The 72,089-nt window shown below is 36.3% G+C and overlaps 2 protein-coding genes and 1 pseudogene across 5 annotated transcripts; 2 read left to right on the forward strand and 1 right to left on the reverse strand.

Moving 5' to 3' along the window:
• Positions 1-17,337: 17,337 nt before the first annotated feature.
• Positions 17,338-23,283, forward strand: LOC113356595 (annotated as a pseudogene).
• A 14,267-nt stretch (positions 23,284-37,550) lies between these two features.
• Positions 37,551-40,330, reverse strand: LOC113361392. 3 transcript variants are annotated; one of them, XM_026604644.1, is made up of 6 exons: positions 40,173-40,330; positions 39,787-39,873; positions 39,007-39,183; positions 38,597-38,758; positions 38,239-38,292; positions 37,551-38,126 (listed from the first exon to the last, which is right to left on the reverse strand). In XM_026604644.1, exons 1-6 carry the CDS (start codon positions 40,227-40,229, stop codon positions 37,605-37,607), a joined length of 1,059 nt encoding a protein of 352 aa, XP_026460429.1. In that variant the 5' UTR covers positions 40,230-40,330; the 3' UTR covers positions 37,551-37,604. The 3 variants fall into 3 exon arrangements, with proteins under 3 accessions (XP_026460429.1, XP_026460431.1, XP_026460432.1); XM_026604646.1 differs by lacking the exon at positions 39,787-39,873; XM_026604647.1 differs by lacking the exon at positions 38,597-38,758.
• Positions 40,331-51,391: 11,061 nt separating this feature from the next.
• LOC113356596 (putative nuclease HARBI1) lies at positions 51,392-54,575 on the forward strand. Of its 2 annotated transcripts, none has more exons than XM_026599767.1 (4): positions 51,392-51,525; positions 52,548-53,041; positions 53,130-53,361; positions 53,798-54,575. In XM_026599767.1, the coding sequence occupies exons 2-4, from the start codon at positions 52,571-52,573 to the stop codon at positions 54,268-54,270; spliced, it is 1,176 nt and encodes a 391-aa protein (XP_026455552.1). In that variant the 5' UTR covers positions 51,392-51,525; positions 52,548-52,570; the 3' UTR covers positions 54,271-54,575. The 2 variants fall into 2 exon arrangements, with proteins under 2 accessions (XP_026455552.1, XP_026455553.1); XM_026599768.1 differs by having other exon boundaries at positions 51,399-51,525; positions 52,551-53,041.
• The last annotated feature ends 17,514 nt before the right edge of the window (positions 54,576-72,089 follow it).

A 72,089-nucleotide genomic window follows, 5' to 3' on the forward strand; every position in this document is an offset into this window, starting at 1 on the left:
CTGGTGTTCCTTTACTGTTTGGAATACAAACAAAAGGAATTGTTCCAAGTACGTGACTTATTTATAAGTTGGAGGCGTGGGAATACAGACGGAACTAGGTGAACTATAGGTTTAGTTTCTTGGTGTCAACTATATGAAGTTGGTGTAATTTTGTGTAGCGGCTTAATCCTGAGAGTATTCAATTCTGGACAAGGTCCCGGGGTTTTTCTACATTTGCGGTTTCCCCGTTAACAAAATCTTGTTGTGTCATTTACTTTATATTTCCGCATTATAATTGTTATATTATAATTAAAGTAAATTGCAGAAACGTTAATTCCTATTTAATTGATAAGCAATCCTATTGTGTTTGGTTAAGTCCGAACCTTTGTATCAAGTAAACATACTTCGTTGTTGTATTTTCTCAATCTCGTATCCATAGACGCTTAGTAGAGTTTTCGAACGAAGAAAAGGCCCTTGCAAAGCAGAATTCAGATGGTTTGAATGCTATTATTCATGTTGTAAGTCGTGATTTACAACATCATGTCTCAACATGTCAAACTTCGAAAGAAGCTTGGGATAATCTTCAAATCATATTCGAAGGAAATTCGTCAGAGAAAGAAACTAGACTTCAAACTCTCACCTCCGAGTAGGAAAACCTTCGAATGGATGACAACGACACTTTTGAAGAGTTTCACATTAAACTCTCTGAGATAATTAATGCTTCTTTCTCGTTAGGAAAGACTATTTCTGAAAAGATATAGTATGCAAGATTCTCAGATCGTTTCCATCTAGATACGATTCTAAGAAGCATGCAATCATAGAAGCAAACGATCTTTCAACTCTCTCACGAAGCACACTCGTTGGTAAGTTAAAGATCTTTGATCATGAATCACAGTCTATTCAAAGTAAAGGAATCTCTTTTAAAGCAAGAATTCTGAAAGCTCCAATGAAAAGGAATAGACAGTTGGATGATTCAGATGAACAGATTGCAGAAAATTATGACGATGAAATTGAACAATCATTGTCATTAATTACTAGACAGTTTCGAGATCTCTTGAAGAAAAGAAACAAGAGATTCGTTAAGGATACTTATCGATCTTCTCGACCACATGATCGAGTTCTTGTCAAAAAGGATCATGAAGAAGATGATGAATATCAACCGCAGTGCTTCAAGTGTAAAGGGTTTGGTCATATTGCTAAATACTGTCCCAATCTTAAGAAATACACTAGAAGCAAGGCATTGGTTGTGACTCTTGATGAGACCTCTGATTCATACGATTCTGAAGAAGAGGAAACAACTAACATTGCATTAGTTGTCAATCTTATTTCTTCCTCCTCCATTAGTGATTTACCTATTTTAAAAATGGACATGTCTTCCGATATTATTAAATCACCCAATGGTAAAGGGAAAAATAAGACAAGATGCAAAAACTGTCTCAAAAACAGAATTGCTAAAAGTTGCATATGCAATTCCAGTCAATCCCAAGATATTTTGTTAGTTCGAAATAACAAAAGGAGATCTTTTCATACTATACTATATCAAGAACACTCTGGTTGTTCAAAATCCCATAATGAGAGAAAACCTCATATTAATGCCACTTGATCGGTGTTAGATTTCTTTCCTCACCATGTGTGCCAATCTTTGAGTGAGGAAGAAGAAAAATCAAGGCACTTTTGTGTAGATTATGGAAATAATATCTAGTATTTGAAGATATTTGATATTTTCGTATTTTTAGGAATATTATATTTTCGGTAGTATGAAAAATATAAAAAGATTCTTCTCATATTTTGATCATTCCTTGTCCGAACTATGGGTCTGGATCAAATGGTTTCTCTGGAGAAGATGCAAGATCAGAAAGATCATCTTAAAACTAAGTCCGGATTATATCTTGATATTAAGGGTAAAATCAGAAAGGGAGATTGGCTTGGCAAGAAGGAAAGAGAGAATACTCTGAAGAAAGATCAGTGTATTGAGGCATTGACACACTTTTGTGTTCAATCAAAGACAGAATTACATGCTCTCGCAAAATCCTTCACGAAAATTTCTCATCTGCAAGAGGTTCTTGTCAAGCAACAAGGTTTTCTACTTGAAGAAATTCAAAAGATGAAGAGTAGTAATCCACCTTCATTCAACTCTGACATGAAGGACTAGGTTGCAAGAATAATAGACTTCAATTTTTGATTTCTTTCATTGAATGTATTGGTCTACTAATGAATAAAACTATTATGAATGAAATTATTTGATTGGTAATTTTTCTTGTGATAGTTTTCGGTTTACATAGCCTGTGCTTGAATGCTTTTATCTTATTGCTATGTATGTTTATGGGATGTTTGATTTCGGTTTTACTACCTTAATATTCGATCTCATATATATTGTGAACCCTTATGGTTTGGGTGACCTTTTGGTTTAGAAGGATTAAGTTCTAGCCCATGTTGGTAGGATTTATCAAAGAATCATGAGGGGTTCTAGTAGAAACAATATACGAAAAAAGTCAAAATATGTTGAAAAGGTTTTGGTTTAACATAAAAGAATATGTGTTTCGACGGTTTTCAACTCTTGCTTGCAATTGTTAAAACCGGTTTTCAACCTTTATCTGGCAAAGGTTGAGGGTTGTTGTTATTTTCTTGTTTATGCATAAGGATGACAACGTGATGATATTTCGATAACAATTCTCCCTGGACGAAGATGCAAACATATTGGAGAAGTGGATGCGAAATTTGAGGTAACAATCTTGTTAGTTAATTGTTTTCCTGTTTAAGAAAAGCCTGAGTTTATATTATATATATTTGTTGCTTTTTCTTAACAAAATTTCGGTACAATTGATGTTTATTCCATGATGTGTGGACGTGTGATTCAATTGGTTCCGGTTAAGAAAAACTATTATTATCTTGCTTTATTGTGTGGTATCAATTGTTTAAGCTTACAAAATTTCGGTACAATTGATGTGTGTGTGATTCAATTGGTTCCGGTTAAGAAAAACTATTGTTATCTTGCGTTTGTATGGTATCAATTGTTTAGGATTACAAACTTTCAGTGCAATTTTGGTGCTTTTAATGTCTATGTTGTTTCAATTGCTTCCGGTTGAGGTGAATAATTATGCAAGTTGATTTATTTTGGGTTGTGTGAATTATTTATGGCTTAACGAAATAAAAAGGTGTACGGGATGAGTTGTTTAGTCCAACTCGATTCCGGATAAGAGAAACTAAGTTAATTCTGATCTTAGTTAGACTTATCGAAGTGAGGTTTCGGTTATTCAAGTCTAATCGAATGCCTTAACGAGAAATGCTAGTTAATTAACCTAGTACTTGTCTTGTTTAAAATTGAAAGGTCTAAGTTTATGGATAATTAGAACCTGATGAGAAAAATAAAGTTTATCTTTATTTTGGTCTTATCGAATTAAGTGGTTGTTTTTGAACAATCGGTTTAGCAAAGGGACTAAAGTGCTTAGTTGATTTTTGGTTTGCTAAACTAAATTGGAAAAACTGTTTCAGACAATTGTTTCCTCGATAACATATCAAAATACAACTACTTGTAGTTTCAGTTTTGATATTGGTTATCAGAACATGATGTACGGAACCCTCGTGCCTAACTCTACAAGTTTGCAAGTCTATTTTGAGATTTGTAAGATTCTTTTCGTGTTGTCCTTTATTTTTTTCGTTTCTTTGTAATTTTTGTGACAAAAAGGGGGAGAAATATAAGGAGTAAACAGGTGATACAGGCATTGATTTTATATTGATTGGTATCGCTAAGGAAAAGAACAATGGTGCTTGAACGTTTATCTGACGAAAGAGTGAAAGTATAGACTAAGGGGGAGTAACATGTCATATGAATTGGTATAACAAAGAAGTGCGCATTGAATATCTACCTATCTTCCTTAGGGGAAGTAATAGCTTTGTTATTATAATGTCAACAACGACATTTTCAAGGATTGAATGTAAGTTGTTTTACTGTGTTGTTGGATCGGGAATCAAGCGGATGTGTAATGAATTCTTGTAATTTGTTTATCCATATGATGTAAGAGTTTTGTCACTAAAATCGACAAAGGGGGAGATTGTTAGAGCATGGCTCGGTTGAACCTACCAAGCGTTGGTATGTCAAGTTTGGTTGTCATATTTTAGTGAATCAAAACTCATGTTAAGAGTCGCTTGATTATGTACTAGAGTCAACTTCATATAGGTTAACTTGAAAGTATTAGGATATGAGACATTACAAGTATTGCGAAGTCTTGAAGATGTGAAGAAGCAAGGAGATACAACAACAACAATCATCCTTCCACTTGAGGTTAGTGATATTTGACTTGAACTGTTTCATTCCCTAACTTATCTTTCAAGTCGTGCATATTGAAAACATAACTTCGAAGCATATTTGAACTCTAGATAGACATAGTATTAAGGAATACAATATGAGGTTTATTGCTTAACCATTAAACTTTGTAGATAAGATATCGCCATAATCATTTGAATGCTATTGTGATTATGTATGGGTATGAGGTGAGGATTTCATCCTAAAGAACAATGTTTACATGTGTTCTAAGGAAGTAAGTTCATAAACTTGTTTGTGAACCGAAAAGGAAATTGCCAGGTGTTATTTGTTTTGTTATTCATTGCATATCTTATGATCAACCAATATGTGTGATTGAGTATAACCGCTCACAACTTGTTTGTGTTCTTGGTAAAACTATTCACAAAAGCCTGACTTATGTATTGGTATGACTTTTATTAGTGAAACCGATCTTAAGTAATCACCTGAGATGGTATGATCGGGTTTGTGTTTTGTCTGACCAAATATGGCAAAGGGGAACCGATCCTAGTAAGAGGTGCAGTACATCACAAAGGGGAACCGATCCTTGTATGGGGTGCAACAAGATTTATAACATAAAGGGGAACCGATCCTATGGACATGTGTTGCACATATAAGTTAGATACCATATATATGTGGGGAACCGATCCTAGTACCTAGTCAACCGAATTTTGGAAAGCTAGTGTGACTATGCACAATACTCACATGGAGGTAGAACCGAAATTTGTTTTGGTATAACCGTTAAACCCATGATTGTGATTGAATGTTGATTTGATCAATCACATAGTTCTTGAAAGTCAGATGAACCAATTCTAAACTTGTTTGGAAGTGTGGCAAATCGGTTTCAAGGTTGTAAGTGTGAAAGAGAACTTACAGTAAGGATGTCGACATACTTTGAACATGTGTTGTGAATGTTTATTTCTTTAATTGTTCAAAGATATCCCTTAACGGATAAAGGAAGAGAATCCCAGGATCGAAACATAAGTAAGTTAAAAATATTTTAATTAAGGTTATTAATTTCATTTTGTAGGGAAATTCCAGAATTAGTAATGTGCATTTACTAAATAGATTTTCTGAGAGATTTCGATCATTATTTTTGGACAGAGCATTTCCAGGAATTATGAAAATCGAATTTGTGCTTTAATGAATATCTTGAGAATATTTTCGGTTTTGAAATTCCTTGGTGTCCAAACTTCCTTGTTTATAAATACTTGAAGTTTTCCTTTCTAGCAAACCAATCCTTCGTAACAACAGACTTCCGCTTTTGTTGTTGTTCTTGGTGTTGCCGCCTATTCGGAGAGGAGAGTAACCTAATTAGGCAAAATCTCTTACGGCCGCTCAATTTAAAATCTTCTTTGGGATTGAGAAGATCTAGCGTGTACCGTTGGTGGGAAACTAGATAATTGCGGTTTATGTTTTGTTTTCGATTGATTGGATTGACTAACAGTGGTTGAAATCTGATTGCACCTAGTTTTTTTATTCTTGAGAATCTTCTCTTCTGATATAAGATTCATTCAAACTAGTTGATAGACACATTTTTGAATCTTCGACAGGGATTTTTAGACAGTTGTGAGTTCTAAAGACGATCTTGTGATAATTGATAGACACATTTTTGTGTCTAATTTGTCCTCAATGTCCGTATTGTTGGAACTCTATTTTTGTACTAATATTGTATTTTTATGTATTTTTAGGAAATAAACATTTTTGGAAAATTCGGCTCGAAAAGTTGATTTTGGCACCCGGAGGACAAGTGTTATTCGGACTCTCGCTTTTGGATAAGGGGTAACCTAATACTAAGGGGCACCCCCAGGTCATCCCCAAGGCAGCTGTTATTCGCACCCCTACTCTGGATAGGGGCTACCAGTTTCTTCCCCATTTGAACCGAGTTTTGGCGGGAAAAATAGTTCTTCACCTGCGTAATTGTTGAAGCAAATTTTGGACGTGATATAAGGATATTCAAGGGCTAGTTTTCATTGGGTTGGACCTGTTATAGCCTAACAGGGATGGTATGGGTGTTCGAATCGAGTTATTTGGGCTGGATAATCGTGGGATGCAAAACAGGGAAGATATTCTATTCTCGGAATTTTTGGATGGAAGATACGTGCATGGGTCGACTGTATTGGTTGGAAACAAATTCTACAGCTCAGAGAAGACGCGTGAAAGAGATAAACCAGGAAACTTCACTGCCGAATTATATTGAAGTTATTACAAAGATTTGGTCGACCTGTTGAGTATAAATAGGTTGCTGGGGTTGAGGAGAAGAGTATCAAGAGTTTGGGATCGATCCAGAGCTAGGAGGAGCGAGAAAATGGAATTAGCAGCAATGTTCACCTGCTGCTGCTGCTGCCATTAAAAAGCTTCAAGAACACGAAGAACAGACACTTAAAGACAGTCGTTCTTCAACAGTTCCAGCAGCGGAAAAGAAGTGTCGTTGTTTACAGCGCTCAGGTTCTATCGTTCTTTTACAACAGTTTAGTTCTATCGTTTCTTTCTGGACGCCTTCTGTGAGTCTTAGAATCATTGTTTTATAACTTTTGACTCTTTTAATCATATTTTGAGCATCAAATATATATTTTTAGAACATGATTATTATGAATAGCTAAACCCCATTACTGGGATGATGGAGGAAACCATTCTTTATGCATGAGTAATTCTACTTAATTCTTTTATGACTATTTGCACTATTATGAGTTGATTTATGATTTTTCTTGATTATTTGTGATTTTATCTGATGATGTATGCTTAGTCTAGGAACTCTTGATGCATCATGCTTATGATTTACATCTAATACTTTACAAAATCTATTTTTCGCAAAGAAAAGAGTCGATATTTGTTATCATTATAAGCTATAATTGTCTAGAATTAATAGTTGATTCGCATGAGTATAAGAATTGGTGGAATCCTGAGTCCTAGTATCTCTTGATCCTGTGACAAATTTTGTATATATTTTTGTTTTAAAAATCTTTTCAAGTCCGAGCAACGAATCCTTATTTACCGCAATCGAAATATTATAACAAAAATGGCGCCGCCGACGTGGACTTGTATATAGATTTTTATTTTTATTTTTTATTTTTAGGTTTTTTTTTATTTTTTTTATTTTTGTTCTTCTTTACGTTTTTGGGTTTTTGTCTTTTTCTTTCAGATTTTGGAAGTTGGAGCGAAAGAAAATTTTTCCAAAGTTTTTGGTGAATACTTAAAGACTGGAGTAAAAGGCAAAGCGAAAGAAGAAGATTTTTTTATTTTTTTATTTTGAGAAAAAAAAAAGAGAAAAAAAAAGAGAGAGATTTGTATTTTTTTTTAGACTTTATTTTTCTTTTGCACTTTTTTTTTATGGACTTTGGACTTTAAATTTTGGGACATTATTTTTTTTATACCCTACGGAAGGGTACCCTTAAATATAAACTGTGTGCAGGGAAGGACGACGATTACAATATCGTCTCGGCCCCTCGGGTTCGCACACTGACACCGGAGTCAGTGGCCCGAGTCGATTTGAACGGTTCATCCCCCGTCTGGTACGGGAGGTAAGCTTTCGAAACACTCGCGAATCCCCTGTCAGCGGGTTTACTGTATTCCTTAAGGTGATTCATTGATTGAGGACGAATTTGGACTGTTTTTAAATTCCTAGTAAAGGGCAAGGCCTGGCCATACAAGATAAGGGTTCGGATTTCATCATCGCTCCCTTCTTGCCCGCATTAGTAAAATGAAACCTAACGCGAACCCAAGCTTAAAACTTGACTAGAACGAGACCGATAGGGTATCGCACTTATCAGGAAAAATTTTCGAAGGATATTGGTTACTTTCTTAAGCACACCTCGAAGTTCATGATGGTTTCTATGAGTTGAATGCGTGACTGCGCCGCCTTGTGATAGCGGTGAGGCCTTGGGTATCAAAGATCCACTGAGCTTCCCTCGCCTCAATTCAACTTACTTTGACTCAGATTGATTCCAGAGGGGTTTTCTTATATTGTAACGAATTCCCTTTCGAAGGATTAGAAGCTGGTCTAGGAACAATCTAAGTGGAGCCATCATGCTTTTTGTTTGCTAGAAATCAGTAGGTTTGATTTGGTCGAGTCATCCTTGTTTGTGATTATATAGAATTCCCTTGTAATTAAGAATGTCGAACTGGTATGACAGAAGCCAATACAATGAGTATCGATCTGAATTTGAATATGGACATCATCATTTTTATGACCATGGTGGGAATAGAGGTTGGGAACGCCAACCTTTTTAAGGTTATGGTTCATACCATGGTGAGCCCAATTACTATCCACACGAGAATTGGTCTTACGAGCAAGAAAATCAGGAACACTGTAGTACTGGTTACTCGTTTTTGGAAACTAGTCCTGATTATGATATTTCTGAACTTGTTCCATCTCTAGAAGAGACCCAACAACGGATTGAAAGGACGTATAAACGTTTAGTTGCAATGAATAGTTCAAAAGAAGAGTGTACACGATATTCTGAGATGATAAACGAGAGTGGTAAACGTATAAGTGTTATGTTCAGTGAAATTCAGGCTCGTCTAGAGGCAGAAAATGAACAGTTGGCTAATGCTGCTCGAAATAATCTAAATTTCCAAAATAGGGTTTCTAATTCTACCCTTGATATCAATAGTGAATATTTGCCTAATTTAGAGGACGAGGCTAGAATAAAAGACACTACTTATTTAGATAAGGTTCAATCATCTTTGTACTATTATGATGATGAGGAAAGTAGTAATGAAGAATCTGAGATATGTAGGCATAGTGATCAGGAATCTATTAATCCAATTGAGATTTATAATGATTATATTATTTCTAGTTCAAATACAAATAATTTTTATGATTATTCACCTATTCAAAAGGACGAGGATTTGATTAGGGATACCACCGTTTTAGACGATGTAGTTTTTCCTTTTGATTACGAAGCCGATAGTGGTTTAGAGGAACGGGTTTATTCCGAAAATGTTGTTTTAGAGTCTAGCGACTTAGAAACAATAGTATTAGATGAAGACTATATACCCTTAGAGATGAGTAAAGATGCACTACCTGATAATAAATTAGAAGAATCAATTGACCATTTTCAAGAATCTAATGATCCAGAAATTAGGGAGATTGTAACTAGTCTATTTAGAGACACTGAAAACTCTAAGTTTGGGGGTGATTATCACCTTCCTAGTGCCTTACCTTTAACTCTCAGAAAGTCCCTTCACTTAGGACTTGATATCTCTGCCTCGACAATTTTACAAGATTACCTTCATACTCGTTTTCCCGAACCTAATGATGTCCAGGAAGAAGTTCAATCGTTAGAAACCCATCCTCTAGTTGATGTGGTTTTCCTAGGCTATGATACCCAGATTGACTTTGTTTTCCCACCAAATAGTTTTCTTCCAAATGTGAGAACGTTTATATTTCAAATGTGTCGAATATTAAGTTGTGAGATTAAACCTAAATGCTTTAGGAAATTAGAATCGACACATTTGCTTAAGAGTGACCACTACTCTCATTGTGGTAAATTTTGTAAGTCAAATCTTATTGACTTAGAGGATCCTCAGTTATTTAGGTTATTATTGTGCGCTTATAAGATCATATTTGAGTTTTTCCAGACTCTAGGACCTAATGATTCAGATCCCACCTATGAAGAAACACAACCAATGAAAATATTTTATTTAAACCCTTTATTAGAACCTGAACCTGAACCACAATTAGATATAAATATCTTAATCAGGAAACTAGATAAGGGCATGCTAGTCTTGTTCACTTTCTTGGTTCATTGCACTTTCCTTTGGCCAGCTCTATTTAGTTTTGAAGACCCACAGTTATTTCGACTGTTACTATATGATTCTACGTGGTGACTAATCCCTGCTTAGTCTGGCTGAAGACTTTAAACTTAGAACTTCTTGGGAGGTAACCCAATATTCATGCGACACGGTAATATCTTTCCTTATCTCTTTTGCTTCATTGGTAACAGTTTCTCCTTGTTCATGCTTTTAATTTCATCTTTAGAACATTGAGGACAATGTTAGATTTAAGTTTGGGGGTATGGGAGAAACTTTTTAGTTGCAATTATTAAACTCCAGAACCTAGAAATTTATGACTGTTAAGGTTTGCACGAACTAATTTAAGTGGATGGAAGCATCTTGGTTGTAAGAGTTGAGAAACCAATCTGATTAGATGGAAACATCTATAGAGTCTATTCATAAAAGCACAGAGCTCATGTGTTAGAAATAACATGATAGTTTCACCATATCTCGTTGAGTCCTTTTCACTTCTTTTTTTTGATGTTGTTTTCTTTTTAAATATGTTTCTAAGTGATTTGGTGGGGCTCACGATTCAAGTTGTTACCAATGCTAGGGTGAATTAGAGTGATAGAGATACCATGAAAAAAAAAAGTTAAAAAAAAAAGAAAAAAAAAAGAAATTGAGACCAGACCATTTGACCAAAAGGAATAAATTCAATAAAGTCGACCACTGGTACCCTTGTATATGCCAGTTGTGTTGACCTAGAGTTAGGTTATCGACCACTGGTACCCTTGTATATGCCAGTGTGTTGATATTAGTCAGACTAGTATCTCAATCCATTAGGATAGGTTCATTTTGGCGGAGGCCTTCAGACAGATATGGGAAACGCCGTTCACTTAGTAAACATCAAAACCATCTATGTTTTTCTATATCCATCTTTTTGATCTATCCATGTGATTAGTTTTGACTCCGGATATTGATGTCCATAGTGCGACTATCTGAGTAGAGCTCTGTCACTTATATATGAATTTTAGTATGCTTGAGTGCAAACTCGTGTACAACAATTGGAATTTCGCATCAGGGTACTTCCTCTTATAGTCAATAAGTATGCCAACCAAGGAGATTCTTTAGTGCCTTCCAAGGTTCTGCATAAATAAGCTAGGGTCTGGAGTAATGGTTTTGTGGGCACACCTCCGGTAAACCCTCCCGATATTAACTCGGTTTTATTTAGTTTTTATTAGTTTTGCTCGAGGGCTAGCAAATAATAAGTTTGGGGGTATTTGATAGACACATTTTTGTGTCTAATTTGTCCTCAATGTCCGTATTGTTGGAACTCTATTTTTGTACTAATATTGTGTTTTTATGTATTTTTAGGAAATAAACATTTTTGGAAAATTCGGCTCGAAAAGTTGATTTTGGCACCCGGAGGACAAGTGTTATTCGGACTCTCGCTTTTGGATAAGGGGTAACCTAATTACTAAGGGGCACCCCCAGGTCACCCCCAAGGCAGCTGCTATTCGCACCCCTACTCTGGATAGGGGGCTACCAGTTTCTTCCCCATTTGAACCGAGTTTTGGCGGGAAAAATAGTTCTTCACCTGCGTAATTGTTGAAGCAAATTTTGGACGTGATATAAGGAGATTCAAGGGCTAGTTTTCATTGGGTTGGACCTGTTATAGCCTAACAGGGATGGATGGTATGGGTGTTCGAATCAAATTATTTGGGCTGGATAATCGTGGGATGCAAAACAGGAAAGAAATTCTATTCTCGGAATTTTTGGATGGAAGATACTTGCATGGGTCGACTGTATTGGTTGGAAAAAAATTCTACAGCTCAGAGAAGACGCGTGAAAGAGATAAACCATGAAACAAATCCCGCAACAAGTCAGAAGAATAAAAAAAATATATCGGAAATATTCTCTTCACTGCCGGATTATATTGAAGTTATTACAAAGATTTGGTCGACCTGTTGAGTATAAATAGGTTGCTGGGGTTTAGGAGAAGGGTATCAAGAGTTTGGGGTCGATCCATAGCTAGGAGGAGCGAGAAAATGGAACCAGCAGCAATGTTCACCTGCTGCTGCCATTAAAAAGCTTCAAGAACACGAAGAACAGACACTTAAAGACAGTCGTTCTTCAACGGTTCCAGCAGCGGAAAGGAAGTGTCGTTGTTTACAACGCTCAGGTTCTATCATTCTTTTACAACAGTTTAGTTCTATCGTTTCTTTCTGGACGCCTTCTGTGAGTCTTAGAATCATTGTTTTATAACTTTTGACTCTTTTAATCATATTTTGAGCATCAAATATATATTTCTAGAACATGATTATTATGAATAGATAAACCCCATTACTGGAATGATGGAGGAAACCATTCTTTATGCATGAGTAATTCTATTTAATTCTTTTATGACTATTTGCACTATTATGAGTTGATTTATGATTTTTCTTGATTATTTGTGATTTTATCTGACGATGTATGCTTAGTCTAGGAACTCTTGATGCATCATGCTTATGATTTACATCTAATACTTTACAAAATCTATTTTTCGCAAAGAAAAGAGTCGATATTTGTTATCATTATAAGCTATAATTGTCTAGAATTAATAATTGATTCGCATGAGTATAAGAATTGGTGGAATCCTGAGTCCTAGTATCTCTTGATCCTGTGACAAATTTTGTATATATTTTTGTTTTAAAGTCCGAGCAACGAATCCTTATTTACCGCAATCGAAATACTATAACAATAATCCATTGTTAACAGACTCCGTTCTGTGCGTGATTGATCACAAGAGATTCAAGTGATTGTGTGCAGGTTTTTATTGAAGATTTAAGAAGATTTGAAGACAAAGAAGAGATTGAAGATCTGACTTGGGTTTTATAATCTTTGGTGTGCACAATACTTGTTTTGGTAAAATAGAATCCAATTAGTAGTCGGTTTATCCTTGTGGTAGATTGGATTGATTAATTGAGTAGATCGGCACCAACACAATTCTTTGGATTAAGACTGTTGTTGGCTTAATCTTAAACGATTACTTCGGTAATTGAACATAAGATAGATCTAAGGACCTGACGAAAGAGTTTATGTTAAGATAAACGGAAGAGCCTTTGTCAGACTCATATCACTTGGTTGAATAGATTTGATACCAAACATATTTGTTGTTCCTTTACTGTTTGGAACACGAACCAAAGGAATTGTTCCAAGTATGTGACTTATTTATAAGTTGGAGGCATGGGAATACAGACGGAACTAGGTGAACTATAGGTTTAGTTGCTTGGTCTCAACTATACGAAGTTGGTGTAATTTTGTGTAGCGGATTAATCCTGAGAGTAGTCAATTCTGGACAAGGTCCCTGGGTTTTTCTGCATTTGCGATTTCCTCGTTAACAAAATCTTGCTATGTCATTTACTTTATATTTCCGCATTATAATTGTTTTATTATAATTAAAGTAAATCGCAAAAACATTAATTCCTATTTACTTGATAAGCAATCCTATTGTGTTTGGTTAAGTCCGAACCTTTGTATCAAGTAAACATACTTCATTTTTGTATCGTCTCGATCTCGTATCCATAGACGATCACACGAAACGTGAACCGATTAGTTGTATTATTTCGACTCAGTCCATAGACAATCACTTCCAGAGAAATGACTTATAGGTAGGAAAAGTTTTAGCTTGAGGTATATTTGGGTACCATCGCCTTTTCACAACTTATAAGTCCTCTACCGAATGTGATCGTCTATGGACAGAGTCGAGACAATACGACAATTCGTTTCACACTTCGTGTGATCGTCTATGGATACGAGATCAATACAATACAACAATGAAGTATGTTACTTGATAATAGGTTCGGTAAAAACCAAACTCTATAGGATCACTATCAAGTAACGCAGAGTTAACGTATATGTGTTTTACTTTATTATAATGAACAATTATTAATGCGAAAATCAAAGTAAAAAACACAACAAGATTTTGTTAACGAGGAAACCTCAAATGCAGAAAAACCCCGGGACCTAGTACAGCTTTGAATACTTTTATAATTAAGCCGCTATACAAAATATAAAGCAACTTCATATAGTTGAGTCCAAGCAGACTACCCCTACCTACTTAGTTCCCTCAGTATCCCTGCGCCTTCGACTTCTAAAGTCACGCACGTGAATAACAAGTCATTTGGATCGTATTCCAAACAACAAAGGAAGAATCTGTTTGGTGACCACTCTAAACAATCTTTGCTATAAGATATAGATGAATCATTAAAAAAGGCTCTTATGTTTAATTTTGATAAACTCATTTGTCTGGTTAGATGAATATAACTTTAACTACGGAAATAATCAAGTATAAATTCACACTCAATCAAAATAAATATCAAAGAGATATATTGAGAATGCCGATCTCACACAACTAATCAATTAAATAAATACGATTCTAGTTGGATCCTAGCCGATCAAGGTTTGTGAACACAATTCACAAGATACGAAAACCAATAAGAAATCTTCTTCGTCTTCTTCGTCTTCTTTAATTTTCAATAACCTGCACAACACCACTTGAATCTCGTGTGATCAATCACGCACAAAACGAAGTCTGTTAACAATGGATTATCACAAGATATCTTTAGACCTAACAACAGTTTCACAGATCACGTCGATACTTCGATCTAGTTTGAGTGAATCTTATATCAGAAGAGAAGATTCTCAAGAATAAAGAAACTACGTGCAATCAAAGTTTCAACAACCGTTAGTCAATCAAATCAATCGAAAACTAATAACAGTGCAATTATCTAGTTTCCCACCAGCGGTACTCGTAGAGCTTCTTGATCCCACAAAAGACTTTAAACGAGTGGTCATAAGAGATTTCACCTAATTAGGATACTTTCCTCTCCGAATAGACTACTCTACAAGAAACAACAAATAATGAAGTTTGCCTGGATCTTAGGATAGTTTGCTAGAAATGCAAACTTAGGTATTTATAGACCATGGATGTTTGGACACGAAGGAATTTCCAAAACCGATAGTATTCTCAAGATATGCAATGAATGGCAAATTTCACCTAATTGCATATAAGCCTAGTATGGATGTCCATGAGAGGGATTTGTGTATAGTTTTGTGGATCCTTTGATGAACGCTCCGAGTTCTGAGGGCTTTGTGTATAGTTTTGTTACGTGTTTGAATGACGATAATTAAATAAAGGTTGTAAGCCAGTTCTTCAATACGCCTTACCATCAAATTGTGGCTCATGCAGAATCGTTGCTCGAAGTCTTAATCATAGTACACACATTCCCGATTAAAGTAATCTTGCATCAACTTCTGGTAATAATATATATATATTCTCCTTATTGCTTTTTTTTTTGACTCCGCAGCTCCGGAGTTCGAAGGTATTTGTTATGTAACAATTGCAACATAGTATTTGAATTTTCTCTAGTTGTCACAACATCTTCAAATACTTTTGTTGAATGACCATTTATATTTCCCGGTCAGAAGAATCAAAAGCGTTGAAATTAGATTGGATGAAATCAAGAGAATAAATAAATAAAATTCAGATATTCATAAAATAATATATTTAATTTGGGCAAGAGATATGCAAGCCTAAAATAAAACATGGATAAATATAGAACGCGCGATTGGGGATATTAAAAACAATTGGGGATATAGGAAAAGGACAAAAACAGGATCAAAATATCAAATCAGGGTCACCCCTTATCTAAGTATTTTACCTAATACCTAATCTACCCCTCACTAATCAGGTTTAATGTTTAATTATAATTAGGAAAAATCTTAAATATTTGTTAAATAATTAGTGTGTATATTTATTTGTATTTGGGTGGGTGAGGTGAGAGTAGACGGAGGGAAAAAGTATTTGAAATGGAACTTTTTTTGGTGAAAATGGAGGATGATTGTGAAGAGAGAATTGCTGCTAAGAGGTTGAAATTTTGATTTTTTTTTCTTTGAATCCACCATTTTTGCAGCTGAAAAAGATCGGTGTCGGCATGGACGTGGTATGAATACAATGCCGGAAGCAGCCATACCGGCATGGTATTCATACCATGTCTATGCCGGTACCGAGCTTATCCCCCATTTTTAAATTCAAGCTGGCATAGTATTCAACCAAAATACTATGCCGGTACGCTATGCAGGGGGGGTTGCATGTTGCTTAAATTCAAAATCTATTCAGTTTTGATTTTTTTCTGGTTTTAACCGGTATTCCGGTACAGTTAATTAATTCTCGAGCATGCCGGTACTGCTACCGGCATAGTATGTTGCTTAAATTTGTCTGCCGACACATGATGTAAAGTATCGAGGAAACTTAAATTTTTTTCACCTTGACTACCAAATTGATAGAAATCTATCGAGCATGTCTGCATTTAGTTACGGCATTGAATGTTAGTTACCAAGCATGCCTGCACCGTTTTACGACATGGTCTTCATCAATTCCGACATGGTCTTCATCACTTCCGGTGATGTAAAAAAAACGACACGGTCTTCGTCACTAGCGGCATGGTCTTCATCACTTCCGGCATGTCTTCATCACTGCCGGCATGGTCTTCATCACTTCCGGCATGTCTTCATCACTGCCGGCATGGTCTTCATCACTTCCGGCATGGTCTTCATCACTTCTGAATGTAAAAAAAAAAAAAAATCGTTTTCAAAGTGAGGAGCCGGTAGAGAAAGAGAAGAGAATTTGAAAGGGAGTGGGGAAAATTTAGAATTTGAAAGGGAATGAGGAATATTTGGGTTTAAAACCCTAACCTCAAAGAGATTAATAAGAAGTGAAGATGGAAATGGGGATATGATTTTGTTTTTTGATTTTAAGTTTTTAGATTTTTATTTTGAGGAAAGGGTATTTTGGTATTTTTACCCTCAAAAACATCCTTAGCAAACAGTATTGGTTGGGGAAATAATTTATATTCCCCAATTATTTTTTATATCCCCAATCGCGCGTTCTAAATATAGTCACTGACGACATCAATTTTATCGCACAACCTTATCTATATTGTTGGATGGTAATGGCTATCTGGCTAAGCAGCAAACAAACTTGTGCCATCACGCCGCTCCTTTGCTACTTGGCTGATCATCTATCTTTTTTTCACGTCTCACCGTAATTGCAAAACGTGTTAACCCATCCCCTGGCTTGACAAAAATAAATAAATAAAGGGTTTGCCGGACGAATTCTTATTAGAATTGCTCGCTTTCAAGTCAGAAATTGGTGGAAAGATAATGTCAAATAATCCTACGTACGCTTATACATGTCCTTATCCACTGTCATGCATACCTAAGACAGCTTTATCCGATCATCCCAATTTAGTACTACAGGAACCGTCAATTTTTCTCGAGATTTTCACTCGATGTAGTCTCAAAACCGTTTACTAGTCCCTCGAAGTAAACAAACTACAGATAAACACTCCACTTGATACAAATCAAAATTAATCAAATCACTCCCCTCGATTCTCCTTGTCTCCCTCAAAATTTCAGTGATCAATGGGTTTTTTCACGAAATTCTCTCGTTCTATTCTGATCCGTAGTAGTAGTATTTTCAATGATAAACTGTCCATCTCCAGACCATCAATCTCAACATGGAACAGATTATTTCATCATCAAACTCAAAACACTGAAATAATTTCAAAGAGTGAATCAAATTCTTTTCATTTTGGTACTGGACCTTCTTATATTCGTGGTACTGTGTTTTGGGGTAAAGCTAATTCACCACTTACTATTGAAGAATTTCATATGCCTAGACCTAAAGCTGGTGAACTTCTTATCAAAACCAAAGGTAACCTTAATCAATTCAATTATTTTTTTTATTTTTTTTGAATATTTAGATTTGTTGTATGATTGAATTCTTAAATTGATTGATTTCGTCTTTCAGGTTGTGGAGTTTGTCACTCTGATCTGCATGTAATGAAAGGTGAACTACCATTCCAAGTCCTTGTGTCGTGGGTCATGAAATTACTGGAGAAGTAGTTGATATGGGGCTAATACTGATGCAGGTATTATCAAAAGGTACGCTTCCCACCAGTAATGAATGACCATGCTACTTATTGACTTAGTTTTATTGTGTAGTATGTTCTCTAGTTAAACCAGGTTGAAGTTTTGGATATCACATGCTTGAAAGCCCCCCTAATTTTGGTTTTAATATGAATGTTGCAATTTGACTTTGAGCGGATCCATTCGTCTGCATGTTCTGATAATTGTGTAAAGATATTTCTTGGTCTGCATGATAAGATCATACTTTCAGAATGTCAGACCTTAGGACACCCCAAAGGGCTTAAACAGCTTATTTAAACCCCCAACACAAAGCTTAGAGATTTTTATTAACTCATTATTTGCATTGCTGTAATATGCATATTTGTTATACTATGAGTACTCTGGTTCAGTTCCCAAAACCCATACTACATAGTACATATTTGACAAGCTTTGTGCACTGTTTGTTATGGTTAGCGAAAACCCATAGATAGATAATGAGATACATAAACATATTGGGTAATAGTATTTGAATCTTGTACTTTCGTTTTGGCCTTATATAGACCATTGTGCAGCAACAATAATTAATAAACGTTTTTTGTTTGATTGCCAACTTTTATGAGTAGAGTAATCGACATTTTGAACATCCTTTCAACTCCATGTGAATGGGGTATACCGGAAAGAGGTTTTCTTCAAGTGTATTGTGGATATCAACGAAGGAGAATATCATATGAATGGGCATTCAAAACTAACACAATCTTAGGCAGTGTAAAGTTGTTAGATTGTTATCTGGTTAGTAAAATAATACTAATGATATTTTGTTTTTATGTTTTTGTTAGATTTCCCATTGGCGCTCGTGTAGTCGGAGCATTCATAATGCCGTGTGGCAATTGTTCCTTCTGTGTAAAGGTAAACATTATTATGCTTATAGGTGTTGCTTTTCATACTTAGCAGCATGAATAGAAGATCCATGATGACCCTTTGTTTAATATTTGCCTGTGAATCAGGGCCAAGAAGATCTATGTGAGGCTTTCTTTGCTTTCAATCGCGCAAAAGGAACACTTTATGATGGTGAAACTCGGTTATTCCTCCGTAGCGACGGTATATATTAAATGGTGTTACACCTTTTACTTTATTTCTGCTCCAATATTTATGAAGCCTTTTTTTTATTTTATATTGTTCCTTTTTTGAAAATATACAAAGTAAATAGATGAATTACCCAGGCTGAGGCTGTTAGAAGGCATAGCCTGAACTTGAAGAGAAAAATAATTTGAAGCCATCAGAATGAAATATGATCTGAAAAGAACAACAGACTTAGTGGTTCTTTTGAAGGAAGCATGGTTGTAAATGCCTTAGCCTAAGCCTAAGCCAGGAAGCTAAGGCATTTGCAACCGCAATAATTCCTTTACCATCATAATGTACATTATTGAGATTCATATCCATTCATTTGGTTGCTTCTCTCAACTATGGAATTCTTGGCATGCATCTGTGTTGACTGTTGTGATCAAGCAGTATGAGAGCAATATGACTTGTATAATTAAAACTCAGAGGGAGCGTAAAACAATTACTACTTACTGGGCTGTAAACTGTTGAGAGGAAGTTAACAGAGGAATCAACATATAATATCAGTGATAGAAAATAGCCAATTGAGTTTGGTTTGGGCATGGAATAGTCCTAGAGAAGAGTCAAAAGACTAAGGAGTATCTGTTCTTCCATGGTAACCAGAGCCAACTAAGCATGTGGGGGCCCTATGTTCTAAATCCTTGGGAGACATACTGTTAACGAGAGTCAGGTCCCTCCTTCCCCCTCACTCCCACCCCCCCAATAAACCTCTTCTTTTAGAAGAGGCTTGTTACCTGCAAAGTCTGGGAGAAAATAAGAATATCCCCCATAACCCTGATGCAAGTTGGGTTTAAACCCCAGACCTCGTGGTACAACTACCAAGTGCTGGACCAACTATTGTTGGACACTTGTGAAAGCCAGGTCTTCACCCAGTTAGAAAGTGAGCTGCAAAATAAAGAGAGGTAGATGATACAAAAGAAATTATTTTAAGTGACATGGTACGAATGAGTCAGGAGATATTCCACGCATCTTACTGTAACAGTCTGGGTAGCTAGGCAGAGAAAATAAGAATATCCCCCATAACCCTGATGCAAGTTGGGTTTAAACCCCAGACCTCGTGGTACAACTACCAAGTGCTGGACCAACTATTGTTGGACACTTGTGAAAGCCAGGTCTTCACCCAGTTAGAAAATGAGCTGCAAAATAAAGAGAGGTAGATGATACAAAACAAATTATTTTAAGTGACATGGTACGAATGAGTCAGGAGATATTCCACGCATCTTACTGTAACAGCACATATCATCATAGTATAAGTTCTTTATGAAACGACCTTGACAAACCAATAGATCTGATTTGCCTCCACATAGTAACAAGCAGCTCACCATCTGTGGGTATCCCGAGAACAATGATGTAGTTGTTTCTGGTTTTGGTTGTCAGTGAGGTTCAGAGATGTATGTTTGACTATCTTTTCTGGATTCTGTAGGAAACCCAGTCTACATGTACAGTATGGGAGGGCTTGCAGAATATTGTGTTGGGCCTGCACATGCATTAGCAGTTCTTCCAAATACTTTGCCATACGCAGAGTCCGCCATCCTGGGATGTGCAGTATTCACTGCATATGGTGCCATGAGACATGCAGCTGACATGCGTGCTGGAGATTCTGTTGCTGTGATCGGCGTTGGTGGTGTAGGGTCAAGGTGAAGAGCTGAAAATTTATTAACTATGTGATGGGTGTTGCTAATCATTCCTTCACTTATTTCAATGCCTCTATTATAGTCCAAGTGTTTGAAGTTCGGTAACATCTTGCAGATTCTTCATTGTTCAGTGCTCTTTACTGTCATTAGTCTATTTTGTTGCTGCAAATTCTAGCTCATTTGGAATTTAGAAATAAAGGTTAATCAGGTTAATTGGAATAAGTGCAAGTTTATGTATTAGTCAGGCAACCAAATCTTCATAAATTATCATCTCTCCTTATTCACTAAATTCCTTGTGGGATGTTTCAGCCTCAAAAACAAACCACCAGTTAATTCATTTCTCAACCTTCACTCTCTGCTGTCTGCTGTTTTACATGTATCCTATTGGTGTAATATTACTCGTCTTTAAGCTTTTGCTTTCTTTGTAGTCATTTTGTGTTATGAATGTTTTGATTTTCCTTTTTGATTTCCACCTCTTTTAACTGTGGTATTTCTTTCTGACATCAATATTTTGGTGATTTTTTTTCCTTGTAGCGTCCTTTTGTGAATTTGGTATAATATGTTTTTGCTCAGGTTACATAGACATGGATTTATCCAAAGCATGAATGAAGTTAAATGGTGCAAATATGTCTATGGTTCTGTTTCCATTTGCTGTGATATAGTATTTTACATCATTATGACTACATAATATCTCAGTTGCTTGCAGATAGCACGTGCATTTGGTGCTTCTGAGATTATTGCAGTTGATGTTCAAGATGAAAAGCTTCGAAATGCAAAGTCACTAGGAGCAACTCACACCGTAAATGCAGCTAAAGAAGATGCCGTTGACAAGATCAAGGCACATACTTAACTCTTCTTTTTGCTATTATCTATTGGTTTCTGGCTATAATAACTAACTCTTGTTGCCAGGTTAAAGCTTTTTTAGACTCTTTGACAATTCGATTAGCGTTGTATCTTAAATTCATAGATTCAAAAGAACTTGTTCCGTTGTGCATTGCAAAATACGGGAGCAAGAATGATATGTCAATGATGACTATTCTTTTGGTCTTGATGTTAAGGATGTATACTTAGAAATCCTGCTTAAATGTTTAGTTGCTCGCTCATGTATAAAATGTGTATTTATGATTTCAGCATTTTCAGTTTCTCTGAGAAATACATCTAGGCAGTTAGGTATGAATTTGACGTAATTATTTGCTTGTTTTTCTTGACAGGAAATTACTGGAGGCATGGGGGTGGACATCGCCGTGGAAGCATTGGGGTTACCACAAACGTTTTTGCAGTGCACACAGAGTGTTCGTGACGGGGGGAAAGCTGTAATGATTGCACTTGCGCCAACAGGTGTGATAGGGGAGATAGATATAACTCGTCTTGTTCGTAGACAGGTGAGTCGAATATATTTTAGAAATGAAATCCTTTCATACAGTTATAAACTTATGAGAGACATCACTAGGTACGATGCGACACTGTTGGAAATGTTCAAAATTCCTAGGAACGTTGAGGTCCAAATTGTGCAACTCCAGAAGGATGTCCTTTCAAGATGGATCATCATTGAAATCGTGCTACCATATAAAATGGTTTGTGGGATGAAGTGGGTGCTTGCACATCACACTTTCTAAAGAGACGGGTTCATGAGATTCTAAACCCTGACTTTTGATGAGATTGCCTGCTTGTTTTTTATGTTCTTCTCTTCTTGAGCTATCTTGCTACTGGTTAGATTATAAATCTTCCTTCTAGGTCATTTAGGCTATCTAAAATCTCTTGCATACCACATTTTAGTATCGATATGAATCCTGAAATCCGATTTTATTTTATTTTTCATTTAGCCATCTGTCGTGAGCTTTGAGACTGTTTTTATTATTCAGCTCTTATGTACAGAATAATGCCTGTGTCTGAAGATTTTGGAAAGTAATGTTATGTTGAGACATAAGCCCCTAATCTTAGTGTATGTGCCCATTGTAGAAATTTACCCTTGAAATTTACAATGCACTACCTACTTATCTAGCAATTGGTTCGTAATTTATATTCAAGTCCGATTGCCAGTGCCATAACAATGTAACTATTTTTCTCCGAGCAGGTAAAGATCATTGGATCATATGGTGCTAGGGCCAGGCAAGATCTACCCAAAATTGTTAAACTTGCTGAGAAAGGTGTATTCACCTCAATGCTGCCATTTCGAGAAAATGCAAATTTGAAGAAGCAAGTAAAGCTTATGAAGATCTCAACCGTGGAAGTATTGTTGGACGAGCTGTGGTTGAGATTATGTAAATCACAAAATATTTGTAAGTTTTTCCTTGTTTTCTTCATTGTATTATTAGGGAGAATAGATGCTTAAAAAACCTTGATAAATAATAATTTTTATCTTTGTCATTTGTCCATTCTTTTTGAGAGTTTTCAAGTACTGAATTTCTTATTGAGAGTTTTCAAGTACTGAATGGATGTGTATGTTCATTAGCTACGACTGAAAAAGTAAATTAACAAAGCAGCACAATACCAGGTAATATAAGAATATCATTTAATAATGAGAGCAAGAAGAAAAAACTGCTGGGCAGAGACATTAGTAACCAGCCATATCTTCAAGATCAGATGGCAATGAAGGAATTACTGTTGGCTTTGGTGTTATCAGAAGTGGTGGATTACCAGTATTTCTGATACGAGTAGGAGAACCTTGAAGAACTTCAGATGTTCCGGTCACAATGTCGTAGGCCAAACAAAAGCGACTACGTATAAAGATGATAACATTTTGATCCACCGGATTGAAACGCTTAGACACACCATCTAAATTTCTGAACGAGCTGTTAATCTTCAATTCAATGTTGCTGTGTACCAATTGCCACGACCATCCTCCAACACCATCAGAGTAGTAGTCCTCAAGCAGCCAAACACTCAGTAAAGGCGGCATATTTACTATCTCATTAATATGGCCATAATAGATTGACCCTTCTGACTCTCCAAAAAAACCCATCAAAAGCATGCGGACAGTGATACACACTATTTATGCTATCCCGAGGCAAGGCGATCAACCAGCATTGATCGCTTTCGAGAGGGTAAGCTACGACGATCATTCTATTAGTTTCCTTTTCTTTGTCAGTCCAATACAAGACTCCATTGCGGATAAACATGGTGTAACAATATTTAGTAATTGCTGTATTGCATGAAACTTTATAGGTATTCCATTTGCCCGTGTCAGATGAGTAGACTTGCAACTTGAAAGGACTCACAGATGCAGGTACAGTTGGGAGATAAACCACCTTGTAGTGACATGCAGAATTGATAATTTCACTTACCAATTTTATAGTCCCAGCACTTTTAGCAGACTCACCCTGATGAGGCCGAGAAGGGAGCAATACACATTGTTCGGTAACAGGATTGCATATGAAGAACCTATGGGGATTAGAATTTTGTCCACGATTTGAACAAAGAACTAAACCGTTGACGCACGAGGCTAAAAGATGTATAGTTTTGTTGTTTTTGAATATGTCCGAAAATCTAAAAGGAATTTGAAAGAAAAGCCGTCGCAATCAGTTACGAATTTGTGATGAAGTTGGAGAAAACGAGTTTCAAAGAGGGTTTTTGCACCATCATGTTCGTGATAAACGAGGGTCCATGGGGGAGTAGTTATGAAGTATTTGAGTAATGTGTACATAAAAACCGGGTCGCACAAAAGGGAATTCCATAATTTCGAAACGCACCTGAATCTGTATATGGATTTTAAAGGAAGAAGAAGAAAGATCTCACGCAATATATCCTGATGATCTATTTTCGAAGAACAGGAAGATGAAGAAGTCCTCACCATCATCTTCAGATCTTTCTTTGAAGTTGTTTTCCGATTGGTCATGTTGTTCGCTTCACCTTAGGCCTTCTTAGCTTATTACAAGCAGCAGGAGAATAAGAAGAGTTGAACTATGTCAGAACCCTTATATGGACTAGTAACAATAAGTCTCCTAGTTAGATTAGGAAACAGTTCTATTAGTTAGTTATAAATCATCAACAGACCCGAGGGAAAAAAAATATCGAGAAAAAAAAGTGATAATCGTGAACAGCAGGGTTCGAACTATGTCAGTTCTATTACCCTTATATGGGCGTAGCCCAACAGATTTCAAGTCTGTCTCCTTAGCCACTCGGACATATTGACTTGTTTGCCCCTGCTCTAGGGATTTGATATATAGAATTAGGGGTGCACATACCCTATCCATACCCGCCAACCCTACCCTACCCGCCAGTTTTTTAACCGTATCCTATCCTATCCACTATTTGGCGGGTAGGGTGGCGGGTAAAGATTTTCTTAACCGCCAGTAAACGGGTAGGGTGGCGGGTATAGGCCATATCCTACCCACCCTACCTAGAAGTGCACATACCTACTCCTACCCGTCAACCCTACCCTACCCGCCAGTTTTTTAACCGTATCCTACCCTATCCATTATTTGGCGGGTAGGGTGGCGGGTAAAAATTTTCTTAACCGCCGGTAAACGGGTAGGGTGGCGGGTATAGGCCATATCTTACCCACCCTACCCGTTGTGCAGCCCTATATAGAATGACATTTTAAGAATCTTCTTGTCTGCCTTGTGCCAGAAACGGACAGAAGTCTTCGACTTTGGGACGTAACAACTTTTAGCTGTGGGTGAGATCAGGTAAGGGAATCAAGTGCGCAGTATCCTGCTGGGATCAGAGATGTAAGAAGCGCAATTGTACCTTGGATCAGTGTGAGATTGATTAGGGTTCAATTACAGTCCAGACCGAAATTAGTTTGTAGTAGGCTAATGTCTGTAGCGGCTTAATACAATGTGCGTTCAATCTGAACTATGTCCCGGGGTTTTTCTGCATTTGCGGTTTCCTCGTTAACAAAACTTCTGGTGTCTGTGTTATTTCTTTTCTTTGTTATATAATTGAAATATCACAGGTTGTGCATTAAATCGATCAATTGGGAAATCCGACCTTTGGTTGTTGATTGAAATTGATTGATCCTTGAACATTGGTCTTTGGTACCGTTCAAGTTAATTTCTCTTGTAATCAATTAGACTCGCAGATTTCTATTTGCTTGAGTAAGTATTGGATCGAGAAATTGAGATATAACTTGTTGATATACTTTTTACTAAGATTGAGTCTGACTGTCTAGTTGATTCTCTTAAAAGTATATTGGAGTTGGTCCATATAGATTGCTAAGCCAATTATTAGGTGAGGTTGGTGTACTTCCACTTTTTCAGCTCCTAATTAAGAGAATACCTAAGCACATAATGCCTGATATCATAGGCATTCTGAAGCCAGTTGGAGTCTTCCAAGAAGCTAGAAAACCTAATGGAAGAGACAGATTTGAGAAGAATATGGAAGTCAAACTCAAAATTGATGTTACTAGACCTCTGGAATTTGGGTGGAAGCTTTTGAAACCACTACCATCTCATATTGGTTGGAATTCGCTTATGCTCTCAATGGTATCAAATTTTGTAAATTCTGTAGAATCCTTGACCATCCCAGCCCCCTTTGCCCCATTCCACCATCTCAAACCCACAACATCAACTTTCCTTTCAATCCACCCCAATCCCCACTAACTCAATAGCAGAAAAGTGTTCTCGCTGGCAAAGCCATTGTTCCCCCATCCACTCTTGAAAAGATGTTGCAATGAAATTTGAAGTTAAAATGAAATATGCTAAGAAGTTGGAGCTGGAAACTACTTTAGCCAACATTGCCAACTCCTCCTGTGAACCACTAATCTTTGGAGCCCAACCAAGTCAAAATGGCACTGCAGAAACCACTCAACACCCAGATGCCATTGCTTGCCAGGTGAAAAACAAAAAATTAGACTTGTCCAAGAATCTTACTAATACCTACAAAAAAAAAACAACCTAGCAAAAAAACTACTGCTAGAGCTCAAAGAACCAATTCCCCTACTACTCATGATCAACCATTCAATACCATCATTTCCCCCACCTCTTCTCCCCTCAAACCCTTCCCATTCAACTTTATCCCTACCTTATCTCAGCTTAAAGCCAAAATGGATTCTGACATGGCTAAGATAAAGAAGGAAGCTTGTAAAGCCAAGAAACAGACCCACTACTTTGAACCTCTAGTGGAACATCTTATTGCTTCTGGCATTGTTGAACGCGAAAAGAAGAAACCTACCAGCAGCATGGAAGATGATTTACTCAACTCCACTCATGGTGAACAAGCCAAAATACTCAAAGATTCTAATCCAAACTCTCATTTTAACCATCATTGGTTATTTAATCTAAACTCTCATTTCAACCATTGAAACATTCTTAGAGGATATTTCGTCAAAGTAAGCAATTTTCAAGGTGATTGAAACGTGTCATGACTTTCGTCACTAGGTAAAGATGAACTTGTCCAAAGCTTACCAACACATATTTCGAGAAATAGGCAGGCGAGATAAACTCGGCTCGAAATAGCAAATGTGTATAATCAAAGTCTATATAGCAAAACGACTTTTGTCTCAAAATAGAAGATAGAGTAGATATACTTTTGAGTGATAGATAAGTTCAAGTCTCCACATACCTTTTAGTCGATGAAGATACACCAGTTCCTTGAGTAGTCATTCGTCTTGTATGATGATTGCCATGGAGTTCTTGAGATCAACTGCACTTTCTATCCTAGTCCGAGACTTAGCTATAGTAGACTAGAAATCAAGACTTATAGTTTTGATCACTAACATTGACAAACATGCTTGAGATACAAACCATGCGAGTTCGAACGAGCAATGCTCTAACAATCTCCCACTTTGTCAATTTTAGTTACAAAACTATCAATACATATGGAATACAAAAATAAATGAATTAACTTTTTTAGCTCCTATTCCACATGCCTAATCTTCAACATTACTCGAATCTTCGTCACTTCCAAGTACTCCAATGATCCCAAAGGTTGTAAGTTCAGCATCATCGTTGTTGAAAATCCGTAGCTATAACAACGAGAAAATAAGAGTTCTCAATCATTGTTATACAGTGTCATAGTATCAAAGTTCAATTGCATCACAACTTCGACAACAATACTATGGTGATATGTATCACTCCCCCTTAGTCAGTACTCCATCTCACATGGAAACTACTCCCCCTTACATAATGATCCGAAAAACATATGTATTTGTAGTATGAACCACATATTAGTTCTCCCCCTTTTTGTCAATAAAATTGGAAAAGGTACGAAAACGGGATCTTAATGAAATTCCTGAAAGAGACATTTCATGACCAAAAGTAAGCACATATCATCTTATTTAGATGCAATCATATAGCCGAAGCTAAATGCATCCATCAAGGAGTTTTACAAAGATACAATATAATCCCTATAATATTCCACAGCCGCACTCCCCACAAAGATTTGTCAATTAAGCACAAGTTCAATTAAGAACTCCCCCCCCATTATATGTCATTCCCAAAGGAACAACAAGAGCGACCTTAATTTCAAAAGAAAAGAAGGATTTGTTTGGACATAACAAATCACATACAAGTATGAATTTGAATCCAAAATACTCAATTAAATTAACCACAAGAGAACCCATGATTGATTTAATCGGAAATGCTCAACATAAGTGAACTTATGGAGACTCAAAAATATACAAATAGATTAATCACAATAGTAATCAATTTAATTGGTCATGCTCGACAAAAGAGAACTTACGGAGCAACAACTAAATAACCAAACGAAAATGATTAATTTATTTGAACATGCTCGACATAAAGTACCTCACGAAGCAACAACTAAGCTAAGAATAACTCAGTCGATTGTGCTCAACATAAGACACCTTATGGAACAACACAGTATGTACACAAAAATTGTGGATCAGAGGTCGACTTTATACCGTGGAATAAGCAAGGATTCATTCTATTTTCCATCACCATTTTCACAATGGCATACAATAAATATAATCCTTGTAAACAAAAGATTTTAACCTATCTTCCATCAATAATTGACACAATAGGCTTAACTTTTGTATTTGTCAAAAGTTCATTCCTTCTTTTATCAACACATGCATATCGACATATAAAGGACTTAATTTTCGACAAGGTATCGGACAATCACAGTTCACGGACGCAAACACACATATCCCATAACAAATTGCAATATATAAAACCATAAAGATTAATACTGTAAAAATCAATCTTTGTCCTTATAAGGTAGAATCAATCTTTTTCGCACGGATTTACACCAAAAGTGGTTACCAAAAGCGTATGAAAAGATTTTCTTAACAAAGAAGAACATACAAAGTCATTAAAGACAATGCATCATAGTTCACATAAGATGATTGTCAACATTCAAGAATCCCATAACAATGCGTACTACTGCCCATTCTTGAATTTCCTTCTTTGTGATTCACCAACATCATTCTTGTAAAAGCTATAAATGAGATTAGAATAGAATTACTCCAAGAATCCAAGTGCCCAAGTCCAGTAGAACAAGTGCGACGAAACGGAGAAAAACACTCAAAAACAAGATGCGGTAAAAAGACCAACATCAACTCATTCACATTTAGGATTTATATCACCATTTTAAAGATAATTCAAAGAGGAAGAGAATGCAAAAAGAATGAGGTCATTCCGAGTTCGGACGAAGAAGTTACGACCAAAACAAATTTACCGAATATCGACGTCCAGTATGCATACGGGTTTGCAAACGAATTTTCGTATCCTGGAGCAGTATACAGACGGGTATGCGTACCTAAAACCCTATATTTTTATTTTAAATGATGTTATGCATACCTGGTATGTGTACCATGTAGTCCAAACATCCCGAACTATTATTTTCAAACCTAAACATTTAAGAACCTTAAACACAGATCGAGTTAGGTAGAAAAAAATGATAAGAAAGGTATGTGAATCATTATAAGTTCTCTAAGAAAATAAAAGTACAAATATTGCTCAAGTTTATAGACATACCTTTTTAGATGAATCCATTTGAATTCTACAGCCTTACCAAACATAATCTGTGCGCCCCAATTTTCGTGCTTCCCTCACCGTATACATAACAGGGCATTCCTTGGTGAGGATGCACTTAAAACACACTCAGGTTGTGTTGAGGTGAACAATGTCTTGATCACCACAAGTGACTTTTAGATTATCATGAAAGAGATCACTTTTAGAACCTTTCACATCCAAATCCATCTTTCCAAAGAACTCTTTAAGTTCCAACATCATGGATACTGCCTTCTCCATAGGTGGAATTTTCTGGGAGATCATTCCTTTTCACACTCAAAGTGTCATTGAATTTATTTGGAACCCACCTATGAGTGCGTTTAAAAACAACCGGAACCTTTTTCCCGTTACACTCTTCAAGATTTCTCGAAAGAGGATTGGATTTACTATTCTTTTGCAAGTTAGTCTTTCTCCAATTGGGAACATAGGATCTTGTCTTCGTATTTACGAAGTTATACTTTTGATAACCATTACGATTGTGAAAAGGATTCGTATGACGTTTATAGGCAAAAATAGGTTTATCACAACACTGATTCCTTTGCCTAAAGGTTGGAAAGTTACAACCTGCAGTATTAAGGGGATTAGTCTTAACATATGATCTTGGTTTCACAACTTCTTGTGATGCCCAAACAAGAACATCATGAAGTTTCTCATTCCTTATACAGAAAGGACATCTCCTTTCTAGATGACCTTTATTTCCGCAATAGTGGCAAACATAAGGAATGTTCTTACCTCGACCTGTATGTGCTGACTTTGGAGGTTGATATACTTTGCTCTTTCGAACCTTAATTTTCGGTGAAGATATTTCACTTTTGCCATCAGTGGAAACCTTTTGTTGAGAAGAATCACTAGCCTTGACAAATTTTACCTCTTTGCTAATACTTGGAGCATCTATTCCCTTATAGCCCAATCCTCGTGTATCACGATGATTTTTACTTGCTCCTAGCATAGTGGTTAATTTGCTTGAACTGGTATTGAACTTTTTCAAGTCATATTCCAACATCTTGATTTTATCAAGAACAACATCTAAATCAGCCTCAAGGTGTTTTTTTCGAGCAAGACAAGCACTTTCTCTGTCATCAAAACTAATATGTTGAGAGTTAAACCTTGCTTCAGATTCTGCAAGTTTCTCTTCCAAAAAAAAAAATACTTTTGATAAATATTATCACATTCAAGTGACATCATACGTAGGTTCTCCTCAGAATCCTTGAGGATCGATTCTTTAGAACGATTCGAAATATAAACACATGCGTAACATCTTCTCAATTTCTTGTTTTCTCGACAGAGAGGAGTCAGAAGAGGTGAGACATGAGAAGTTGTAATCTTCTTCATATTCCACGAATCCAAAAACTTAACATACTCTGAGACTTCCTCATGAACATATCTATCAATATCTGAATCACCTTCATCAGAAAGTTCATCCAACTGTTCTTCTAGGAGAGTTTCCCAATCAAAAGTTTTTACATCAAGAGAATGTTTAGATATTGACTTAGATGTGACAGTTCTCTCAGGTGAATCCAAGCTTTTAGAATCATCTGGTAATTTCTGAACTGGTACGTTATTAGAGATAGGCTCGTCCATAATCAGATCGCTACAAACACATACTTATAAGGTCTTTAACGTGTTTGCCTGCTCTGATACCAATTGAAAAAGCGGGGGTGCAACAACCGCACCCAATATTTCGATTAACAATCTGTATGGACAAACTCTAATATACTTTTAAGAGAATCAACTAGACTCAATATTAATAAAGTATATCAAAGATTTATATCTCTCTTTCTCGATTCAATTCTTACTCAAGCAAATAGTAATCTGCGAGTCTAATTGTATACGAGAGAAATCACTTGAACGGTACCAAAGACCAATGTTCAAGTATCAATCAATTTCAATCAACAACCAAAGGTCGGATTTCCAATTGATTGATTCTAACGCACAACCTGTGATATTTCAATTATATAACAAAATATAATGTGGAATAGAAATAACACAGACAGCAGAATTTTGTTAACGAGGAAACCGCAAATGCAGAAAAACCCCGGGACCTAGTCCAGATTGAACACACACTGTATTAAGCCGCTACAGACACTAGCCTGCTACAAACTAACTTTGTTCTGGACTGCAGTTGAACCCCAATCAATCTCACACTGATTCAAGGTAAAGTTGCGTTCCTTACGTCTCCGATCCCAGCAGGATACTACGCACTTGATTCCCTTAGCTGATCTCACCCACAACTAAGAGTTGCTACGACCCAAAGTCGAAGACTTTAATAAACAAATCTGTATCACACACAAAAGTCTACATGAATAGATAAATATGTCTCCCACAGAAATACCTACAAGTTTTGTTCCGTCTTTTGATAAATCAAGGTGAACATGAACCAATTGATAACTCAGACTTATATTCCCTAAGAACAACCTAGAATTATCAATCACCTCACAATAATCTTAATCGACGCGGAGAAAGAAGATATTGTGGAATCACAAACGATGAGACGAAGATGTTTGTGACTCCTTTTCTATCTTGCCTATCGGAGATATAAATCTCAAGACAATCGTTACGATTGTACTCAAAACAATAGAATCAGCAAGATCAAATCACACAATTACGAGAAAGTAGTATATGTTAGAGCATTGCTCGGTCGAACTCACATGCGTTGCTATCTCAAGCATGTTTGTGAATGTTAGTGATCAAAACTATAAGTCTTGATTTCTAGCCTACATAGCTAAATGTCTCGGACTAGGATAGAAAGTGTAGTTGAGCTCAAGAACTCCATGGCAATCATCATACAAAGACCAATATCCAAGGATCAATCAATGACAATCAACAACCAAAGGTTGGATTATTCTAATTGATGATCTAAACGCACAACCTGTATTGTTTCAATTATAAAGATAAAACAATATAATGCGGAAATTGAAATAACACAGACACCAGAAATTGTGTTAACGAGGAAACCGCAAATGCAAAAAAACCCCGAGACTTAGTCCAGATTGAACACACACTGTATTAAGCCGCTACAGACACTAGCTTACTTGAAGCTAACTTCGGACTGGATTGTAGTTGAACCCCAATCAGTCTTCCACTGATCCAAGGTACAATTATACTCCCTACGCCTCTGATCCCAGCAGGATACTGCACACTTAATTCCCTTAGCTGATCTCACCCACAACTAAGAGCTGTTACGACCCAAAGTCGAAGACTTAACAATAAACAAATCTGTCTCACACAGACAAGTCTATCAAAGGATCAATCTGTCTCCCACAGATAAACCCTAAAAGGTTTGGTTTCGTCTTTTGATAATAATCAAGGTGAACAGGAACCAATTGATAATCCGGTCTTATATTCCCGAAGAACAGCCTAGAGTTATCAATCATCTCACAACAATCTTAAACGTATGGTAGCGAAACAAGATGTTGCGGAATCACAAATAATGAGACGAAGATGTTTGTGATTACTTTTTATATCTTGCCTATCGGAGATATAAATCTCAAGCCAATCAATCTGATTGTATTCGTACGATAGAAGATGCAAGATCAGATCACACAACTACGATAAAGTAGTATCGGTCTGGCTTCACAATTCCAATGAAGTATTTAAGTCGTTAACCTGGTTTTAGAAGAAGAAAACCAAAGTTTAAAGGAGAAACGACTCTAGCACGCAAACTAGTATCACACGTAAGATGTGGGGATTAGTTTTTTCAAATCAGGGTTTGCCATTAAGTTACCTTGGTAACAAAGCAATCAATATTCACCGTTAGATGAAAACCTTATTTAGATTCAAGCTAATATTTCTCAACCGTTAGATCGAAAACTTAGCTTTTTACACTCAATTGAAATGCACGTTTCTAGGTTTGCTAACCGTACCCAACCGTATGCACTTGTTGGTTCAACAATAGTTAACCAAAGGTTAGCCATATGAGAATTTCATATCAACCATGTTCTTCTTCACCATAACTAGTTCAAATGACTCAAATGAACTAGTTAGAGAGTTGTTCAATTGCAAGGAAATCTTATGTAACCACACAAGACACAATTGAAGCAAAGATGATTTGATTCACTTGAATCGGTTCATGAACTTTTATAGCCACGGTTTGCAAAATGCATTCCGTAGTCTTTTTAAGTTTAAGTTCAGAAATCATCTTCAGATAAATAACCTTCTCAAGTTCGCAGACTAGGTTCGCGGATTTAAGTTACCGGGCAGAGTTTACAAACTCCAGCAGAAATTCTCGGGCTGAGAACTTCGCCGTTTCGCGGACTTAGCTTCACGCACTATTTTGTCAACTCCACCAGAAATTCTCGGGTTCGAGAACTTCGGCAGTTCGCGGACTTGGCTCACGCCATTCTTCCGGTTCTCTTGATCAACAAAGTTAGCAAACTTTGGTTCAAGGAATAAGACTTATACATAAATGTATTTTCACAACAATGCTTATGTCCACCATTGGTTATGTAATCTAAACTCTCATTCCAATCATTGAAACATTCTTAGAGGACGTTATATAGTTGTTACACCATTTCTCGTCAAAGCAATTTTCAAAGTGATTGAAACATAACATGACTTTCGTCACTAGGTAAAGATAAACTTGGTCGAAGCGAAAAGCTTACCAACACATATTTCGAGATACAGATAGGCGAGGTATACTCGGCTCGAAATACCAAATGTGTATAATCAAATTCTATATATAGCATACGCCTTTTTGTCTCAAGAAGTAGGAGATAGAGTGGATATACTTTTGAGTGATAGATAAGTTCAAGTCTTCACATACCTTTTTTGTCGAGAAGTTCCACCGGTTCCTTGAGTAGTTCTTCTTCTTGTATGATGAATCTCCATGAAGTCCTTGAGCTCAACTACACTTTCTATCCTAGTCCGAGACTTAGCTATAGTATACTAGAAATCAAGACTTATAGTTTTGATCACTAACATTGACAAACATGCTTGAGATAGAAACGCATGCGAGTTCGACCGAGCAATGCTCTAACAATAAATGTAATCCCATATAAGACTAGGCCTGGGTAATGCTACCAATGCCCTGAATTCGAAAATTGGTCAGCATCAAACTCTTTATGGATCAGAAAAATAAAAATGATTAGGCTTGGTTTCATGGACATGATAAGATTAGGTATGGGTTAGCAACACAATCAACCACCCACTTTATAAAGTCTCTTTAAAATCTCTCTTTGTATCCAGCATTGTCTCATTCTCATCAAACAAACCAAAACATTGTTGTCTTATCCACCTATTTCTTCTAGATGTATCCTGTAAATTAAAAATTTAGATGGTGTTCATCTTCTAGATCTTCATGAACATATAATAATGCTTATGCTCTCATAAGTCATTATGAAGACTGAGATACAATAGTCAGATATTCACGATCTCCATATGGTGAAGGGACATATGTACCAATTGCCAACTTATCTGTTTTCTATCTACAACTTTTCTTTACGGGGTTTTTTAAGATTGGTGGTAAAATGGAATGGAAGTACATGATCCTGATTATGTTTATTATAGGAACCGATTTATGAAAAATATTAATCATCTTTTATGTACTTGGAATCAGTTTATTTATCAATAAAGTTGAATGAAGGAGTTAGCATCTGGAAGTTGCGTGATTTATATAGAGCAATTTTCTGCATGTTTCCTCTGAATGTGCATTTGCTTTAGCTGAAAAACAGCTTCAAGAATTAATTTTCAAGAATTCATATGTTCAATCCTTGCCATTTTTATATATTGAGAATGTGAACAATCCGTCCAACTGTTATTGCGAATATAGTATTTTGTGCGGTAAACAACCCTTTGTTGTACATGTGGTACTGATCATCAGTTGGAAATCCAGATTCCTTTCCTTTATTTTTGTTGAACTTGAACAGTCTTTACATGATTTCTCCACCAGCTACCTAAAGCAACCTTTTTTATGCAAGCTCTTCAAAATTGTCATTAATCTTAATTTCTTCAAGACCTCTACTATCGGAAGCCAAACCCTTATCCAATGGAATTGTATAACCTTTTGGATTCTCCCAATTTGATATACATGAAGGGTATTATAGTCTTGGTAATCTTTCACGGTTAGCGGACGAGAAGGCGGATGCATAACCAGCACAGGTGGGGATCAAGATTTCTTTGGAAACTTAACTACACGTGTAAGTGTATAATTGGTGAGCATTTGCAGAATTTAAAGAGCTCATAGCAATTCCCAATGGTGTCTCTGGAGTGAAGATAAAGAAGATATACCTTCTTAAGAGACTCAAGATGATTAAAGTTACAGTCCATAATAACTAATTATGGAAAAGCTTGAGTCGGATTAAGGTAACAATGCTTGTAGAGATGCTAGGCTAAGAATTTACAACCCACAAAATCCACCACCATCCTGTAAGGTATGAAGTGTTAAGAACATAACTAAACGACTCGACTACTAACTCAGTCCCACGGAAAAAAATTGTTTTTCAAGTTTACTGTATAGTAACAGCTCTAGTATGATGGTACATGCATGTCTCCGGATTCATAACTTAAATGCAGTTCACAAATATATTACGAAAACAACTCAACAGAATAGGGTGAGGACATACCAAACCCATAAAACTTCTCTTCCTCTTGTCCTTTCTTGCTTCAATTCTTGGAAATAGAATACTCACCAGATGCTCCTCTTCCATAGTCATACTTGCACCGTGACTCCAAATTCAACAAGGTATTATATGCATGTTTAATCCTCATAAACTTCTCTTGTACATTTTTCTATACATCCAACAAAATCAAATTTATCAAAATTTCTCTTAGTCATTTCATCAAACAGTTAACTGCATCGAAAAAGAAGGCACATACATGTTTATTTAACATCAGGATAGAACTCGAGTGCAAGTTTCCGATAAGCTTTCTTGATCTTACCAGGAGTTCCAGAAGATGAAAAAACTAATACATTATTATATGGATAATCACCATTACCACCAGAAGCACTACCAGCTCTACAACAGACCTGTTACCGCTTCTGTTTTTCTAGATACTGGGATTTGAGATATGGGAAACATAGAAGAAGTGAAGCTAGAATTGATCATCTTTTCTGAATCTGTAAATGGTTGTGAATGATTTTGATTGAAGAGTTCCATGAAGGGGAGGTGAAAGAGATTTTTTTTTTTTTGAAGCATGCATATATTAGAAAAGCAACTAAACTATTATTACTCGTGGGAAGGTGACTCCCCTGGAGTCGTTTAAAAGAATTCGGCTAATAAAAGCCGGGTTCGCCTAGTCCCATATTGTTGTTGAGTAGTTTCCGCATTGGCTACCATCTGCCGCATAGTTTGCTAGACAATCTGCTGCTTGGTGAAAGAGAAAAGAAAGAGAGAGTATCCATGTATAATTATCTTCTTCTTCCATAATTTGGAATGGATTTGAAATTTCCTTTTTTTTTTTTCTTGAAGCTAATGGTGTTCTGTTTTATTTAAGGGGTAATAATTGTTTGGTCTTATTTTATGTGGGAGTACTATTTGGTCTTTATTTATTCAAAGATATCATAAATATCTAAAATACTCTTTCTCTCTTATTTTTCCATTTTCCGCACGTGGTTTTTTTCTTTATTTATATTTTGTCTCCACCAATTTCTCTCTCTTCTTAACATTAATAAATAAATAAAAACAATTTAAAAATTAAATATTTCTTAACATGAATAGGACAATATAATATTTCCTATTTTACTTAATTACTACTTCTTGGTGCAATAAACTCAAATCAAATACAAGGGAGTATGGTCAGGGTGTAGAGTTTGGTCAAAGAAAATATATTGTTGCGCTTTTTACACACTGGCTTGGCCATTTTGCTAGTGGCAAATAGGAAAAATTTCCCCTTGCCAAAAAACGACTACTGCATATTTTGAATGCCATGATAAATTATGAGTTAGTGCAGTGTATCATGGTAAGAGTATAAATTATATGGACGCGACCTTTAGTTTGGACAAATAGCATTATTGTTATTAAAATTACTACACTTGATTCCCATCGATCATAATTAGGTACAGTTGCCACCAGGTCCTCCGAAAAACATCATTATCCCATACATAGTATCTTTACCGTAAAAAATAAGATCATAGCAACTAGCTTTTGCATTGCGTGTCAGTTGGACTTTTGATGTATCAAAGTCTAAGAAAATACCATGTTTCTCAGAGACTTTCATGTCTGTTATACAAGTTGTATATTTTGGATCCGATATTGGCAAATGCTCATGTCCCATTGGCGGAAATGAATCACCAATATCTCCTCCCGCAATCCCTCCGTAACTAATCACAGAGGCATCATTTTCTAAATGAGTAAAGAGCTCTTTTGGCCAATATCCAATATTTGTATTTTCTACGCCATTAATGAACCACCAGTTGCCGCTTTTTGGATCCCGATGAACTGAAAAATCAAACGTAAATTGTTCCCCTCCATAAGTACCACCTATAAGATGTTCTCCAAATGTGTACGTGGGGTGGATTTGTATAAATCCAGGACAAAGCATGTTATAGCATCCTGTTTCTTTAAATCCATCGGCCTGTATATAATTATAAACAATCTAAATAAGTGATATTTTTTGAAAGTATTTATTTGTAATTATTTGAGAACTTAAATATAAATTAGTAATAGAGAAATGATTAACAACGAACCGTCCACAAACCGAAAACATGGGTCGCATTGTCACCAAACAAATTAGGATATACCTGAAATTTTAATAAATATATTAATTATAGAAAAGTGTACAAAAAACTATAAAGTCACGTAAAGATCATGACTTCAAGATCAATATCACTATTGCACTTTAGTTACTAAGATTGCCTTGCCATATTATGATGGTATTAATCATTATTAGATCAAACATAGATCATGATTTTAATGTTGATATCGTTATTCTGTTTTGGATGCTAAGATTGTCTTGCGAGATTATTACGAAATTACTATAAGCATTATTTTTCCAATAAACGCATAAAGATACATTATTTATAAAAAGTTCTGAAAATTACTTACAGCCCACCCAAACTCTATACTATTTAGTTCTTCCGCAGGGCCATTCTGTATCCAGATTTGACCAGTGCTAAGTTGGTTCGGACCAACAATTGGAGTTGCTACAGAAATACTGGCCCTACCTCCATAGTACAATTTTTCAGCAACAGGTTGAGCTGACACGTACTAAAAAAAAGGAAGGATAAGTGAACAAATTGAATTTCTTTTGATAAGAAATAGAAGCGTTTGAATACTTTATTCTCTGAATTCACTAGTTTTATATAATTTATGAAATTTAATGTTCATTTATATTTTCGTTAAAATGAAAATATAAATAGTTTATGTATATATATATACATACAAATTTCAAATAATCATTGGAATCATGATATGTTCTATAATTGATTAGAACCAGAAATATAATCAGTACTTACATGGCGATGCACTATTTGGTTAGAGACACGTTTTGCATTTACCAAATCCTCCTTCGTGGTTCTTCGGATAGGAACAGTTCCTGAAGGGCACCCATCAATTTTAAATCGTATAACACTGGAAACCATACTAGAAGTAGGTCCATCAATCTCTTTTCCTTGAATCACGTTTGGTTTCATCTACACATAAGTGTTTGTTAAAAAAATGCATCAGTTTTTTTTTTCAAAATGACATCACTTAAAATCTTATTCACTAAGTTCATTGAGACATCAAAATAAAAATAACAATTTGTTCCTTTTTGGAAAAGCAATATGTTTCGTTTGTTTATTTTTTTCACTCTTGGAAACAGATAACAAAGGGTAATTTTTCAAAAAAAAATCTTTGGGTATGTTTTTGGATTTCCTTCTTTTTTTTTTTAGCAAACATAAAAATTGGAAAAAAAAATATAATATTATTGTCTTTTTATATTTTTTAGAGATTTTTCTAAATAACAAAATATCATTTCTTCTTGAAAGAAAAAAAAAAGATAAAACACTTTTAGAGACAACTGTTTGATATATTTATAACATTCACAATATAAATTGTTGAGTTTAAGGTTTTGAATTAATAAAGAATTTCTGAATCGGATTGTTGATCTAGAAAACAAGCTAATATAGATCTACATTTTAATAAAATAAATAATTAAGTAACATTATGTAGTAGGGGAATTTTAGTATAGTCCATTTAGAAAAAGAGCATTACAAGTAAATGTGAATGACATATTTGAAAAATAATATAGTTACCTGAATCTTGTGATTTCTAAGCAGTGGATGATCAAAAGCCGGCTGTTTGTAGATGTTTATACAGTCGTATGTGTTACCAAGTGTTGTCTATAATTACTCAATGTAATCAGCAAAAACAAAAGTTAATACACACTTAATATTTTTAAGAATCCAAGAGTAAGATTTTCTCTTTCCATAGCCAGGAAATCTTATTCCTAGTCTATGAAAAACTAAAAATTAAGATTAAACATTTGTTAAAAACCTAACACTGCCTTAAGGTAAAGCCTTCAATAATTAGTTAAAGATTATATAAAAATAAAATAATCGATAACCGAAAATATGGAAACATATAAAATATCTCTTATATTTTTCTTAAGAACAAAATAATTTATAAAATTATGGGTTACCTTAATGGATTTCACAGGAGGCTTATTAAGGATTTTAAGTTTTTTGTCCAATTCCATATCTTCTTCTTTTGATATCCCTCCTTCCACTCCATAGTTTTTTAGGTAAAGATTTAAAAGTACTAGCACTATCACCAAATTGGAAAAACTCTTCAAGATCATTCTCACCAAATTTTAAGTCGTCCGTCTTGATAGGAACCAAGGCCTATATATAAGTCAACCATAGGGTAGTTAATTCAATATTTACTTGTGAAAAGATCTAGTATCTTAAATGCGCAATCAAGATAATATACTTTTAACCTTAAAGATGGGTTTGAAAATCTTAATTAGTTACTTTTTAGTATTATGGTGAGGAAATAGTATGATTTCTGATTTAAATGAAATATAAATACAAATATAAAATATATGCAAATCATTAACAAGTAATAGGACATAATCTGTATTTTTCTTGTCTCTTAGTGTTATGCGTAACGGAATGTTCCAAAAATATTCAAACTAACTTTTCTTTCTTTTATTCTTCAATTCTTTTTAAAAAACTTGAATTACAAACGGATGGATCGAGGCATTATGAATCACCTGTAGATGACTATCAGATTTCTCACGAGTAATTGACGGAACAACTGCTGTTCAACAACACAACCAAAATAGTATGAGATTAATTCAATGAACATAAGAGTATATTAGTTGGAAAAAAATTGTGTACGACATATACTTTCGTATTCGTAATATACTCGCGATCTCCTAGCTTATGAAACACATCAACAAACTTCGCATGCAACTCCTGATCTTTAAATGAAGCTTTTTTGCTCTTTCGATTTTGAAACTGTTCGGCCCCATCCTTATTGTTTAATGTCTGATTTTATTTTTCCTGTTTAAGATTTTTTCGGTTTCTTTCAAAGTTAATTTTATTTTTGTTGAGTCCAAAGCCCTATTTGGGATTTAGAAAAATTTTCTATAAAAAGCGCTTTGTAACAAATTAGTCAAGTACTCGGTCTTGGGTTCTTTCACTCTTATAAACTCGTCGGATTAGGGTATACCCTAATTAATTGGGGTGTATAAAATTTTGAATGGACTTATAAGCAAGGATAAGGAGTGTCAAAAATGGGTAAAATTACGAAACTACCTTTTCCAATTATATAATTAAAACTAAACCCTTAATTTTATCAAACTCATTTTATTCTCCTTTTCTTAATCTAACAGCCATAATTCTTCTCTGTCTCCATCGTTTTTTTTACATTCTCCATCATTTTGTCGTTTGAAAAACTCGTCGATTAATCTATAAACATGCAAAATAATATGAAACAAACTTCTAGAAAACCTAATCCTGATGATCGTAGTATTCGAAAGACTATAAAACAATTCAAACAGGAAAAATATAATCAATGGGTGAAGAAGAAATCTTTGAAAGTGAACAAACCGAAGAATGACGAGATTGAGAATTAAGAGGTTACATAAACTCAATCCGGTACTTTATTTTGTTGTTTAAATATCAAATTACGTCAGAAAAATATAATTGTTGAATTGCAGTTATGTAGTCGTCAGGGTATCTCTTCATATACTTTGACGACTTGGCATGTTTACTCATAGTCGTCATGAATATCATGATGACTTTTGATCTCGAAAAGTAACATTCACAGGGTTGTCACGAATCTCACGATATCCTCCCTAAACATTGACGACTAGTTGGCGGTTATTATTAGTTGGCAGGTTATAAAAATCTAAATCATGTCGACTAATGACCAGCAAAACCTTGTTTTTCCTGTGTTCATTTTGTAATTGGTCGTCAAGGTTTTGAAAACCTAACTTCCGACTAGGTTATGGTAATCACTTTGATATATTTTCGACCTTGACGACCAATAACTGCCAAAATCCATTATTTCTTGTGTCCGATTTTGGTATTAGTCGTCATCCCATAAAATTCCATAATATGACGACATTTGGTAATAGTTAGTCGGCATGGTTGGGATAAATACAACATGACGACATTGTGTGCGTCATAATTAAAAAAATTCATTTTGTTATTATACGATCATGCCGACCAGACTTGGTGGGCATGTTTTGTTAAGTCGAGCATGACGACTTTTCACGACCTGAGTTATGAATCTCTGAATTCCTTTTGTAGTTTGAAGAATTAAAGCAATAAAACCCTGTTCCATTCCATCTTGAAAAGTGTTTGACTAGAGTAATTGATTTTCGTTACAAAATGCTCAAAAAACAAATTTTTTCTAATTTTTTTTTCTTTCTAACAAGATTCATAAGTTAAATTTAACAAAAAATAAATAAATCAAACCAAAATGTTTACTTAATAAATTTAATCTAACATTATTAACTTGAGTAATTCAATAGATTAGTACTAATAAATTCGAGGACATATTAGGTATTACTAAAAATATATGGATAACGAGCTTTGGATTTTACTTTCAAATAACCCTATTTTGTCTTATTTACCTATACTCCCAATTAGTTTGGATTTACCTATAAAATTATGACAAAAAAGCAACAACATTTTTGGAAAAAATTGAGAACAATTGTGAGATTTGAGCAAAGCATCCAATCATTGTTTATTCGGGAAGATAAACAAAAGCATTAACGATTCTTGAAGATTAGCTTTTAATTGTATCAGAAAGTAGAAGTATTAGAAAGTGGCGGTTTTTGGGGGGAGAAAGATGCATCAACAACTTTAATAATTTACACTATGTTCATCAACATGCAACTTGATATTATGAGAGTCCCACTGGAATTAATGACATATTTTAATTCATGTATGGGTGATAAAACTGATTTTGTACTGAACTTATTATTTTTTATACCAGAAGGTAAAACCGTGGGTTGTTGTTGAAGAAGGTAGTATTTATGTATTAGTTGATATTATTGAAAGTTGTTTACAACGACAAAAATAATTCACTATTGTAATCTTGCTACAGATCTGTGAAGATAGTGTGGCTTATTGTACAATAGCTTTGCTAGAGAAGGTCGTGAAAATGCGAGGGTACACAACCTCACCCAATTTTTCGATTAGCAACCTGTATGGACTAACTCCAATATACTGTCTAGAGAATCAACTATACAGTCAAACTCAATCTAGATAAAAGTATATCAAAGAGTTAAATCTCAATCTCTCGATTTGATCTTTACTCAAGCAAATGGAAATCTGCGAGTCTCTATCAAATACTAGAGATATAAACTTAGATGGTACCAAAGACCAATATCCAAGGATCAATCAATTTCCAATCAACAACCAAAGGTTGGATTTCATAATTGATCGGTACAACGCACAACATGTGATATTTCAATTATATAACAAAATATAATGCGGAATAGAAATAACACAAACACCATAAGTTTTGTTAACGAGGAAACCGCAAATGCAGAAAAACCCCGGGACCTAGTCCAGATTGAACACCACACTGTATTAAGCCGCTACAGACACTAGCCTACTACAAACTAACTTCGGTATGGACTATAGTTGAACCCTAATCAATCTCACACTGATAATTCACTACTGTAATCTTTCTACATACATGTGAAGATAGTGTGGCTTATTGTAAAATAGCTTTGCTAGTGAAGGTTGTGAAAATGCGGGGGCACAACAACCTCACCCAATATTTCAATTAGCAACCTGTATGGACTAACTCCAATATACTTTCTAGATAATCAACTTTACAGTCAGACTCAATCTAGATAAAAGTATATCAAAGAGTTAATATCTCAATCTCTCGATTTGATCTTTACTCAAGCAAATGGAAATCTGCGAGTCTTTATCAAATACTAGAGATATAAACTTGGATGGTACCAAAGAATAATATCCAAGGATCAATCAATTTCCAATCAACAACCAAAAGTTGGATTTCATAATTGATCGGTACAACGCACAACATGTGATATTTCAATTATATAACAAAATATAATGCGGAATAGAAATAACACACACCATAAGTTTTGTTAACGAGGAAACCGCAAATGCAGAAAAACCTCGGTTGCTAGTCCAGATTGAACACCATACTGTATTAATTAAGCCGCTACAGACACTAACCTACTACAAACTAACTTCAGTCTGGACTGTAGTTGAACCCTAATCAATCTCACACTGATTCAAGGTACAGTTGCGCTCCTTACGTCTCTGATACCAGCAGGATACTACGCACTTGATTCCATTAGCTGATCTCACCCACAACTAAGAGTTGCTACGACCCAAAGTCGAAGACTTTAATAAACAAATCTGTATCACACAAAAAAGTATATTGATAATAGATAACTCTGTCTCCCACAAATAAACCTATGAGTTTTTGTTCCGTCTTTTGATAAATCAAGGTGAACAGAAACTAATTGATAAACCAGACTTATACTCCCGAAGAACAGCCTAGTATTATCTATCACCTCATAATAATCTAAATTGTATGGTAGCGAAACTAGATATTGTGGAATCACAAACAATGAGATGAAGATGTTTGTGATTTCTTTTTATCTTGCCCTGTCGGAGATATAATCTCAAGTCAATTATTCAATTGAACTCGTACGATAGAAAATGGCAAGATCAGATCGCTCAACTACAAGAAAAGTAGTTTCGTCTGGCTTCACAATCCCAATGAAGTATTTCAGTCGTTAACCTACAGGGTCTCGAGAAGAAACCTAAGGTTAAAGGATTCGACTCTAGCAAACCAAATAGTATCACACAGGAGGTGTGGGGATTAGTTTTTATAGATGTTAGATGTCTCATTTATATAGTTTTCAAATCAGGGTTTGCAATCTAAGTTACCTTGGTAACAAAGTATTCAATATTCACTGTTAGATGAAAAACCTGATTCAACCAAGCTAATATCTTTCAACCGTTAGATCGAAACTTATCTTGTCACACACAAATGAAATGTATTCATTTAGGTTTGATTAACCGTACCTAAACGTGTACACTTAGTTGGTTCACAAATAGTTAACCAATGGTTATCCATATGAGCACTTCGTATTAACTGTATTCATATTTCTCATAACTAGTTCAAATGACTCATAAGAACTAGTTGAAGAGTTGTCCAATTGCTTAGGTCTTTATTCATAGACACAATTGAAACAAAATCGGATTGATCCACTTGAATCAATTCATGAACAATATAGCCACGGTTTGCAAATATTGCATTCCTTATAATTTATTGTTTTAAGTTCATGAACTACCGATTTGAGAAATAACCAGCGTGGGTAACCGTACGGGTATGCGTACCTTAGCTACCGGATTTGAGTTTACAAACTCATCAGAAATTTTCGGTTCGAAAACTTTCGTGGGTACGCGTACCTAAGGTGACTGGTTTAACAGTTTGCAAACTACAAACTCAATAGAAATTTTCGGTTAGAAAACTTCCGCCAGTACGCGTACCAACCTGTCTCCTTCACCCATACCATATGAACGCACTTGGTTTCCGGTACATGGATTTATACACTAATGTGAGAACACACTATATATGCTTATATCCATAGGTCTTAATCTCAACTCTACATTTCAATCACTAAAACATTCTTCTATAATGTTATAACAATCCGAAACGTCATCATGACTTTCGTCATGGGTAAAGATGAAAATGGTTAAAGCGAAAGCTTACCAACACATATTTCGAGAAAAAGATAGGCGAGTAAACTCGGCTCGAAATAACAAATGTGTATGTATGAAAACTATCATACTTATACGACTTTGTCTCAAGAGTATGAGATAGAATAGACTTTTGAGTGATAGATAAGTTCAAGTCTCCACATACCTTTTAGTTGGATGAAGTTCCACGTGTTCCTCGAGTAGTTCTTCGTCTTCGTAAGATGATCGCCATGGAGTCTGGAGCTCAACTACACTTGACTATTTTAGACCGAGACTTAGTCATAAGTAAACTAGAAATCACGACATATAGTTTTGATCACTAATATTGACAAACATGCTTGAGATAGCAACTCATGCGAGTTCGACCGAGCAATGATCTAACAGGTTGTTAACCTTGTCAAGACGTAGGTTAGATCCACCTTATTATAGAAGTCAAATAACGATTCACTTGACGGTCTCTAGTCAGTCAATGACCCAAATGCATCAATTGCATGTTTTACAATCCAAACCTTAATTAGATACTAAACAAACGACATTTTTACAAAATACCTCATTTTGTAAATAGTAGTTGTAATATTTTTTTTTAGGTAATGTAAGGAAACAAATAGCTTTGACCATTATGAATAACCTTGGAGTGATATACCAGCAACCAAATTTATCAAGAGACTGTTTGGAAATCAAATCCAGAAGCAAAGTTATTTGGCTTTGCAAAAATGAAAGTATTCCTTTGCTTTTTAGATTCATTATGAAATTTGGTCCCAAAATAACTCGTGATTGTTCGACTTATACAAGTCATCTAAGAGCAAGTTCAATTGGATGGGCAGAGGGAAAATGGTCAAACTGGATAGGCAAAGGCTCAAATATGAGCATTTTCCCATCTTCCCAAAGTCGAGTCAATCTTTTGAACCTCAGTGGGTCGGCCAAGTCTAGGTCGAGACTCGACTCAGATTGAGACTTTTGACCATCTATGGGCCAATAACGGCTAGTTCATCCAACGACTCCTAATTTTTCATCTATAAATTCAATCATTTCCAGTTTTGAAATGACGCCTCCTCCACCTTTTACACCTACGATTTCCGATCGTATATTAATCATGCGGAGTTTACCAACGATGAAGATTTATCACCTTGTAGAAACGTAAAATAGTTTGGTGAGTGTGAGTTATAAGGGGAGGATTTATGAAAACTTTTGCACTGAGATCGATAACACGAATAAACGTAATATAGTTGGGTATTTGTTGATTTAGATTCATAAGAAAACAAGTTAAAGAATTTATCGCTTTATTACGGATTGTCAGTCGATGTCGACTTATGGATGACACAAATGTTGAAGATGTATTTAGAGCTCGAGAGGAATGACGAAGATTGAAAGGAACCAATTTTGTTTGTGAAGCTCATTCGCAGTTTTTGAATTTTTGATGGGATGTTTAAAAGTACATATACTACTCGAGCAACACGTTGATGAAATTGTTATGAATTTCAATTAAATGTAAATGTAAATTTAAAGTTAATATTATTTTTCTTTCTAAATAGATTAGATTGTTATAAAATTTTAATTAATATTAAATTTAAATGTTAACATTAATTTGATGACGTTGATGAAATTATTATGAATTTTTAAATCTATTAAATTTGATCTATTCAAGGATTTAGGGGTATGATGTAGGATCATAAACTAATACGAATTTCAGTGATAAATATTAATTAGACTTCATTCGTTTACATAGGCATAATTGTAACTATCCAACACCACTTCGTCTCTTGTTGTATGTACCCTCCTGCATCATAATTCCAAATCCTTAATATTCTCCTGCAGCTTAAGATCATTCACCTTGATTTCCAAACCATTGATTTAATCCTTGAGCTCGAGATTCTTCATGATAAAATGTGCATCTATAACCTTGATAACCTTCGGGATTTTGTTGAATTGCTTGACGATATGGTGAAATATCTTTCACTGAATGATGACTTTTTTTTTTGCATAATGTTGTGTTATGAGTCTGTCATTATATCCTGGGATGGTAGAGTTCCATTAGAGATAATTAGGACTGAAGCTCATGTTCTTTCCTATTTATGTGTATCTCATGTTGGTAGAAACGCCTAGCTTCCAAATATCTTAACTTCATTTGATTCAATTGTTCAACCAATTGTTTATGATTGACCGATGTTCTTGAATAAAATTAAGGCGACTGAGGCTTTCTGATACTATTGGAAGTATCTGACGCCATCCAGTGACAGTAAAACAGTATACCTCCCACCTTAGTTTTGGTAAATTAGACCCCAGCTAATGAATAATAAGGTCTAGTAAGTCCTCTTCAAGGTGCCGATGAAAAAGAAGCTCATGCTAAAGGATATGTGCTGAAAGATGGAATCACTGGTGGTAAATGAATATTAAGCAACACACTACCCGTTGCGGAAAAATCCAACTTGTAGATGTGTAGAACTTCTCGGCCAATCATCGGTTCTATAACCAATTTGAACCATTTTGTCGTATTCGACTTTGTTACAAGGGGTGAATAATATCTCACACCTATTGCAAACTTTTCTCTTCAGTCTTTTGTGTATCGATCCAAGGACTGTGGCTAGAGATCAAGGTTTTTTTTTGAATTTCCAACATAACCAACTAACTATCTAACACATCTTTCCCCAAAGTAATAAACATTGAGGTTCCTAGAAAGACTACATAACACAATACACTGGAGTCAAAAGTCTTTGATCCTTTGAGCAACTTCACGTCTCATCTCCTCAAATCTCTTATACGACATCCAAATAACGTTATATTGTTTCATAATAATGTGTTTATATATCCACACATATATATTACTTACCTCGGTAGCGTTTTTCTTTCATCTCAGTTATTGGCATCGTACCTTATCACAACTAGGAAATATTGTTAGGTGTAGTTTAAAAGAGTTGGTACACCAACACTTAAAATTATGTATACCATCAATGCTAAAAGTAAACGTCATACAATTAGTTACTTCCTAATAAATATTTTAACTAAATGTAAAGAAAATGGATATGTATTGTCATATATACCTCAACAATGCCATATAGGTCCTCGATGTTTGACAAACCCAATGATGCAATATCAGGACAAATGTACAACTCGACTAAGATAGCAGACCCCCAATCATAAGTGAAAAAAACCTCCATATCTCACAATGCCTCTACATCCTATTTGAGCACTAGTGTTATAGGTGGGGAAAAAACACGAACCAAATAACCATAAGATAAACACCTTGGAAATTATCTCAGGTCATATGTTTCTGACAGACTCATTATTATGTAGCTTGTGGTGTATACAAATGTCTTTTAATCGATACTAGGAATTTCACCACCTCTTAAGTTCTTATGCTTCACCTCTAATGTTACGACAAAGTACAATGGAGTTCATCTTTAAAACCGTATTCTGCTGACTAACCTTTTTGGTCAAATGGAACATCATCTCCCAAACCGTAAAGTATCTCAAGTATCAAATACATATCTAATATTATTATTTCTGTAAAAACATTAACATTGTTAATTTCATTTACTTCTTCGTATTGATTGCATGTAAATTATGAATCAAAATATTTGACATACCTATTTCGAAGTCATCAAAATGAAATGTGTGTTCAGTTTACCACCAAACATTCCACAATTACAAATATCAATTTGTTCTGATGTTTCTTCGCATCAATTTGATACAAGGTACACCAAGGAAAATTATTTTAGCACCATGAGCTAGCATTTCATAAACTTTTTATCTTCATATCAATTTTCTCTTGGTTTTTGAGCAGCGACATACCACTCACAGATGACCTTGAGGTCCGGCTAATTCTGGAATCGGGAGATAGGTTAGGATTGTTCTCTTCATCTGAAGTTGATTGTGTCGTCGGTATAGGTTTACTCGGTTAATTCCTAGGTGGTTTTTTTATTTTTTTCCGCCTAATATCTTGAGATTGAGAAATTTCTGTTGAAAAATTTAGAGAAGTTGAATATGAATCAGAAGGATTTTTTAGTAGAAAAAAATTGTAGAGAAGATTGAATTTGGTGTAAATTGAGTATTCGAAGGAATGTATTATTTGTAAAGATGGAAAAACTAAATATTTTTTGGCTAGAAATTATGTCGGTGGCAGGAACTACGAAAGGCTCAATCATGTACAACGAACTCTTTTCCCACCGTGCGAAATTGGGTTTGCCCATTCGAATGGGTTAATTCACCACCGAGCCCAACTGGACTTGCTGCTCTAATATGTTTCATGCCAAACAAAAACATCAAAAGAAGCCACGACGGGTGTGCGTACCCACAGGCCACAGGGGATGCTCTAAAACTTTGTATCGGAAATTCCATCAAAAGAAGCCGTGGGACGCCTTAGGTGGACTGTTTGGAAACACAAGCATAGCAAAGCTAATTCAAAAAAACATCAAGTCAAATATAAATAGAAGGCTATTATTGAGGCGTCACACTTCTTTAGAGGGGCTTCACTTGGATTTTTAGAGTCCAAAATAGTGGTTATGGGATATCCTTCACTTAGGTACAAAATATCTAGAATACCCTTTAACTAAAATAAAAACATAAAATTTAATCTTTTCTAATCTAATCCTAGAAAAAAACTGCTCCTCTTCCTTCCTTCATCCTTCTTCTCTTCCTCTCCTCCACAGTGAAATTCAAGTCAACTTCAATTCACTTCATCGTTTTCTAAACTGCTAGTCGTACGTCTAGGTTCGCCAACCGTAATTTCAGTTTTTGAAGAACTTACGTCCATGCTTTGATTAATTCAAACCGTAGAAATAGCTTGCATGTTGGTTTACGTCTGGGTTCCCTTAGTTTCAATCGTAAAATTGAATTTACGTCTAGGTTTATCTTATAGGCTAACTAGACGTAATTGTTCCTGTACCTTTTGATAGGAAAGCTCATATTGGAATACCTCTAGGTTTTTTGAAGCTATTTTCCAGACGTAAGCCTGTACGTCTAGGTTTGTGAATTTTTTTCTTAGACGTAATTTGATACGTCCAGTTTCATGAAGTTTTTTTCTGGACGTAATTGTGTACGTCTGGGTTTTTGAAGTATTTTTCCCAGACGTAATTAATCCTGAATCCTCTAAGTATTGTGTACGTCTGGGTTTTGTCCTATTGGAAACCAGTTACGATTTGGAGTTCTTCCAAACCCAGACATAAAATAAAATTACGGTTGAAACAAAGCTCAACCCAACCGTAATTTTCGATGAAAGTCTAAAAATCTCGAACTTTTTACGTACTTAAGCTAGTTTTGAGCGAAATTGAACTCATGGGAGATAGTTTAGAGGTGTACCTGTTGATTTTCAACCATTGGTAATTTGTTTCATCCATTCTGGTTGAGTGAATCAAAAAATCTAGGTTTTGAAAGAAATCTCCAAAAATTTTCTTTTCTCTTTTTCTCTAGTTTTTCTTCCCACAAAAGCTTTGTCCCAGAATTCACAAGTATATAACGAAATTCATCTTCTTAATTTAATAATTATCTAATTAAATTAAAATTAACTACATAAGGGTTGTTTGGTCATTACAAAATTATTTAAGATAAGGGGTTTTTGATATTACTCGTGGGTGACCCATTTTTATCTTATTAGGTGACGCATCTCTAATGGAGTGTGACGCACCAGTAATAACCTTCTACAAATACATCTCAAACACCCTCTAAACCCTCAAATGATGTCAAAAACGCAAAATCCTCTCTTTCTCATTCTGCTAATTTTCGTTTTGACGACGGAGAAAGAGTAGAGAAACGAAACAGAAAATCTATCTGCAACTAAGGCGAACACAGGCAAGTCAACTCTCTCTCTCTCTCCCTGCTAATTTTAATGGGTTTCTACAATCTTGGTAGTACACTAAGTTATTTCAAGTTTTTTTTTTTTAATATCTAGTGCTATTTTCTTGTGATGGGTATTTACGACATGGATGTTTTTTTTCTTTTTTCGAAATCAACTTAGTAAGAAATCAATTGTTATAGTAATGGAAAAAAAAGGCTGAAAATTGAAGATCAGTGATTGATTTTAAGTGTAAGGTGTAGGGTTTTGTAGAGGTTTTTGGCCACATTCATAACATCCATTCGGCCTTAGTCTGAATTAACCATCATTTAATTTACCCTAAGTGCCGATTTTAAGTGGGAGATGTTGATTTCAGGATCAATTCCGACTTTGTGAGAAGGAGATATAGCAGGATAGTGGGGTTTCATTGCATTACTTTAGTGTCTTCATTTGTAAATGTGAAGGTTCCAACTTTCAAGCTCTCAGATCCAAGATTTTCCATATGTCTTTCTCTAGAGTTGATTATGCACTAATGTTTTCTGTTGATAGTAGTCATTTCCTATTTTGTTCATTTTTACCTTGTTTTGCATATGTTTAGATGGTTTGTTATTTTGATTAATTAAGGGGGTTTTCTTGGCGTCTTTGGACTGTTTCTACGATGTCAAGGGTTAAAGTGTGTATCCAAGTAATTGATGTTCATTTTAATTAGAACGTTTTGTATCACATTTTTGGACACCAAAGTTAGTGGGGATAGTCTTAGGATCCTGATCTATCACATGTCAATCTGTTCTCACTTCTTTGTTCCCAGTCACCTATTTCCACTATATAAGGATCAAACTTAATCATTGTCTACGAGACCATGGCAAGTTAAAAGGTTGGACTTATTATCAGTCTACCCAAAATGAGCGTTTTTATGATTTTGAGCCAGGGAAACTGTATCCTTATTCTAAGTGCCACGATACATGGCACTTAGTTAGATACTTACTGTGCAATAAAAGGTGTTAATGTTTTTCCGAAATTTGTTTCATGATAATTCTAGTAGTAGCGGACATATTAGCTGACATGGATGATTATGACTTGGAACTGGACGAGATGGAACTAGTTGCTGCTGCTGCTGGATATTATCATTATTGTAATATGGAGAAGCCGGTCCCTCGTAATCCCACACATGGCAAATCCGAATTTATGGATGAAATACTGAATGCAGAAGAAGATCGATGCCGTGAGATGTTTCGGATGGATAAACATGTTTTTCACAAGCTGTGTGACATGTTAAGACGAAGAGACCTGTTACGCGATACACATGGAGTCAAGATAGAGGAACAGGTTGGAATATTCTTGAACATTATTGGACACAATGAACGTAATCGAGTTATTCAAGAAAGATTTCAACACTCTGGCGAAACCATTAGCCGATATTTTAATAATGCATTGAAGGCAATCAAGTCGTTGTCCCGTGAATTCTTACAGCCCCCAGAGCCAACCACTCCTACAGAAATCCTCGGCAGTACAAGATTCTACCCATATTTTAAGGTATACACCATTTATATTTTTATGCCATCGGGTGACTGGTATACATGTTCTTTTTCATCACACTGAAGTGATTTGCTGTTCTTCCTAGGACTGTATTGGAGTAATAGATGGCATGCACATCCCTGCACATGTGATAGCGAAAGATCAACCTCGGTTCCGTAATAGAAGGGGTGTTTTGACGCAAAATGTATTGGCAGCTTGCACGTTAGACCTGCAGTTTATTTTTGTATATCCTGGTTGGGAGGGTTCGGCTGAAGATTCACGTGTATTAAGAGCAGTTCTTAATGATCCAGATCAGAATTTCCCACAGATACCTGAAGGTTTTTTCATCCTATTCCCCTTCAAATTTATGTTTTAACATCAATTTTGATAGGTTCTTTCCATAGTTATTAACTATTATATCAGATGACTTATCTCCATAACTTGTCACTTAGTGTCAGATCCACATCAAGATGGTCTCTGATTTAGTTGGACGATGATTTTTATTCCCTTAAAATCAGCGCTTGAATATCCACATTTTTTAGGCCTCTCTTTTCCCTTCGCTTCCATCTGTTATATGGTGTTAGTAGTTTAGCATATATGAGTACCTATATATAATGATTTTCCTGGTGTAGAGAGCATCCTCACTTGAACCGAGTCCCTGAATCATCCTTAGGAGTCCCCTACACTATGGTTATGGAGATGTTCGTATCTACTTTCTCCTATTCTTTGTTTACCTTATCTAATTTGAATTTCCCTATGGGTTGTTATGTATAGGCAAATACTACCTTGTTGATGGAGGATACACAAATATGACGGGATTTGTAGCACCATATGAAGGATATCGCTACCACCTCCATGAATTTAGAGGTGCTAATCAACAACCAAAGAACGCGCAGGAGTTGTTTAATCACCGGCACGCATCACTGCGATATGCAATCCAGCAATGTACCGAGTTGCTTCAAACACGTTTCCCTGTCCTCAAATTAGCTCCTCCTTATGCATTTCATATCCAAAGGGATTTGATTATTGCTGCATGTGTTCTACATAACTTCATTCGGCGCGAGGAAAGAAATGACTGGTTATTTGTCAACTCCCAAATCAAGGCTGCGGCAGAAGTGTCTGAGCCGGATGATCAGCCTGAGGCATCATCCACCTCCATGGCAGAAGAACAAGCAGCGTTTTTAGTTCGATACTCGATTGCAGCATCGATGTGGAATAACTTCATCAATGAATGGGATGCATGGTGAGGATATAGTAGGCTTTGCCAAGGGCTTAATGCCCAATTTTAAGGGTGCTGTACATGTTGCACAGAGGCTAACTTATCTCCTTATTTATCATTATGCACTATATATTACTTACTAAATGCTTGCAGATGATTGATTTTTCTTTGGTAAGCGGCAGACTTGCGGATGATTGATTTTTCTTTGGTAAGCGGCAGATAAAGCAACAAGGAAATTGTAGGTCTCCAAGAGTTCGTTACATTTTGTGTGATGTTACAGTATCTATTTTTGTTTGTATAATCTTCTTTGCTCGAAGGATGCAATTACTCTCACGGAATCTGCAAGGGTGTGGAAACCTAACATCCCATATCAGACCCCAGTTGCTCCTTTCTAGACATAGGCCGCAACAGGATGAGTAAAAAATACTAGTAATAAATTAGTGCAAATTCTGTAGGTAGATCCGTGGAAAATGAGATCCAAGGGGACCAAAAGCATAAGTCAGGCGGACAAGTCAAAAGCAAATTATTGTTGTTAATGATTCACTATTTGTTTATTAATGATCAAATTCCCATCTTAGAGTTTATTAATAATTGACCAGTTGATCTCACTTCCTCAATGAAAACAATGAGAATTGATAAAGGATTTTTTTCGCATATAATAACTAGATCAAAACCTAACTATGAAATAAATGCTCTTCACAGAGATTTTAGGTGGGGTAAAGAGGCCGGAGGAAAAGTCTTTTATCCCAAAGCTTGGCCATATCTTTGCAAGCCTATCCTTAAAGGTGGGCTTGGCTTCAGAGATGCAAGAAAATTTAATCTTGCAATGATAGCAAAAGTAGTTTGGAGGTTACTAAAAGAACCTAATGCCTTATGGGTCAAAACTTTAGGACCAAAATACTTTTAGGAATAAATCTTCCTTTAGGAATAAAGTGAATTCTAGAAGTTCCTGGACTTGGAAATGCATAAAAGAAGGCCTAGAATTAGTTTTTAGGTACATTATTTGGGAAGTAGGTAACTGCCAAGATATCAATATCTGGGGTGATAATTGGATTCCTGGATCAAAACACACTTTAGCTTATCTCAAAAATCATAGTAGCAGTCATCTTGTTAAAGTTTCTGACCTGATTAATTCTGAAAATGCAACTTGGAATGCTTCTCTTATCTGTTCTGCTTTCCCTAGTAACATTGCTAATGAAATTATGCGACTTCATCTCTTTAGAAACTCTTCTCATATCCGTAGGAAAAACCAATTAAGATGGACCTTAACTAAATCAGGAGACTTTACAGTTAAGTCAATATATGAAAAACTAAATGAAAATGGTACAGACATTACTAGTCTATCCCTACCTGAATCCTTTTGGAAATCTCTCTGGAGTCTTAATGTCTCTGAGAGAATTAAACTTTTTCTTTGGAAATGTCTTCAGGATGCCCTGCCTTCTAATTCTAAACTTTATGGTAAAGTTAAAGATATTACTCCTATATGTACTATGTGTAATAATGATATTGAAACTACTGAACATCTGCTCTTTCACTGCCTCTATGCTATTTCTATCTGGGATTCTTCTCCTAATCCTGTTTCTTTGAATTTAGATCAATCTGCTACAATTTTAGATTATTGTAAAGTCTGGTTGAAAAATCGTAGGAAAGATATCCCCTTGGAAATCTTACTCACAAAAGCATGGTTCATCTGGAAAGAGAGATGTGATAGAACCTTTGAAGCTAAAAATAAAGACAGTTCTACCTTAAACTTAGAAATTCTTAGACATGTTGAATTCTGGTCCACCAAAAAAAGAAATCCCTTAAAACATACACAGAAAAAGAAAACTAACTTTAAATGGAAAGCTCCCAGTACAGGAAAGCTGAAATTTAATGTTGATGCTACTTGGAACTCTGAATCTTTAATTTCTACTTATCCCTTTATTCTGAGAAATGAAACATGAGACTGTAAAGGAGGAAAAGCAGGACTTGCAGCAGGTCTCAACCCACAAGAAGCAGAAGCTATAGGAGTATGGCAAACCTCAGTTTGGGCTAATGAGAAACAGATACAAAACTCATTATTGAGGGAGATTGTGAAAGCATTTTTAACTACATTAATGGTCAGAATGCAGATGTTACTTGGGAGCCAAAGCGTATATGCTAGAAGCTCTCAGACTAGCTAATCTTTGCAACAACTTTTTGGGTTTTGTCTTTGTGCCTAGATCAGGAAATCAAGTGGCTGATAGTATAGCCAAATTTGCAAAAAATTTAACAAACTGTTTAGAATGGGAACAAATCCCACCAATTTGTAGTAAAAAGCAACTCTTAGTAGATAAATCTAACATTGGGAGCCTCATAAACCCCATATTAGATGACTCTACTTCTTCTGTAATTGTGACTCTTTCAGAGTCTTAGTTTTTCAATGCAATGCCTTAAAAAAAAAAAAACTATGAAAACAAGAAACCCAGATGTATTAATCCACTGAAATCCTATGAGAGAGAATACATAGGCAAAGGGGATGGAGAAGATAGCTTGATTTTTGATTTTAATTAGAGATACATAGAACAGAGGGGGGCGGAAGCCGCGAAACTCTCAATTGAGTTTTGGGGTAAAGAAGCAAAAGACTTTGAGAGTCGTGCACATTCTCTACATTAACTTATTTATTTTACAAAGAAGAAAAATAAGTAGAAAACAAAAAAATAATAATAGGTTGTTTTACAGAAAAATCCTAGGCGGTATTTGAAGTTTTATCTAATTAGAGAAGCCGTAACGTGCACCCCGGTTTTTGAGGGGTGCACAAATTTGGACTCCAACATGTTATATATCCTGGCTAAATTGGGGATATAGTGATTATTTGGGGCCTATGACTAAAAAACAAAAAAGGTCATTAAGAAGTAATCTTTAGAAACCCCTTATCCCATGTTTATATTAATGCCTAATATGCCCTTATTCGTTAATAATGACTAATTAAGTTAGTATTAGTTAAGTTTGAAGGATTAGAGTAGAATTTATTTACTCTTTTAAGGTTTGGAGGGAAAGAAGAAGGAGAGGAAAAAAAAAGAAACAACTAGGGTTTCTGCTTTTCTTAGCAAAAATGAAACTTTATAGTGATGAAAACTCTAGTAGTAATGAAGAAGTGGGTGCATCGGATAATCTTGATTTCGATCATACCGAATTGGATAATTTGTAATGAAGAAGAGAATGTCAACCAAAGAATTCTTAAGGATATAATTCAAGCACAAGAAAAATATCGCCGGGAAGAAGAAGGTGATGATGCTTCTGTTAGAGCACTGCTCGTTCAAGCTCGCAAGCGTTGCTATCTCAAGCTTGTTTGTCAAGTTTAGTGGTCAAAACTATAAGTCTTGATTTCTAGTCTACTTATAGCTCTGTCTCGGACTAGGATAAATTGTGTAGTTGAGTTTTAGACTTCACGACGTTCATCAATTGAAGACGGAGAACTACGAAGGAGCTTGTGGAACTTCATCAACAAAGGGTATGTGGAGACTGAAACTCATATATCACTCGGAAAGTCTATTTCTACTCTATCTCATATTTGAGACAAAAGTCTTATAGTTATATAGTATTTGATTTATACACATTTGATATTTCGAGCTGAGTTTAACTCGCTTACACATTTCTCGAAATATGTGTTGGTAAGCTTTCACTTTAACCAAGTTCATTTTATATTCTTGACGAAAGTCAAAAGATGATCATGTGAAAATCGCTTGGTAATTACATCTTATACGATTTGCGTGAGATAGTCATTGGATGTAGACTCGGAATGTTTCGTATTGATAGTTCAATCACTTGAGAATTTCTTTGGAGCTAATAGTTTGTGTGAGACAGCTATTGTCGTCTTCTAAGAATGTTTCAATGATTGAAATGGAGTTTAGAACACTTATACTTAATTGGATTATAGACATAGTATGCGTACTTGTGTATATGTTGATCCAAGACCGGTGTAGTATGCATACCCGTATGTGTACTGGGAAGGTCGGGTGAAGTCCGGGAGCTAGAGTATGCATACCCGTACACGTACTGTCAAACTCATTTGAAGTCTGAGAACTTTGATATGAGTACCCGTATGTATACTGATTTCAACAGATGTTTGGATGTGTGACAGTATGCGTACCCGTTTGCGTACTATCGAATACAATCCAAGTCCGGCTACTTAGGTATGCGTACCCATTTGCATACTTGAGTGAGTTACGATCTAAAATCAGTTATGTCATGAACCAATATATTAATGTAATAAGGAATGCAATTTTTTGCAAACCGTGGCTATAATGTTCATGAATCGATTCGAGTAAATCAAACCGATTTTGCTTCAAACGTGTCTTGTATACTTCTGCTCGAATATAAACAATTTAACAACTCTATGACTAGTTTCATTTGAGTCATTTGAACTAGTTGTAGTTAAGATGAATAAGGTTGATATGAAAGTGTTCATATGACTAACTTCGGTTAACTATTGTTGAGCCAACAAGGTGTATACGTTTAGGTTTGGTTACCATATCTAAATGAAGGTACATTTCATTTGTGTGTAACAAGCTAAGTTCGATCTAACGGTTGAAAGATATTATCTTGAGTCTAATCAGGTTTTCATCTAACGGTGAATATTGAATGCTCTGTTACCAAGGTAACATTGATTGAAAACCCTAATTTGAAAACTATATAAGGGAAAACTCTAGCAATTGGGAAACCTAATACCCACACCTCTTGTGTGATACTAGTTGCAACTAGAGTGGATTCTCTTTTAACCTTACGTTTTTTCCAAAACCTTGTAGGTTAACGACTTGAAGACCTCATTGGGATTGTGAAGCCAGGCCCAACTATTTTCTCTGTAGCTGTGTGTTTAGATCTTACCTTGTTCTATAGTATTGAGCACTATCTTCTCTAAGATTTTCTCGAGATTTAATCTACGAAAGGTAAGATAAAAATAAGTCACAAACATATTCGTCTCATCGTTTGTGATTCCACAATATCTTGTTTCACTTCCGTACGATTAAGATTATTGTGAGATGATTGATAATACTAGGTTGTTCTTCGGGAATATAAATCCGGTTTATCAATTGATTCATGTGCACCTTGATTTATCAAAAGACGAAAAGAAACTCATAGGTATTTCTGTGGGAGACATATTTATCAATGTCATAGACTTTTCTGTGTGAGACATACTTGTTTATCAAGTCTTCGACTTTGGGTCGTAGCAACTCTTAGTTGTGGGTAAGATCATCTAAGGGAATCAAGTGCGTAGAATTCTGCTGGGGTTCAGAGACGTAAGGAGCGCAACTGTACCTTGATCAGTGTGAGATTGGTTAGGGCTCAACTACATTCCATTCTGAAGTTCATTGGTAGTAGGCTAGTGTCTGTAGTGGCTTAATACAATGTGTTGTTCAAAGCTGTACTAGGTCCCGAGTTTTTTCTGCATTTGCGGTTTCCTCGTTGACAAAATTTCTGGTGTCTATGTTATTTCATTTCCGTATTATATTTGTTTATATAATTGAAATATTACAGGTTGTGCGTTAAGATCAATCAGTTCTTGAATCCGGCCTTTGGGTTATTGATTGAATTGATTGACACTTGGATATTGGTTTGTGATATCGTCCAAGTTATTTCTCTTATTCAATCGGGCTCACAAATTCCTATTTCTTTGATTGCGGATTGAATTGAGAAATTGAGATATGAACTCTTTGATATACTTTTCTAAAGATTGAGTCTGACTATCTAGTTGATTCTCTTGAAAGTATATTGGAGTTTGTCCTTACAGATTGCTAAGTGAAATATTGGGTGTGGTTGTTAGACCCCCGTTTTTTCAATTGGTATCAGAGAAGGCAAACACGTTCAAGACCTCATAAGTCTGTGTTTGTAGCGATCCGACTCTATGGAAATAAATGTTATCTCTATAAACGTAACGCCAGTCTTCGATGGCTCGAATTACTTATGGTGAAAAAATTGTTATGCGTGCCTTTCTTCAAGCGCGTGATTTCAATCATGGGTTTATGTTGTTAGTGGCTATAATCCTCCAGTTGTTACAGAAGGCAATGTAACTTCTCCAAAGGATATCGGTGATTATAATGTTGTAGAGATTCTTGCCGCAAAGCAAAATTCCGACGGATTGAATGCAATCATCCATGCAATTACACCAAACCTTCAGTACCATATGACTACATGCACTCGGTCTAACGATGCTTGGGATATCTTAGAAACCGTATTTGAAGGAAATACCTGTGAAAAAGAAGCTAGGATTCAAAACCTAAATTCTGATTGGGAAAACCTTCGTATGGATATTGTAATCATGTAGATTTTGATAAATCACTAATTACACAAAAGATCAAGGATATTGTAAAAAGGAACAAAAGATGTGAGAAAGGTCTCTCTCTGATTAATGCTTCAGATGATTCAATACAAGAAAAATCATCCCAGGTTGTCAATACCTTGCATATTTCTGATGTGTGCAAATGAATTTTCAACTCACGCAGCAGAAACTTCTTCCTACTCAAATTCTCATTCTGAGTTTGAGTCTGACACTGAGATTTTTAGATTCTTGGATAAGTGCGAAGAAATTCACTAAGAAAATCTCCAACTAAAGGCTTCGTTGAGAAACTTGAATCATCAATTCAGGTGAAAAATCTTAAGATAGATTGTCTTAATGATGAATTCACCAGTGTTGACGGTGGATTTTCAACAAAGGACAAAACTGTAAAATCATGATACTGCATGTTTCTGAGTTGGCTTTAGGCATGTGACGATTCATATTTTACGAAGCCATGATGAATATGTTTCTCAAAAGGGCTCCACTAGCTGAGCATTCGGTGCCACGCATTTCATCATGTCCTCTATGTAGAATAACATAATTGGGTGGTTCTCCGTAAGATTGAGAGCAACAACACCTTCAGGACGTCGGTGACACTCACTTTTCCATGACTACATGAGAAAGACCCGCCTCTACATAGAAGAACGATTGGGCGGTCCTCCGTAGATTGAGAGCCTTCAGGACGTCGGTAACACTCACTGTTCCCTGACTATGTAGAGAGACCGTGTATAGATCCAGACGGTTCTCCGTAGATTGGTAGAAATAACGTCTTCAGGACTTCGGCGACTCGCTGTCTCCTGACTATGCACCTTCAGAACGGATATGACGGTTTAACTGGCTAATATCCCTTCTATAATAGATTAATTCTACCATGACATTCACCGCTGAATTCCAAGAATCTAATCTGTTTAACTCATTACTCTGATTTCATTGATCGAATTCACGGCCGGTCTCATAGAATGGTAATAGATAATTTAATTACTCTGATTCTATGGTCGAATCCACGATCCCATGGAATGATTGTTTGAGGGTGAAAACGATTTCTGTTGATTTTGGTAATTTCGGGTGTGTGGGTGAGAAACGAGTTTAAACCCTAAACAATGTACCGCAAGGGAGTACTTTAGATTCGAGAGATCAATCTATACAAATCTGGCCTAAACCAAGAAATGATCGTTCCAGACTTGCTTCGGTCACAAATTGAAGGAGAAGGGTTGGTTTTGGGGAGGGAAGCGAAGAGAGTGTTGAGACCAGAAGAGTTGATTCTGGAAGAGTAGTTGTTTCACGACTTGTATCAGAAAGTGGGAAGCTAACAAAAGGAAAGCTAGCAAATGTTTTCTGAGTGTTGTATGCTCCTGACTGAACTTGTTGTTCGGTGGATATAGGTAAGACCTGTTTATACAAGTCGAAGTGAAACGTACCCTGGTCTCATTAAGAAATGGAAAACGGGTGAGTAAATGGGAGGAGGTGGTAACCGGTAATGCCTGGAATTGATGTTCCATCAAAGAAAGCGTTTCACCATTACTCCCTGTATTTACTAACCGCCTCATCCTTATGACACTGTCTTGTAACGGCGTAGTGTACGTCGCACGTTGGAAACCGCCAAACCAATACCCAATGAGCATCCCCCAGTTTGTGACATGTGTTGATGTCTCGAATGTTTTTGTGGAAAACATGAAGCATGTTGCTGTTGTTTTGCAAGTTTGAGCTTGGGGGACTTGCCAGCTCGGTGGTGACCTTCGACGGTCGAGATTTTGCATCTTGAGTAGAAAGGTAGTCGTCGATTATTGCAACCCTACGTTTGGTAGCCAGTGGCACGAAAGCATGGCCGGCATGGATTTAATGTGACATAGTTTAGGCGCGGCCAAAAGTTAGGGTTCTGACATTGTTTGGGCGCGACCAAAACTATGGCTTGTTGTGGGGCCAAAAGTTGTTATTCGTTGGTTGGTAACCTTGGACGGCTAAGATATGCATCTTAGATGGAAAGATGGTCGTTGATTGTCGCACGCCTTCATTTTGGTAGCCGCATAGGGAAGGCCGGCATGGTATGGCGCGACAAGGTGGCTGGCATGCCATTGGCACATGTGGCATGGCCGGCATGCCTTGGCGCGGTTTGACGTGGCCAAAACTAGGGTTTTGGCGTTGGGCCAAAGGTTACCATGCGTTGGCTGGCGACCTTGGACGGCTAAGATTTGCATCTAAGATGGAAGGGGGACCGTTGATTGTCGCACACCTTCGTTTTGGCAGCCGCATAGGGAAGGCCGGCATGGCATGGATTAGGCACGGCAAGGTGGTTGGTGCGACATGCCTTGGCGCGGTTTGGGCGTGACCAAACTAAGGTTTGGCATCGGGACAAAGGTTACCATACGTTGAATGGCGACCTTGGACGGCTAGGATTTGCTCCTAAGATGGAAAGATGACCGTTGATTGTTGCAGGCTTTGGCAGCCATAGGCATGTGGCGGGGCTGGTATGGCTTTGGCATGAAAACGTGGCTGGAATGGTTGGCGTGCCTTGGCGCGGAGACGTGGCTGGAATGGCATGCCATTGGCACAGTGGTGCGGCTGGCATGGTTGGCATGCCTTGGCGTGGAGACGTGGCTGGCATGGCATGCCAATGGCACAGTGGTGCGGCTGGCATGGTTGGCATGCCTTGGCGCAGTAGACGTGGTTGGCATGGTATTCCATTGGCACAGTGGTGAGGCTGGCATGGTTGGCACGCCTTGGCGCGGTAGCATGAGAATTGGGGTTTGGTATAGATGATGTCAGTCAATGTTAAGGGTTCTGCCGTGGAACATGACCCGTAAAAAAAAGGTACCCCGGTAATTCTTACATAAGCATGTTGATTGATTCAATAAATGTGCTAATGGTCATAGTGACGTCACGTCAGATGTACAGTTTTACGATTTTTTAACCCTAAGCTAAAAACCACCATCAACATTAAGTCCCCTGCTTAGCTCAGAACAAGAGCTTTGTTGCGAGGTAAGCATAATATGGTGACGGGCAGGGAAAAATCGAAGTAATAAGGCGTGGAAAGATGGCAAAGAAGGTCAGACTAACCTTTTTCGATAGGTAGGGCGAGTTCATGATCCTCGTGTGTGGCGGCCTTGCATAGGTTCTATATGCGGTGTAGACCGTGAAGTGGTGGGATGAAAATCGTCGGCTTAGTCTGGCCATGCCTCATCTTGGCTGAGTTAGGAAATACTGAGACGCTGGATTGACGAGTTCTTGGTGTTGGTGCAGCTTGGAAGGGGAGCCGCAGGCATTGCATTGGCTCGGACTTGGTACGACGCGAGTGTGAGAATGGGCTTGGTAGATGGCTTGGCGCGGAAAGCATGGTGTGGACGGTGGGGAAAGGCATGACGCGGTTTGGCGAGGAAAAACATGCGCGGACGGCTTGGCGTGATAGGTCCAAGGAATGGTGTGGACGGATTTGGCATGGTGGGTCCAAGGCAATGGCGCGAACGACTTTGGCATGATGGTGATTTGTCTTTGCGGGCCCGATTGCCTCTTTTCCTTACTCAACTCAAATAGGAAGTCCTTTCCTTATTCAAACTCCCACGTGTTACGCTTATAAAAGGGTCCGGCCTTTCCTTTTATTTCACACCCTTTTTTTTTATTCTGGCCGTGTGGTAGTAGTAAAGCGGACGAGCGAATACCAGGTATGTCTTCTAGCACTTCCTCTTAACTTGTTTTTTCTTGTTTTCTTGTGTTAGTGCAAACCCTATCCGTAGGCGTACCTTTGGTATGAGGCGTGTTTTCTACTGCGACGTAGGGTCTGCCAGTCCCCGTTTCTTTACCTATGTGCGTTATGACTTTGCAGCAAATTGGCTCGTGTCCAGAATGGATCCCCTGTGATTGATAGAATAGCTTTCATGCACTTTCGTAGTAACTTGTCTTCGTTTTGTTTTTCAGCGTAGTCACCTTGATAGCGAAAGCGGTGTAAGAAATTTTGTTAGGATGTCACTTGAGGGAAGCCCCGCCGTACCAAAGGACCTTAGCAGCTCCAAGCCAAACGTGGCTGATGAATTCTTCATGATATTTTCTGCCAGGATAAATCATCTTAAACATGCGCCGATTCTTCTGACCGGTCCGGAGAGTGAGGGAGGGGGTCGGTCGGTTCCGCCAGGGAACGTAATACGGTTTTTGCCTTCAGAGGAAAGAGTATTCTGTCTCTCTTTTTGACTTTAGTGTAGTTGCAGGAAATCCTACACTAAACCCCTCACAAGATTTCATTAACACTCAACTCATTTTAGATTAACAATCTTAAATTTATTGATCAATATTTGGACAATATTACAAGAAAAGATAAAGGAATCAAGAATAACCACTGCTATAAATTTTCTCTCTCCTATTTACTTGTTTCTCACCCAGAAAAAGATCTCCCTCTTTCCTTTACAACTGAGCGGCTATTTATAGGGAATTACATAGTGGATGACAGCTAATATGTCCTTTATTTTCGGATATGGCTTGCGACATTCTCGCGACCTTACAAATATTAATCTCGCAAATTCTCTAATTTTCGCAGGACCGTCACATTTTTCTCATGATTTAGTTGACGTCGTTTATTATGTCATTTCTGAAATTGTTCTGCGACGCTGTTGTGCTGTGTTGCTGATAATTTCGCTAAGGCATTATTTATGCGAGATTCTGATCCTACATCTTGCCTCTTCTCATATCCTCTCTGCGAAGTAGAGAACAATGTGAGAAATGCCGCAACTGTCCATCTCTTCATATTCTGCATTTATCACACGTATCTTTTCTTCCATCTATTTCTTGACACGTCTTCTGTAACCGCTGCTTTTCAACCGCTCATGTTTTTTCGTATTAATGGTGTTTATTTCTTCTCTATATATTCTTCTTATTCTTCTTTCCATTTTCTTTTTACTTTCTCTTCTCTTTTTATTCTCTCATCTCTGCAACTCTATTGTTCTTCCATAAATTCTGCCATTGCAACTTTTTCTTCTTTCTTCTTCTTTTAATCTTTTTAATTTCTTCTTCATCTCCATACTGTTCCCTCTGTAGATCTTCATTGTTCGTAAATTTCTTCCTTTTTAATTTTTACGAATTAATCTTCCTGCTGGTGTTCTCCATGGATTCATCGAGGTTAGTTTTCTTTTTTCTTTCTTATGGGTTTTGCTGAAATTGATCTTGCTTACTGCTTTATTTGATGATGTTGCTTATGTGATTCCCATACTGTTTTTATTTCAGCAAGAACGCCTCTAACACCAAATTTACGGTTCAGAAGCCTAATATTCCCAAATCGCAGCATAAGATTGTTGTAAACAAAAGAAAGTCTGCAAATCAGAAGGTAGTAAGAAATATTATTCTTTTCTAATAATAATATTGTTGCCTCTGTTTCTTATCTGGATTGTGATTCGCAGGGTGATAAGGATGTCAACAAACCTCTCAAGAAATCTCGCCACTTTAAAACCGTTGAAACCTATGTTCCATTCCACTTACTTATCTCTTCTAAATCTCCCGCGACATCTTCGCAAGTTAAATCATTATCTCCAATTCGTGAAAAGGCTGCCTCAGATTTCATTTCTTCAACTGACCTTTCAATGATTGAAACCCTCCTTATTAATCCTTTTGTGAATGTAACTTCTTCTCTTCCTATTGATAATGTTTCTCAACCTTCTATCATTGCCAGTTCTCTACCTGAGCCTCTTCCTTTTTCGAAAGAAACCGTGGAAGGAATAGATATTACTTTCAAAGTTTTGTCTGAGGTTCTGGATGATGGCAAGAAGTCTCCCATTGATCCTGTCAAGTCTGGTATTTGCGAAATTCTGAGTAAGTATTTTGGCTCTGACAGAGCTGCTTCACAAACAGCTTTGGAAAAAGAGTGTAATGCTCTTTGTCTCGAAAATCAAAAGCTCCAGAATGTTTTGCTGGATCCCGATAATCTTCGCAAGAAGAATGATGAACTGAGAGGTATGATTTCCTTATCTGTGTCTTCAATTTGCCTTTCTAATGATTTTATCCTTTCCATATTTAATTATCCTTGAAATCCCTCTTTCGCATGTTAAGCCTTAAATCAGAAACGAATAATGGAGAGTATCAATTTGAATCTATTGTTGAGGAAGCCCGTGTTGATAAAGAGATTTTGATGGATCAATATAACCAATTATATAACCTCTATTCATACTCTGTTGATCATATAAATAACCTTACCAATGAAAATACCCAATTAGTTCGGAGGCAAGATTTATTAAGTAATGAAATATATCGCCTCTCTTATTCTTTAACTAAAGATAATCTAGGGATGAAATCTTTATCAGATGAAAATAAAACTCTATCTCAAGAGAAGCGAATTTGTTTAAATAAGATGGTGATATCTTCGCAACAACTTAGCATCCTTCAGAAAGTATGTGATGACCAAGAACAATCTCTTCGCTCTTTGAGAAATGAACTTAAAGAAGTAACAAAGTCATCTACCGCTAAAAGAGATACATTCATTCAATGTAGAATAACTTTAAGTGTAAAAGCGAATCATCTTAAAGAACAATATTCCAAATTAGAAGAATCTTATTCTTCTCTTGCGAAGAAAAATGTCTTTCTTATTTCTAAAGAGAAAAATCTTCAGTCTCGACTTAAAGGTTTAGTTGGAGATAAATTTGATGATGCAATGGATCATTGGGAGAATAGTTGTTTGACCTTGATTCAACACCTTATTTCGCAAAAGGAAGGTAGTCATAATAGTTTGACTGCCTTAACTATCTTTTCTTTGTCATATCTTTTTGAGTTCTTCATCTTACTGAAATTTTGTATTCTACTTTTCGCCGAGTCTGAGAAAAATCTTCATTCCTCCATTTCTGTTTTGGAGGATAAATATGCCAAAATTCGCAAAGAAAATGCACTACTCGTCTCTGTCCTTACTGGTTCTCGCGACCGAGCAGAAATAAATCTTGATTATCTTGCTTACTTTAAGGATATTTAAGATAGGAATTATCAGAGAGCACTTCTTCGTCAAGTTCATCTCCAGGCTGAAGTCCTTGTAAATGATATTTTATTGTCCAAATCTCTTCCTCCTACATCAATCGAACCTTTGGAAGTAGATGATGATGAAATTCCTCGTCCTGCTGACAGTGATTATGATTATGAAAGTGGTGGAGAGAATAGTCTTCTGGAAGATGGAGAAGAGATCCCTTCTAAGGAAGCAGCTGCTGGTGCTAATCAAGATGAAAACGAAAAACAAATTTCTTCCAAAGAAGTAATTTCTGCCGATAATCAAGGTGGCAGCGAAAAAGAAATCCCTTTCGAAGGAATTATTGTTGGTGAAGATCATAATCGAAATGAAGAAGAGATTGGCGATAATGAGAACATTGGCGAAGAGCGTCCATTATCTCCTTATACTGGAATTAATACTGAAGCATGAGCTTCTTATCTAGTTCTATCTTCTCGAATTGTTTCACCTTTATTATTTCTTGCGAATAATATTCTTCAACCAACTTTGGAATTAATTTTCTCTTTTAGTATTTTGCTGGCGAGAAAGATAATGCCTCTTTTTTACTGATTCCCATACTTTCCTCTCATTATCTTTCTTGCGAGAAATGATCTGTTATGAATACTTATAAATATTTTGTTTTTTCATGTGGTCTTATTTTGCCTTCCTAATTAAAGGTCTTATTATGCCACCTCTTGTCATTGCGACAAAATTGCAGGACATCTTTACACTTTCATGCAAAAACCCATTGATCTTGCCTTAACTTTTTCTTTTGTATTATTGCCTCTTCAGGAATGTTGCGACAATATGATAGGCCTAAATTTTCTTGCGAAAATAAATCCCCATTACATTGCCGTCTTGCGACGAAATCGCAGGATGTATTCGCACTTTCATGCGAAAACCCATTGATCTCGTCTTATCTTTTTTCTCTAGTATTATTGCCTCTTCAGGATTGTTGCACAAATATGACAAGCCTTAATACCCTTGCGAGTAAAAAGCCTCATGACATTTGCGTCTTAAGACACTTATCAGCTCCCTAATGGAGGGTGCCGCCCTTATCTCCCCCTGGTTGCCCCTTCAAGGAGGCGTACTTCTACCATACAAGGTTAGCTCCTCCCATCCAGTCTTAACAACAACCAGTTTTTTCGCAGCCTCTTATCCCTTTTACCTATAGGGTTTATGGTTACGAGACTGCACCCTAAGTGGGGTTTTTTCGGGCCGAGTGCAGTATAAGCCAAGACTTGTCAAGAATGGCAAGGTACGCTCCAGACGCCCCTGGCACTCTTGACTCAACCGTGTACCTCGGCGCCTTGATCAGATTCTGCACTCCTTGGGAGAGTCCTTATTACCTTAGTCGCCCAACCTAAGTCATATGCTTAAGCTGAGAATCCAAGGTGCCTCTCCCGGATGGGCTTTATTGACCCCAAATCTCCATGACTCAGGTTCCGGTGGCGGTGCCTTTCCCTGAGCCATGCAACAGGTACCCCCTTATATGACGTACTTTAGGTCTTACATTTGCCTCTTGCGAAATTTTATTCGCGAACTAGGGTGTACGCCATAAAGGTTCGCCCCTTTCTTTTATGTCATTGTTCTATGATTATCTCTGCGAAAGTTTCGCACATCATGATCTTGTTTTGATATGAATAATCTCGCAACTATTCTTTCAGAATCCATAACTTCTCAAAGCTTCTTACGGATAATATCTTTTTAAGTACAATCTGTTCCATGGTCTGTCAAGTCTATGACCAACATCTCTACCTTCTGGATCCATTAATTTATAAGCTCCTGTTCCAACTATCTCCTTAATGATGTAAGGTCCATCCCATTTTTTCGCTAACTTTCCACCATTTTCTCGCTGATATATTGGTGTCTCTCGCAGAACTAAATCTCCTGGTTGGAATTCGCGTACTTTGACACGTTTATTATATTCTCGGGCTAATCTTCGCTGATAATTCTCCATATGTTGTAAAGCTCTTTCTCTTTTTCTTCTAATTCATCAAGTTTGCTTAAGATCAAACCCGCACTAAGATTTTTCTCCCAAGCTTCTCTCTTTGTTGTCGGAATAACAACTTCTGTGGTAACACCGCTTCAACTCCGTATGTTAAACAAAAAGGTGACATTCCAGTAGCTTCTCTTCTAGTTGTATTATAAGCCCATACTGCATTATGTACTTGTTCGCACCATGCTCTATGATGTCCTTCTAATTTCTTCTTTAATATATCTGCAATTGTTTTTTTTGTTGCTCTACCTGCCCATTAGCTTGTGGATACAAAGGAGTAGACTTTCCACATTTTATCTTAAATGCATTAAGTAACATTTCTATGTTTGTCCTTCAAACTGTTTCCCATTATCAGATACCAACTGCGCAGGAATTCCGAATCTGCAAATGATATTTTCGAATATGAATGTAAAGATATCTTTGTCGCGAATATGCTGTACTGCCTTCACTTCTGTCCATTTTGTGAAATAATCTGTTGCGACTATTAAGTATCTTCTTTGTCCAGATCCTGGTAAAAATGGCCCCATATCTAAGCCCCACTTTCCAAAAGGCCACACACTGGTTGAAGATGACAATGGTGCTCCAGGTGCATGTATTTTCTTTCCATGCCGCTGACAATCTTCGCAACGTCTTGATATTTGTTTTGCATCTTCGTGCATGTATGGCCAGTAATAGCCTTGCATTTTTGCTCTATGTGCCAAAGATCTTCCCCTATGATTGCCAGCATCCCCACTATGTAACATTTTTAGCACCTTTTCTCCTTCTTCTCGTGTCAAACATCTGAGTGATGGTCCATTAAAGGATTTTCGGTATAGCAGCCCATCTCTTAATTCATAATTTGTTGCGCGGCTTTTTAACTTGTGTGCTTCCAATCTATTTCTTGGTGTTTCTCCTTTCGCCAAATATGCATGAAGTTCTGTTCTCCAATCTGCGATATTGTTCGTTTGTTCTTCTTCTTCCTCGTTATATCATCACGTCCATTCTTCTTCTTCTTCTTTATTGATTGATGGTGACAGAAGTGTCTGTATTTTTATGCATCTCGCAGTTGGATCTGTCATCATGCTTGAGATGAAAGCAAAAGCGTCTGCGAGTCTGTTATCCTTCCTTGAAATGTGCCTCCATTTTATTTTGGGATTTTCGCTGACAATTCTTCAACGAGCTTCTTGTATTTCTTCAAGGATGGTTCATTTGTAGTGTACTCTCCCTTTATTTGGCGAATAACTAGCTGCGAATCACTAGTGATCCTGGCATTTTCTAGTTTCATTTCTATTGCGAACTTTAAGGCATGTATCACAGCTTCATATTCCGTTTCGTTATTAGTGGATGCGAATTCCAATCTGAATGAAAAAGCCATCTTCGCTCCTTCTGGCGAAATTAAAAAATTCCAACTCCATTGCCTTCTCCATTTGATGATCCATCTACCAATATCTCCCATCTATTTGGTTCTGTTAATAAGTCTTTTGGATCTCCGTGTTCTTCTTCTATATCCATCATTTCTTCTACACCTTCTCTTTCATCTTCTAAAGGAAATTCTGCCAAGAAATCTGCAACAACTTGTGATTTTGGTGAAGACAAAATTTCATATTTAATATCAAAGTGGCCTACTTGTGCATTCCATCTCTCCACTCTTCCTGATCTTTTTGAATTCTTCATCACTGATTCAATTGGTACTTTTGTTAATACCTTTATTTTGTGCGCTTGAAAATATATGCGGAGCTTAAATGATGCATAAACTAATGCTAAGATTAGCTTCTCTCAATCTTTGAGTAATTCTTCTCGGCAGTATTAAAAGTTTTGCTAATGTAATAGATGGGTTTCTCCACTCCTGCGTCTATTCGCAATAACACGACACTTAATGCATGCGACGTCGTCGCAAGATAGATTAATAATCTTCTCCTGATTCTGCTTTTTGTAAAATAGATGTATTCATAAGATGTTCTTTGATCCCTTGAAAAGCTTTTTCTCATTCATCAGTCCATTTGAATTTCACACCCTTCTTGAGTATATCGAAAAAAATACTTGCATTTGTCTGATGATCGCGAAATGAATCTCCCTAGTGAAGCTAAAAGTCCATTCAACTTTTGTACATCTTTTATTGTTGCTGGTGTTTGCATGTCACGAATTGCTTGCACTTTTTCTGGATCAACCTGTATTCGTTCCTTTGATACAATGTAGCCTAAAAATTTTCCCGATGCAACTCTAATGGTACACTTCTCAGGATTCAGTTTAATGTCATACTGCCGCATTTGTTCAAAAATCTCCCTCAGGTCCTGTACATGGTCTTTGGCTTCTTTACTCTTTACTAACATGTCGTCCACATATACTTCTAATGTTTTGTGTATCCATTTCGCGAACACCTTCTCTACCGTTCTTTGGTATGTTGCTCCCGCATTTCGCAAACCAAATGGCATTTTCGTGTAACAATATAAACCTCTAGGGGCGAAAAAAGCAGTATGATTTTGATCTTCTTCAGCGAGAGGGATTTGGTTATATCCTTTGTACCCATCTAAAGATGATACCCTATAATTTCCCGCTGCTGATTCCACCATTTGAGGAATATATGGTAACGGAAAGCTATCTTTAGGATAGGCTTTGTTTAAATCAGTGAAATCT

This window comes from Papaver somniferum, chromosome 3 (genome assembly GCF_003573695.1).
Source record: "Papaver somniferum cultivar HN1 chromosome 3, ASM357369v1, whole genome shotgun sequence".
NCBI classification, from domain to species: Eukaryota; Viridiplantae; Streptophyta; class Magnoliopsida; order Ranunculales; family Papaveraceae; genus Papaver; species Papaver somniferum.

Excerpts from the sequence above, each read along its gene's own strand:
- LOC113361392 (XM_026604644.1), bottom strand. The coding sequence starts at position 40,229 with ATGGAATTGGACAAAAAACTTAAAATCCTTAATAAGCCTCCTGTGAAA. Across the intron at positions 39,874-40,172 it reads CTCCTGTGAAATCCATTAAG|ACAACACTTGGTAACACATA; the intron begins GTAACCCATAAT and ends GAGTAATTATAG. Across the intron at positions 39,184-39,786 it reads TTAGAAATCACAAGATTCAG|ATGAAACCAAACGTGATTCA; the intron begins GTAACTATATTA and ends ACTTATGTGTAG.
- LOC113356596 (XM_026599767.1), top strand. The coding sequence starts at position 52,571 with ATGGATGATTATGACTTGGAACTGGACGAGATGGAACTAGTTGCTGCT. Across the intron at positions 53,042-53,129 it reads GATTCTACCCATATTTTAAG|GACTGTATTGGAGTAATAGA; the intron begins GTATACACCATT and ends TGTTCTTCCTAG. Across the intron at positions 53,362-53,797 it reads TTTCCCACAGATACCTGAAG|GCAAATACTACCTTGTTGAT; the intron begins GTTTTTTCATCC and ends TGTTATGTATAG.